We start from the raw sequence: 72089 nt of genomic DNA, 5'->3' as shown, positions 1-72089 counted from the left end.
ATCAAGATCGCCAACTCTTCGTGTGACCACAAACGGCCCTTGCCACTAGGCGAGTAATTTGGAACTGGAAGAAGGCAGCAGTACAAGGACTTTATCTCCCTTTGTGAATTTTCGTAGTTTAGTGCCCTTATCATATCGCCTGCGTTGTTCCTCCTAGGCCTTGAGCAAATTCTCCATAGAGAGCCGCCCCAGTGTGTGGAGTTTTGCTCGTAGGTCCAGGATATATTGAATTTCGTTTTTGCTTTGTGAAGGCTCGTCCTCCCAAACCTCTCTAACAACATCCAAAACCCCACGGGGCTGTCTGCCGCAGAGAAGCTCGAAGGGGGAAAACCCCGTGGAGGCTTGGGGAACCTCCCGCACAGCAAATAATAAGGGCTCCAACCACTTATCCCAATTTTTCGCGTCCTCGTGAACGAATTTACGGATCATTAATTTAAGCGTGCGATTAAACCTTTCCACCAGCCCGTCTGTTTGTGGGTGATAGACGCTGGTGCGGATCGATTTAATGCCCAATAATCCGTAAAGTTCGCGTAGTGTACGTGACATGAACGCGGTGCCTTGATCAGTGAGGATCTCCTTGGGGATCCCCACTCGGGAGATCAGACTAAACAGAGCTTCCGCAACACTCTTTGCTGAGATGTTACGGAGCGCTACTGCTTCCGGGTATCGCGTTGCATAATCCACTAGGACTAATGCAAAGCGGTGCCCGCGTGCGGATCGCTCTAATTGCCCGATGAGATCCATACCAATTCTCTCGAAGGGGATCTCCATGATTGGTAAAGGGCGCAATGGCGCTTTTGATGTGGCCGGTGGGTTCACCAGTTGACATTCACGGCATGCAGCGCACCATCTGCTAACATCCCCGTGAATGCCCGGCCAAAAGAATCGGGTCATGAGGCGATTTAGAGTGGCCGCTTGACCTAAATGTCCGGCCATGGGATTCGAGTGAGCCGCCTGGAGCATTTCCCGGCGGCTCTTTGGTACTAATAATTGGGTTGTATCTTCCTTTGTTTGAGTGTCTTGGGTCACTCTATACACCCTGTCATTAATAATTTTAAAATACGGATAGGACAGGGGTCGATCAGGCTGGAGGATTCTCCCATCAATGACCTGCACTCTTTCAAGTGCATGTCTCAGCGTGTCGTCACGCGACTGCTCTAGCGGAAAGTCTTTCCACCGGGAAATTCCCGGCCCTGCCCCTGAGTCAGCGCGTGACGTCATCACTTGGGATTCCCCCAGCTGAGCGACCCGCCCCCTATTCGGCGATTTTTTTTTCCAAGACACACCCGCGCTTAGGATTTCCAGTAATTTGTTAAAATCAGGCCAATTCGTCCCCAGGATTAGCGGGTGTTTGAGGTGTGGATTAACCGCTACCTCCACATTATGCTTTTTCCCCCTGAATTGAATTTTCATAGCCGTTAGCGGATAGTGTCTTACCTCTCCGTGCACACACCTTACCTGCACCGTGCGGCTCTTATCCAATGCCGAGTGTTGCACCAAGCATTGGTATATGGAGGTTTGGTTACAGCCTGAATCCACCAAGGCCTGATAGGTATCCCCCTTAATACTCACCGGTATTTGATACAGCCCATTGCGACCGGGGGCGACGGCTGGCGCGTCGGGCAGGCGGATCAATGCCCCCACCTCCATTACGGAGCAGTTCTCTGGGGCATGATCCTCCCCCCCGCAATGCCAACACGCCGGCCCAGACCTTCCCGTTACACCCCTGGGGCCAGCAGGACCAACCGATTGGGCCGGAGAGAGACCTGTCGGCGCCTGAAACCCGCCCATAGTTCGGGCGTCCCCCTCTCGATCCCGATAAGCGCCCCAGCGAGGCGTGAAGCGCTGAGGGTCCGGGCCTGGGGTTCGCCTCTTGGGCGCCGGGATGGGCGGTCCCCGCGATCTGGGCCTGGGAGTGGGAGGAGAGAGAGACAGAGATGGGACAGGGGGAGAGAGAGAGAGAGAGGTTATTTCGCCGACCCTGGACCTTGCTACCAGGTGATCCTCCGCCAGCTGGATGGCCGTGTCCAGATCGTCTGGCCGGTGGCACTGGACCCATTCCGATGTTCGGGAGGGAAGGCGGGCTATGAACTGCTCCAGTACCACGGCATCCACGACCTGGGCGATGGTCCGGTCATCCTGTACCAGCCATCTGCGGCAGGCGTCACGGAGCTGCTGGGCAAATACGAAGGGCCCGCTGAAGTATGGCTCTTTTTCAGGTGAGCATAGTCCAGGCCAATTGTACCGCCAATTGGCCCGCTGCCACCCACACGCTTTAGCCATCTTCTCGAATAAGTCGAGAAAGACTTCCGGGTCATCTGTGGGCCCCATTTTGTGTAGTGTTATGGGAGGGTGGGTGGCTGATGTTACGGCGGGCTGGATCTTCCGGTCCAGCAGACTCCGGACGAGCTCGCGGTCCTCGCGCTGGGCCTCCACCAGGACTTTAAAGCGCTCTTCCTGCTCAGCCCGGATATCCAGGAGTTCCTGGTGCTGTTCACGGTGGAGGACCGCGAGCGCCTGGATCACTTCCGCAAATGGACTGGTGGACGGAGTGGTCATCTTGGCAGCGAGATCTCTTCTTCTTCCCGGGTTTCGGCACCACTGTTGTACGGTTCTTTGTGAGGGAAGAAGAAGACAGGGTCGGCGTAAGGTAGTGACAATGTTTCTTTATTTTTATTTCCTTTTTGGGGATCAACAACAATCTCCTCAATGTGGTGGTTGTTGCTTCGCTCTCTCTCTCTCCCGACAGGTCTCTCTCGCTCCCTTAAGAAGGCGTCTCTCCGACCCAATCACTAGAGAAAGCAGGTGTTATTAATTATTTCTGATTGGGCTACTGACCAGCCGCCAGTGTCTCCACTCTCTCTCTCCCCCTTTCGGGTGTTCAGCCACGCTCTCCCCACCACAGTAATGTACAAAAAGAAGGAAAAAAATGCTTTTGCTGCTTGTTCAAGTTGCCTTATTTAAAATAAAATGTTCAGTCCTCTAAATTTGTTGTTAACTTACAGTTTTTCTTGATTGCTTTGATGCAGCTGTCAACTGAAACTCCACATTTTCAAAACAGTTATGACAGAGGTCTAAACAGCGGCACTCGTGGTCAAAATGACATATTTTGCTTGCAAAAGGCTCTAACTGTGCCAAAACATTTAAAACATGCAACAAAAGCTAATTTTGCCTTCAAAAAACACAAATTGCAAACAAGTATGAGCTCTTTCAATTAATCATTACACAGCGGACAACAAAATACAAAATACAGAACTCAGTGTGAATCAGTGCCATTGCTTGACATTGTAGTCTATTGGCTTAAAATTTTATTGAATCCATGACATTTTTTTCAAACTGCAGCTGAAAACTAAAAAACTGTAAAAAACAAAATATAAAGAACCCAGTTAAATACTGTAAATGATGCAGCAAACACATGTAAACCAAAATAAAGGAAAATCTATAAAGAGTATAAGACATAACCACTATTGACCTCCTCCATCCATGCTGACTAAGATTACTATAGACCTGAGAAACGTTGGGGAAAATGTGTCAATCCAATGAGAAAGGGTTTACACATTTGCAAGACATGTCTTATGCTCTGCCGGGATAGTGATGAGGAAAATGGAGTGGATCCTAGTTTCTTTAACCAGGTCAAAGCAAACAAGAAAAACTGCAATCGATTTGTGTTGGGACAACATAAATGAATTGTGTGGAACCCTGCATTCATAATGAGCATTGATTGTGCATGGCCATACAGCTAAAGTGCTTTAAAATTGTGTGAGGGGTCTCTTGCTTTATAAAACAATACTTTATTTACACAGTCATCAAAAAAAAAAGAGAACTAGAGAGGTAAGATCTGGAGCAACTTTACAATTGCATATAAACACGGTATACAAATTCGCGGTGGCGCAGTGGATAGCACGAATGCCTCACAGCAAGAAATTCATTGGTTCGAGCCCCGGCTGGATCATTTGGCATTTCTGTGTGGAGTTTTGCATGTTCTCCCTGTGTTCGTGTGGGTTTGCTTCGGGAACCTTTATTATCATGACATGACACGTTTTTATGCATGCTTTTGGCAACAACCTTTGTGTCATTGGCTCAGTTGTCATTTTCAATGCAAAGATTAGATTGAGATTTCTTTGTTATGACAACCAAACACCACAACCTGGGGCAGGGGAATGCAGATTCAATCATTTCTTCTCATGTAATGGCATAGTTCACAACAACCGATACCATTTCTGCGATGCCTCACCATCGCAGAAAGTCTAGCATGTTTAATTTTCGGAAGCATGGCGAACTGGTTTTGAAGCACTTCACCTCAGATGTTATTCATTACATATATACATATACATTTTGTATTGCAGCCTCTTGCGATTAACTAATCGCAACATTTCAAATTGCGATTGCGATTAATCACAGGCCTAAGTTGGAGGATCGGCTCATAGGTGGGGGAAAGAGATCTGTGCCTACAAAAGACATTGTTTAGTCTAAAATGTGTGTGTGTGTGTGTGTGTGTGTGTGTGTGTGTGAGAGAGAGAGAAAGAGTGAGTAATTTGGGGTAGTATGTATGGAGATGTGTTCTGTCTGATGGATGAATAAAGTCTGGATACCCATTCATTTCCTATGGTGGTCACATTTGACCGGGAACACTACAGGTGTAACACGGTTCATTAAAACACTCAAAATTCAATAAGGCAATCAGATGTAAAACACAATATTTATGAGTGATTTAAGTTGTAAATCGCTCGGATTTATCCAAAACATGACAGGAAGGTTAAAACTGTCGGTTGGGTTTCGGAAAGGAGGAGGGTGTCATTCATTCAGTCAGTCAGTCAGTCAGTCAGTCAGTCAGTCAGTCAGTCAGTCAGTCAGTCAGTCAGTCAGTCAGTCAGTCAGTCAGTCTGTCAGTCAGTCAGTCAGTTGACAGAGGCCTCTGCTGGATTTATGCGAATGGGACACGTGAGGAGATATTATTGGACGTGAGAGAAATTTGAGATCTGAATAAGCGTACACAACGGCCTCTGGTGGATTTGCAAAAACAAAAACTGCAAAAAAACGTAGCTCCTGGGACATATTTGCCGATCTTTAGAAATGTATATAGCGGTACGTTTTCATAATGAGCCTGACATGTTAGAATGGCTCACCATCTTGCAAAGTCTGTGGAAACTCTGGAGTTACAGTAGACTGTCAATTAGAAATAGTTTGTCATATAATTATGAAAATTACCAAAATATGCCAGAAATCTGAAAGTGTTATCGGAGTATGATAGATAATTAATTACTAATTATACAATAAAGTTGTATTTAAATTACTTCGTCTGAAAAGTAACTTAATTACTCAGTTAATTATTTAAATACTTGACTTACTATTTAAAATCAAATGCAACAAAAAATTAATCTGGAGTCAAGCAGAAACTTTTCGTTTCATTAAAAAAAGCATTAAAAAAAACTTCAAAACATTTCAAATGAATGACACCACATTTCATACATACCATATTGACACATTTCTTATTTCATTGTTTCTTGTGCAGCTGATGGACAAATCTGATATTCTTTAGTTGAAGAAAATCAGGTAATTATGGAAAATATGAATAACAAAAAATATGTATTGAATTTAGTTGAATGTAGCTAGTCTAGGAAGTAATTACTCACCATCTAAGCAAGTACAATTATACTGATAAACATATCCTATTTTTTAAATATAACTATTCAGCAAAATAGTCCGTTTTTTTATAATGTCAAAAAATTTTATTTTTTGACAATATATGTAACCCATGAAATGCTTAAACTGTTCTTTTGCAACCGCAGTGAACCTGAAGATCTCTCATGTTGATGCATTGAAAGATGATTTTTAGGTGATATGCTGCCCTCATTTGTTGGTTTATTGTAAGCACAACGTGATGTGTCCTCAGTGCAAAATACTGTACAGAAGAAATGTATTAAAAAGTACAAAAGTCTTGCTTAAGACAATAAAAATGTTGCTAATTATAACATTGCACTCAATATGACTTTCTGAGTATAATCCACTGCTTATGAGCTCAACATTTAAAATAGAGGATGTTTTGGTAACACTTGAATATAAGGTGATGTACAGTAGGTAGAGATGTTCCATGCACTAACTATATTACAATGAATTTTGCACAGTTACATGTAACTAACCCTAACTCTTATTTTAATCTCAACCATGTATAAAGCACACGTAGGAATGGACCGGTATAAGATTCTGAAGGTGTAACATTGAAAAAATCATGGTATTGCAATTACAGCACTAAAATATGTTCTTTTTAATGTCTGGGTAAAAGACAACTTTTCCCCCCATTGAACACAATATAATTTATTTTAAGAAACATTTGGAGTATTTTGGAATAGTAAACATGTCAGGCTAAATAATTTAAATAAATAATTAGTTTCAAAATCAGATTTCTTTACAACTTGAAAAGTGGATATCTTTCTTTTCTTTGGATATAAAGTGAGCCACTGCACAGTTTAGATCCATAGCATGCTTGGATGTTAGTGCATATACACTCACCGGCCACTTTATTAGGTACATCTGCCCAACTGCTCGTTAATGCAAATTTCTAATCAGCTAACCACATGGCAGCAACTCAATGCATTTAGGTATGTAGACATGGTTTTTGCAGTTCAAACTGAGCATCAGAATGGGGAGGAAAGGGGATTTAAGTGACTTTGAACATGGCATGGTTGTTGGTACCAGACAGGCTGGTCTGAGTATTTCAGAAACTGCTGATCTACTGGGATTTTCACGCACAATCATCTTTAGGGATAAAAGAGAATGTTCAGAAAAAGAGAAAATATCCAGTAAGTGGCAGTTCTGGGGGCGCAAATGCCTTGTTGATGGTCAGAGGAGAATGGCCAGACTGGTTAAAGCTGATAGAAAGGCAACAGTAACTCAAATAACCACTCGTTACAACCGAGGTATGCAAAAGAGCATCTCTGAATGCACAGCACGTCCAGATGAGCTATAGCAGCAGAAGACCACACCGGGTGCCACTGCAGACAGCAAAGAAGAGGAAGCTGAGACTACAATTCACACAGGCTTAAAATTGGATAATAGAAGATTGGAAAAACGTTGCCTGGTCTGATGAGTCTCGATTTCTGCTGCAACATTTAATTGGTAGGGTCAGAATTTGGTGTCAACAACATGAAGGCCACAGCCTACCTGTCTATTGTTGCTGACCATGTCCATTCCTTTGTGACCACAGTGTACCCATCTTCTGGTGGCTACTTTCAGCAGGATAATGCGCCATGTAATTAAGCGCGAATTGTCTCAGACTGGTTTCTTGAACATGACAATGAGTTCACTGTACTCAAATGGCCTCCACAGTCACCAGAGCTCAATCCAATAGAGCACCTTTGGGATGTGGTGGAAAGGGAGATTCGCATAATGAATGGCCCTTTGCTGCTGGTGACGCAGTGGGTAGCTCGATCGCCTTACAACAAGAGGGTCGCTGGTTCGAGCCTTGGCTGGGTCAGTTGGCATTTCTGTGTGGAGTTTGCATGTTGTTCTTGTGTTGGCGTGGGTTTCCTCCAGGTGCTCCAGTTTCACCCTCAAGTCCAAAGACATACGCTATAGGTAAATTGAACAAGCTACTGTAAATTGTCCATAGTCTATGTGTGTGAATGGGACTGTATGGGTGTTTCCCAGTGATGGGTTGCAGCTGGAAGGGCATCCGCTGTGTAAAACATATGCTGGATAATTCTGCTGTGGCGACCCCAGATTAATAAAAAAAATAAGCCGAAAAGAAAATGAATGAATGAACACATTCAAAAATATATATAAAATACAGCAGGAATGGTATAACAGAATCAGAGACTTTTCCAAACCACAATGAACCTTATCATTCCGTGTCTAAATAGATGTAACTAATTATTACTCAGTATTAAGTAAATATTTACACTGTAACTACGTCACCTTGAAATAAAGTGTAACCACTTTATGTAAGTGTTTTCCTTTGGTGTTTGCAGAATGACTTCAGGCTCTGGATTGGAGAAACAGGGCGGTTTACATTCTTTCCCTCTTTATCACAGCTTGAGTTGATCTTGAATGACACTGCCTGTATCTGAGGTCGATCTCAGGGCAGAGACGAAATAAGATATAAATATGAGATGCAGACAGAATTAAGTCATTTATTTCAAACACCAAGTGATATTGTATTGACATTATGATGCCTAGCGTATTTGTTTTCAGTCCTTCATTTGTCTGTGGGGACTACTATTGCCAAATGTGTGACTTAATTATTGCACCAAAGATTTTTGAAAAACTGACATTTGAAATGGCACAACCTCTTTTAAAGGCAAGAAAACATTTATGAATATAGTTTATGTAGCTATATAGATGTTTGCATAGTAGTGTTGGGCGTGGCATTGTACAATGTCGAATGTAAAACATTGCGATGAAAAATGGCTTTGTCGTCGTAGGCGGTGAATTAATTATTTATGAATAATTAATAAATTCATAATGAATTAATTATTTGTAGCATACCGTTTCAACTACCTGACCCGCAGGGTCTTTGTTTTACCCATAACCAAATCATAAATAAATAAAGATAAGTTACACCTTTTTCCGTGAGACTCTGGCATAGCCAGAGTGATCTATGTTGTTATAATGGCGTCAACAAACTTGGTTGGCAAAAAAATGCACAACCAAAAGTATCTGAGGTTTTCGCTAAAATTACTAAGTAAAGCGAAATATAGAAGCAGTGTACTAACACTGTGACAAGTTACCTGATAGATTCAAAAGATCGAAGAGTCGTTAGATAGAGACAAGGATAATTAAATATCACATTTAACAACTATAGTAAGACGCGATCCAGCGGTACATCCTTGATAAACTGTCCGACGTGCACTGCTCTCTGGGGTTTTGTTCTTAAAGCACCCGCTGACTGCTGGAGCTCAGACGTGCGCAGTTGATTTACAAGGTTTATGCATTTATCAATGAAGGAACTACACAATTGTAATCCTTTACATATGGTCTTGCAATATGAAATGGAGTCGGGTCCGGATTGAATACCCTTGCGGTCGAAACCGGACCAAAGTCCGGACTTTGAGAAGCCCTGCTTTAAAGACTTGGAGGGGTTCTCACATATGACGAGAAGTGCCACAGCATTACAAAATCCTAAACAGTGTACCATTCAGTGTCTGTCCACTTCAGATAGAAAACAATGTAAAGATATGGTGCGCTGTGGTGTCTCATCTCATTTGAAATGCAGTAGGCTGGAGCCACCATCATTGTTGTTACACATTAAAAAAAAAACATGACACATTTACAACCATGCCTACTGCAGTGCGGGGGTGTAAACACCATTTTTAGAAAACACTACTCATTTCAAGAGTTCACACTTAGATATTGCTTGATAATAATAGCAGGTTTGGCATGCTGTCCCGGGAGAGAACCCTGAGCTCTGAGATAATTGAGCTCAGGGCTCCCACCTAGTCGATTAGCAGGTTAGGGGAGTATGAGATAAGGTAGTTCTCGAGAGCTCCCCCTGGTAAAGGAGGAAAGGGGAATATGGGGTGGATGGGGGGTTTCTTCGGAAAACAAAGATATAGCTTTAGCCGGGCTACTTATAGTGAGTTTGGATTAATCTGATTAGCTAACTAATAATTGTAGATTAGAGACCAGCTGCGATCAATCATATCACGTGCGCTTCTTGAAATTAGTTTGTGAAACTTCACTTAAAATGAGCTGAAACAATACAATTCTTGAGGTTTTTTAGACATCTTGATTGTTTTGTTTAATCAACTTACATTTCTTACATTAACTTAATAATTTTGTGTTGGGACAACATGAATGAATTAGGTGGAATCCTGCATTCATTCTCTCAGAGTGGCCAGTTTTGGTCACTTCAATTTGAAACAACACTTCAATATTTTGGCAATGATGCAAGTGTACTTCAAAGGGGAATATATCTCATTTAGAATGCGCTGTCTGCCTCCTCTCATTCTCCAGTATAGGTTAGGGTTGGGATTAGGTGTAGAGTAGGGTTTCAATTAGAAGATGTAGTGGGATTAGGAATTCACAAAGTGAATTCAGCAAGGGGATGAATTTCTTGGTACAACATCTGCTTCGACAGTGGGTGTATTTACAACAACATTGAATTGAAGATATACTGCAGTGCCCAAACCTGCTCCTGGAGATCAACCTTCCCTGCACAGTTCAGCTCCAACCCTGATCAAAAACAACTTGACAAACAAATTAAACAGTATTTGATCACAGACAGGTATGTGTATATAGCCCCAGTCGGTCCTACACCACCCAATCCGCTCTGAGCTCGGATCGAACCGGTGACTTTCTGCATTGGAGTCGGGTGCACTACAAAGGAGACTAAAGACCATGGCATCTTGTGTCTGTCGCTAGAGCACCTTTTAGAGGTCAGAGGAGTGTGGTTTACATGCATAGCACTTCACTAGCTGACCTCTGCTAGACTCACCGCGCTAAACCTCACACCCATCTAGGTCACGTCACCAATTTAACCCCTGCCAGTCTTACATCACCCAACCCGCTCTAAGCTAGGGTCGAACCGGCAACCTTCCGCATGGGAGTCGGTTGCTCTAACAAGAAGGCTAAAGACCATGGCCTTTATTGAGGTTTACCTGCAGAGCACTTTACTAGCTGGCCTCTGCTACATGTCATCAATGCTTAAAATACAGGTAGACAGAATTCCAGAAACAGGATTAAGCACCCCTACCTTAAAGATTAAATGGTAAGTTTCAGATATATGTATAAATATGGATTTATGACATTTTTGATTTTCATTTCTTATAGACTTCATAATGCGGTCAGTACATGAGTGTCTACATGGAGTGTGGCAGCAGCATATCTTTTGTTGAATCATCTGGACTGGTTTCAGACTGGTGTTTGGAGATACTGGCGTGGGTGTCTGCACAAAAGTAGCCGCTGTTCGTCAACGGTACCACCTCCACTGCTGACCCATTTCTCTGTGGTTACAAAACCCTTTCTGATGTGGACGACTCTTGTTGGTCATAAGAAAACAAAAGCTCATTGTTTTAACTGATCTGCCCAATGAACGCCAGTGTGGTGTAGACACAAGACAGCTATGTCAATGTGAATAGAATCTCACATGACAAGGCACGGGTCAAAGTAGCAGCATTGTCACAGTGGAAAGTTACTGACAGAGGTCTAAACTGCCAATTTGGAGGTCTTTTGGTTAATTTTCCCATTGATTCATGAGGAGTTACCTTTAGTGTACAGTTTGTTGATTCAGCTGTATTTTTTTGGCTGTTCCTGAGCAAGCAACTACTTCACGGGTGATGGGCAACTTCCAAGAACAGCACAAGGTTAAGTTCATAGGATGCAAGAAAGGATTGTGAGAAATAGACGTGGTTTTTGCAATGCAGGCTCTGAGACAACTAAAAGTTTATAAACTGCTGAGAAAAGTCAAAGTGCATGAAAGATGCCAGAACAACTCACAGTGGAGTTTTCTGAATTATTTTAAGGAAGTTATAAATTCAACAGTTTATGAGATTACATTCAGTCTATTTGAAAGTAATGCAGAAGCTGTCACTCACACATTACAGAGCAATAGAAAACAATGATCAAATGACTTCCCAGTGGACATTAAGTTTCTCCCTTCATCTTTACTTGGTTGAGAAACTTGGATACATGTCACAATACAGAAAAGGCAGTTGCAAATTTAGTTTCATGCCAACTTCAAGCAATACCATTAAACAGGACAGTTATGGTGGCAGAGAGCTCAAACTCACTGCAAGTTAAAAAAAAAATACATGCAAATAGAAAAACACTAATGAATAGAGAAAACTAAGGTAGCGCCCTTATCAGTTTGACAACACATGCACACGCAAATCCTCACAACAAATGCTCATACAAAAAGGTGTAGGCGATTATCAACTACGTTGCAGACTTTATACCACCCACTAAGGTAATGTTCATGCTAATGTGACGGTTGTGTGCAGGGTAGGGGAAGGTGTAGGCGATCGTCAACTACGTAACGGATCAGGTACCACCCACTAAGGTAGCACCCATGTTACTGTGATGGTTGGGTTTAGGGTAGGGGGAGGTGTAGGTGTAGGCGATAGTCAACTACATAGCGAACCTTGTACCACCCACTAAGGTAGCGCTCGTGCAACTGCCCATGATACTGTGACGGTTTAGGATAGGAGGAGATGAAGGTGATCGTCAACTGCGTAACAGGCCTTGTACCGACCACTAAGGTACCGCCCCTGCTACTGTGACGGTTGGGTTTAGGGTAGGGGAGTGTGTAGGTGATTATCAACTATGTAGCATAACTGGTCAACTACGTCATCAAGCTGCGGGGTGCAGAGAGGACTGTCTTGGACCCTTGCTCTCTATGTAGGGTCAGAGAGCTCTCAAATTTCAAGGACTCCTAATTTGCCCTTTTTACAAAATATAAGTATGTAAATGTACATTTTTGGGTCAAAAGGGAAATTAGCTGTTTTGAGCTTGTGCCTTTAAATGCAAATGAACTGGTTTCTCCCTACTCAGTCGAACTTCTCCCTACCCATTCTTTGGTTATCTTGCTTCAGAAAAGGTAAAAAATGTTCGGATGTGAGGATAAAGACAGCAAAATGAACCAGGAAGTTTTACAATGGTTAATTGATACAGTTGTTGTGGAATTTATTTAGCTTTCCTGTAATGATGAATGAAACACACACAAATGCTGTTAAAACTTTCGTAAGCTCAAAAATTATTAATTATTATGAATTACATATCTCAAAAATTATAGTTCTAAATGCTATAAAAAATATAAAGCGTAACACTTACTGCTTTTGAAGTGCAGTTGGATCATAGAGAATGGAACAGATATTTGAATTCCAGGTTCTTTGCAAAACCTGTGTATATGGATCTGATAATACATGCCTGTTAATCAATATTTGTTCATTGGATCAAGATCATTGGGATTATGACATTAAGAAATTCAAAAACAGATACTTATTGCATTTATATCACTCCAATGTGACTGTACACACTATTCCTACACACATTTCTGTCCAAAAAGCTATAGATGCCCTTTAAATTCTGAGAGTACTTACAGGTTTAGAATGACAATAGAGTGATTAATGACTAATGTTCTATTCTTGGACAAACTATCCCTTGCGGTACATTTTTAAGCATATGAAAATATACATACAGCACAATTGGCAAAAAAAAAAAAAATCCATCAGCCAGACTAGTATGAGGATATGTACACGTGTTCACATGCCATCCATTTGCTTTCGGGCTCTATCATACAACCAGCGCAAGACAAGTTTGGCACGATATGTTGCTATTTTCAGACCAGCGCAACAGTAATTTTCACGTTTTTGTGCTACATTGTTTAAATAGCAAATCCATTTGCGTCACTTTATGGACTTATGGGTGTGTCAGTCTATAAAGGAGTTGTGTTAAGGCGCATTATTGTCATGTTGCTATTTTGAGAAAGTGGAATAGACTGCGCCATTGATCAAGTAAAACTGGTCTAAAGTCAAGATCGCATTAGTTATGCACCTATGCAGGTTCATACACTTAATACACACAGAATGTACATCAATACATAAATATCTTTACATACAAAAAATAAAGGATTAAAATGTTACAAAAAAATATCATTTAATAAATAGATATAAAAAACAGTACTTCCTGGAAATTAGAACTAAATTTAGAAATAGTTTTGAAACAAATTGTTGTGCTTAGCAAACGAAATTAAGCTAATGGATGTCTTCAGTGGAGTGAGTTTCCACCATTTCTTTATCCATGAAAGTAAATTAGTAAAGTAAAGAATAAAAGTAAAGAGAAAGTAAAGAGGCCAAATGGAGGACTGTTCTTTATCCTCACGCTGCAAATGGTATGTTTAACTGTTTTCTTGCTAGTGAAGTGTTTGATTTTACCACTTACAATGTCCATCATGTAAATAGCAAATGTGCCATGGCGCGTCGCAACTGACTCTTGAAGGAAATGTGAGATGAGACTCTGATTGGTTTATTGCACGTTATGCTCAAAAAAACACCCATAACTCATTAGGAGAATAAGCATAACCCTGTTAGATCATGCGCTTTAGCGCAAACTGTATTTTTCCATCCTTAAAATAGCAAAAGTGGATTCAGACACGCCCTTAATGCTTTTGCGCCATGCAGTTTAGACTTTGCACCTAGATCGTTAAAATCGAGCCCTTAATTTTCACATTGTCATACTTGTAGCTCACACATATACTTTTGAATACTTTTTTTGCCCAAATTACTTCATCCATAAGATAGAAATAATGTCTGGTCAATAAATTTATAGAAAACAAATGGTACAATAATAATAATAATAAACTACTTAAGATTGCAAAAACAATAGATGTCCACACTGATGCGTATTTAAGTGAGAAAAAGACATTGACAACTTAAATTGACAAAACTTTAAATGGATGAACCACAATAGCACACCTAGTGTCAGGTGCTTGCAAGTGCTATCAAATGCAGTATATTTTAAAAGGCTGTATGTTTGTTTCAAAATAAACTATACTTCACACATTAACATGGATTGTTTATCGTAAACAGTTTTTTGGTGCACTGGTTACCAAGTTAAATTCATGGTTATTAGGTTTAACTACAACAACAATGTTTTTTTGGTTGTTTTGTTAAAAAAAATGGATGGCATGAAAGTGTACTTTGATCAAATGAAAACATGACAAACTAACATAATAAAAGTGCAACTTTAAGTACTTAAGTATAAACAGCAGTTTAATGTTATTGTTCTTGTCCATAGTTCAACATATGAACATCATTTACACAAAGGTCATTTACAGTAACAAATACTCAATATTTGATAACGTCAGTGCAACTGTTTTTACATCACAACTTTTAAATCAGCTGTTAGTGTTACAGTTTATTTTGCAATTGCCAGAAAAAAATGGTTCTTTTAGCAGCATGAGTTGTATCTTTTGGATAAAATAATATATTACCTGTAATATCGACTGTTATTCAGAAGAGTTCCATGAGTAATTGTGATGTGTGACGATCAACTGATACCATTTTGTAGACTTAAGTCAGTCAACCGACATGACAAACTGTTAATTACCATGAAAAACCAGGTCAGTACAGTGTCTTAGAACTGAATCACTGAAAACAAGCAACTGTTTTTTTAAACTGTAAAGCATTTACATTTCCAGCAGGAGATTGCTGGCCAAAATTGTTAGAACCACTTTTATCATAAAGGTGTAAATGACGTGAACTCTTAGTTTTGACATGAACTTTTATTTACCTTTATAGAATAATCTGGTTGTCACTAATCTGGTTGCTCATGCTTGAGATCTTGCTAGAAGTGTTAGTTCTGTGTTTTACAGGATGGTGTTTACTGGTGTTGTTTATGTGACAGGGCCTGCTGAAGTGTGATCTCCAGTCTCTGCTGAAGAGCGTCCAGTCGCAGGTCCAGATGTTCCTTTAATCTTCTCTCCATCTCATCCATTCTTTTCTCCACAACCGTTTCCAGAATCTTCTCAAACCCTCCACAGCAGATATGACCCTCACTGTTATAACAAAACCATGAGAAACATTAAAAGGAAGGAAAGGCAATGCATTACAATGAAGGTTGTATGAACGAATCAAAAGATTGTGCTTATTAAATCTGGCCAAAGTGCTGGAAAAGTTTGAAAATGCATCTGGAAAGTGCTTCAAAATTGCTTAAATTTAACTTTGAAAAATGCATAAGAACCACTGAACTGTAATAAAGAACTGGATTGCACATGACGCCATAAAAAGCGAAGCCACCAAGCCGCCATATTGGTAAGCCCTACCGTGTTATTTTAATGAGAAAACATGGCCCAACAAGACACTCGCTTGGATTTGAAATCTTTATGTATCCTGTCCTGTTTACATAAATGTCCTAAATATTAAATTATTTATTTGGGATCAGGAAGCTTTTCTGGTATCAATAAAAAGCTTAGTATGGAGAAAAGAAACAAGTCGAATGAAAACAATGCATGTTTTTGGTTAACAGCCGGTGGCAGTAAAGAACTGTTTTATTTGCAACATCCATTTAAACAGCTGTTATCGGAGGTTAATATCATGGTCGGAATAGACAGCTTATGTGGTAACTTTTTGTACAGACACCGATCGTTCACTTGTAATACATGGATAGTTTTCTTTAGCAAATATACATAAAGATGTTGTACAGCAAAAAGTCCAATTAAGTTTTCATTTACAAAAGATTAAGCATGTGACTTAATCCCATCTCACTTAATAGAAATGTCATGTATGTGTACTTACAATATAGTCTTTACCTGATTTGCTTTATAGTGCATTGTTAAAATTAGGTGTTTGTTTGGCCAAGTAAGTTACATGGTTAAGTAAATTTATATGCCAGTACAATTTAAGCAACGCAATGGTAAATTAATGAATGCAATTGTATTTGGCTCTAAGACCTGTTTTAAAGAGGCATTGCTTCCATCTGTAACTGTCAGGCAGTTTTGCTATTGGAGTACATTATATATTACAGTATATTATTATTTTATTATCCTTTTTTTCAGCTGTTACTACACACTTCACAGGAAAAGAAAACATTTACACATAAATGACAAAATAAGCTTGAAGAGAACCTCAACAGATTTGCCTCATCCTTTACTAAGCTTTGTGTTAGACTTGTAACTGTACACCGGGTCATTACCCCATAGCGCAGACGTTGTAGCTCTCTGTCAGTAAGGCACAGTCGCGCAATCCAGTCATATTATATTGATCAGTGGTAAAAACCCAAAAACTAGTTGCTTGTAAAGCATTTGTTCACATTCTTTCATTTTCATGCAGCTACAAAAATATCTGACATTCTCACGCACATCAAAACAGAAAGTGTCAGACAATTAAAGTGAATGGGAATCTATTGCGTCTTCCTCAGCCATATAATATCACTCTAGAACAGACATTTAGTCAGTGTTCACTAATAATGTTCCTTAACAAAAAAGGTCTGATTCACACACTCAGTAATTCACACCACGTTTACTGGCATTTATATAACTGCTCTGTCACTAGTGGTTAGCATTGTCGCCCCACAGCAAGACAGTCGTTGGTTCGAGTCCTGGCTGGGTCAGTTGGCATTTCTGTGTGGAGTTTGCTTGTTCTCCCCGTGTTCGCGTAGGTTTCCTCCAGGTGCTCCAGTTTCCCCCACAGTCCAAACACGTGTGCTATAAGTGAATTGAATAAACTAAATTGTATGAGTGTGAATGTGAGTGTATAAGTGTTTCCCCAGACTGGGTTGCAGCTGGAGGGGTATCCGCTGTGAACGACATATGCTGGATAAGTTGGCAGTTCATTCTGCTGTGGCAACTTCTGATGAATAAAGGGACTAAGCCGAAGGAAAATGAATGAATAAATGAATGAATGAATGAATGAATGAATGAATCTGGGGGTAGGATACATAAATCATGCTATTTTTGAACTGAAGAGTTTTACCGGAGGAAATATTATCAAGGCAAACTTTTATACAGCTTCATAGTAAAGTTTTTATTGTTGTCCATTTTTAATTAGTTTTTATTTCCATACTATTTTTTAAACTTGCTGTAAGTTTGAGTTTAGTTTTAGTTCATTTCATTAATGGTTTTGTTCATTTGAGTTTAGTTTTTATTTTGTAAACACATTTCTGTCTGTTTTTAGATTCAGTTTGTAGTAGTTCTAGTTTAGCAGAACCTGACCAGTGTTGATGAAAGCAAAGTTTAGTATTTGCACAATTTACATTAACTCTTGTGCAAAACACTTAGTAATAAAAACTAAATAATTGTTTGAACACTGAATCCAAAACCATACAAATGCAACGTAAAAAAAAATAAGTAAAAATGATAATATTAAATTTCATAAAATTCATATTAAAGATCAAAAATAGGCCTAGTTTACATTTCTTTTTCTTAAAAGGGTAAAATAGGTGCCCTTTATTTAATAAACTTCCATTCGAACTACAGGGTCCGTACAGGTGCTGGAAATTCTTGAAAATGCTTGAATTTTTAAATTTTGAAGAATTTAGATAAGTGCTTAGTTTTTAGAGAGATTGCTTCAAAAATTCAAGCGTGTAACTTTCATAATAATTTATGTTACTAAATAGGTAAGAATAATTTTGCTATTTCAATTTAACAATTATTTTTACTTTGTATTACTGTCAATTACCCTCCTAAATCTATGTTATGGCAAACATTGCATCTCATATTTTCCCTAGTATAATATATTATAAAATACTATAAAAATTAGCATATAATATAATGTGAAGCATGTTTATGTATGCAAATATATTATCATAAATAGAATTCAGATTATGAATAGAGTTAAACCAAGCGGCAACCTCCCGCTCTCCCTCGTGAAGCAAATACGGAAGTAACTGAAACTGCTATTCATCGAATTTCCACTAGTCCTGGCTCCATAATAGAGCAGATTTCTATTGACCCCACTGTACTTTACAGCATTAAAAAAGGTGTTTATAGCCTGGTACAAAGAACGATTTTGGTTCATATTGCTAATATTACCCTTCATGACAACTGTAAAAAGGGTAACGCACCGGAAGCACCGCAAATCAGCGGCGCCCACGGCTCAGGACACTGTTCATATTTATGCCGCGCCACAGAGCGCCATCTGATTAGTTTCATTTTAAATACCATGCGAATATGCACGTCTGGTGTGCGATACTTTCAACTGTCATGTTGGTCGCCGTTACTTCACCTCGGATGATTCCGGCTGATTAGCCTCTGAACTCGGCATATACATCGTAATTTTGTTTTGTCTTATGTTGCTTTACAGTCAGTTGCTTATTGGAATTATTTCTTACAATTATCAGATGATATGTCATGCTGTGTGCACTTAATTGTGCTCACAAACCATTCCCATGTTATGTAAAATTACATAATTATACACCATATCTATAAATGTATTTATTTTATTTAAGATAATTTATCATTTATATTTTCTTTAGAACTTGAATGCACTCCAAAATCTGAAAGATTGATTAGCTGTAGGCTCTAGAACAGTCGTCTGAAATGTTGTCATACAGTGTTATGCCTGTATTTCATAAATAGCCTTGTATTTACTAACACAGATTATATTTGAACTGTTCCGAAGTAATTAACATTTTCCTCCAGTAGAAAAGCACAAAAAATGTTTAGTTGCTTTAACTAACTGCACTTTATTGTAATGGTATAGAACCAAGCACATGTGGTCAGAACACAAACGAGTCGCAGGTAATTAAGTATTAAGTGTTTCTCCCAAAGAAAACCTGTCTAAGCAAAATGCTAGCAGGCGTTTGTAGCTCCGCTCAAGCTCCACCTCTTTTCCCTTATTTGGTTACCCCCGGTTGGAGCGATGACTTGCGAACAAAATGGCACCGGTTGGCCACGCCCACTTGTAGCTTCAATTGCGCCCTTCAGAAACCTATGGGTGACGTCACGAATACTTCATCCATATCTTTTAGTCTAAGAGTTAAACATGCATAGTAAACATTTTACATTTGCCAAATACAGATTTTATTTTGTCTGTAAAAGCGCCATCTACAGGTCAGATTTTCCACCACACAATGACAACGTATTAATTCTGAAAACGATTATTCTTTTTGCTTAGGTTTTCTGTATGTTAGGTTTTCAGTCACTGTTGTTAGTTCAGTTACTTTTAGTTTTTCATTTATAGTGAACTTTAAAATTTTATTTCAGAAAATATGTTTTGACCAACAGTTTTAGTCTTAAACTAACCTTGCTTCATAGCCATATAGTAAACAACTCACAGACTTTTTACTGTATAAAAACAGCACTTTAGTTTTAAAAAACAACTTTTTCTGGGTTAGATATTAATATACAAGAATAATAAAAACCTCATGTGTTTATCAGCACTTTTCATCATATTAACAGCACTCACACTGTTGTCATTATGAGCCAGTTACCACAACTACACATCAAAAACCATAGTCAGTGAACTTCTGTTTACTCAAAACCACACATGACTCACACTTACCGCTCTCCATTCTTCTTCCTCTCTGGAGATGTGGCTTCCTCCAGACGGAGCTGTGTGACCTGACCGCATACGCTTTGCAGCATTGGAAGCAGGTCTGGGCTGACTGCGCCTGATTCAGAGTTTAGCAGGGCAGACATGGCAGTGGGTATCTGGTTCTGGTTGCAGGCAGATAGAAGCTGCTCGAGGCCAGAGAGTGGATTTGGGCCTGACTCCGCCCCTTCAGCACTGGAAGCCCCGCCTCCTCTTGACAGACAGCTCAAAGCCCCTCCTCCCATGAGCAGGGGAATGAAACCATTCAGCATGTCTGATTTATTCTGTACACGATAGACAAAGAGTGATTGTTCAGTTGTGATAAAGCTGCGTGCTGGCTTTTTTTTCATACAAAAGAAGCTTGTCCAAAAACTTGGCAGGGAGTAAAAGAAAAGATATAATAAAAAATAATAAATTTAACAAACTCTATACTATTAAGAGATCTTGTGACATTAAATTAATGTTTAATAGATGTTAGTCCTAAGAATATCTATAAGCTAGTGTGCTCCAAAAACAGTGACAAAAATTTGCATTAAGAAGACATAAACATTCAAAACTTCTGCCTAAATGAATCACCTCATACTTCAATTTCTCATCAAGTCTTCACTCTCTCATCAAGACCAATCTTGACCAATGTCCCACCCCCTACAAAACGCTTTTCATTTGATTTGCTTGAGTTCAACCACTCTCACTGGCAGAGCTGTGATAAAAACTAAATGTTATTGCCCTTTTTTAAGGGGAGGGGCAACTATAGGTCCCGCCCTGTCTTCATGTTTCAGTTGATTTAATGTCAAACATCAAATAAAAGAAATGCACATTTCAAAGCACTTCAAGAGACCTTCAAGCTCACTAAGACTGCATTGATTTAAATACAGTGAAACAGAAAAATTGTGATATATTACAATTTAAACTATTTTAATATACCATAACAATCTATGTGAGGGTAAAAAAATTATTTTCATGATTCACACGATACCTCAGAAATTATTTCAGGGTTTCTGCAGGTTTCACCAAGTCAAATTTAAGACTTTTTAAGACCATTATGAATTATGTGGAAAATAGTACTGTAAAATACAAGCCTACACCAAAAACATAGGGTATTGCTATTTTGGTGAAAACTTACATGTAAAAAAGGCAGTAAAACTTGCATGCTCATATCTTTTTATTTTTTTTATTTTACCAATGCTGTTTTACTGCCTTTTTGTGGAAAACATGAAACATCTTTTTAGGATTATTAAATTAACAGGAAGCTGAAAAGAATAAAAGAAACGTATTCTAAAAGAAACTTAATTTATTTCTGAAGCATCATGTAACAATGAAGACTGGACTAATGACTGCAAAAAAATCATATCTGCAGTTTAGCATATTAGCAGTTTACATAAAACTATTATTTACAATAGAAATAATATTTCACAATAATATTGTTTAGTTTGTACAAATAATTTTAGTCTCAGTGAAGACTTTTTAAAAAAAAAAAAACATTTACAACTTGTGTGAACAGAACAGTTTTTGATATCTATCAATCTATCTATCTATCTATCTATCTATCTATCTATCTATCTATCTATCTATCTATCTATCTATCTATCTATCTATCTATAGGTATCTATCTATCTATCATTGATGATGTGTGAAATTCAGATGGAGGGCAGGAAGTGATTTTTTCTACACAGGAATCGCTATCAGAACATTACAATGTTTCTGTTTTATGTTATTTGTAATTGTTTAAATTGACCAAAATAAGAAATGTCGAACAGCTTTTATAGACTTCCAAAAGTTTTTGCTCATAAAGGGGAGAAAATTTAAGAAACTGGTAGAAAATGGAAGAAATACGGCATGTAATAAACATTTATTCAATACATTCATGTGTACAAACTTTTTTTTTGCTATTATTCATTTGACAACACCAATAAAGATTATATACAGGCCTAGCTATGTGTATAAATATGTTAGTGTGTTATATAAAAATCAGATACAAACACCAACACACTTATACAAAATCCAGGAGAATATAAATAACTTACCCTGCCATGTAATCGCTGCAATGAAATCTCTGTCTTGTTTTGCAATAATCTATGTCTTTTCGGCAGAATAAACAACCATAGCCTTAACATCAAAATGTGCAGCAGCATTAAATGTTTGTTGATGGTAAGTTCATCAATAGAAAAAGACATGCAAGCGACAAAACTAGATGGTTATTATAAAACAAATAAATAAATAATAATGTAGACTATGCTTCCACGTTTTTGTATGCTTTTATTTGTTATTTCGTGATGTCTGGAAGATATATGCATGGGAAAAACTTTTAATTTAAAAATTTAAAAATTTAAAAATTTTTAATAAACATGTTTCTGGACCACATAGTAAAGTGTATAATGTGAACAACTCTTCGTTAATGAATGCTACAGAATACTGTATTATAGTAAACTGATAAACTGTAATAAATACTGTAATGTTAGTGTAAACTGTGGTGCATTGTGATTATAGCGTAGAAAACTGAAGCCTAGTGAACGATTTGTTTATAACTACAGTTTTGTCGTACCGCAGCAACAATATAATTATTACAACAGTTTAATTCAAATAATTATCTATAGTATGCTTCCAAACACTATAGTATTTACTATAGTATTTTTTCAGGTAATGTAATAGTTTATACAGTATATATGATATATAGTGGCGCGAGCAGCCAAAAACATTTGGATATGTTTGTAGAAAAGGCCTTTTGTACAATGCACTGATATCGTCAATAGGAATGCAATGATTAGCCGACTATTAACTCAACACCACATTTCTGTTGCAGGAAAAAAGCTGCTGCAACTAAACAAAGGTATGCCAATATGCATGAACATAGGATTAACTACAGCAGCAAGCTGTTTTTTTTTACTTTTTCATTTATTTTTAAGTCCAAAGAGAGAAATGGACTATTGTTTATTTTTTATTAATATTTTGTGCTGTATTTGGTTACTGAGCAGCAATAAACAACACTTTAAAATATAAGCAGTTTTCTTGTTATTTTCTAAACTAGTAGTGTTTAAAATTTAATAAATGCATAATAATTGTGATACCTGTGAAACCATGATTATTCTTCAAACTATATAATTGTACAACCAAAATCTATAACCGTTGCATCCCTAACTGTAACGCAGTTTAAAACATAACATATAAATGTGTCTGAAAGTAGAAGAAGCCTACTTAAGCAATACAATGATTTTGTCCCTCGAAATACAAAATTTGGATATGCTTGTAAAAAAAGCCACATTGTACAATGCATTGACGTTATGTAGTTTCAAAATACAACATATTAACGTTTTAATGTACAAAAAGTCAACGTGGGTGTCTTTATGAGCACAAATACAGCATATGGGCACTTATATGCTATTGTGTCATCACTTACCGTTGAAGTCATAATTATTAGCCCCCCTAATATATATTTCCCAAAGGATGTTTAATAGAACAAGGTAATTTTCACAGTATGTCTGATAATGTTTTTTCATCTGGAGAAAGTCTTATTTGTTTTATTTTGGCTAGAATGAAAGGAGTTTTTAATTTTTTAAGAACCATTTTAAGTTAAATACTATTAGCCCCTTTAAGCTATATTTTTTCAGTAATCTACAGAACAAACCATAGCTATACAATAACTTGCCTAATCACCCTAACCTGCCTAGTTAACCTAGTTAAGTCTTTAAATGTCACTTTTAGCTGTATAGAAGTATTTTGAAAAATACCTAGTAAAATATTATTTACTGTCATCATGGCAAAGATAAAATAAATCAGTTTTTAGAAATGAGTTATTAAAACTATAATGTTTAGAAATGTGTTGAAAAAATCTTCTCTCTAATAAACTGAAATTGGGGAAAAAATAAACAAGGGGGCTAATAATTCAGACTTCAACTGTATATTGCAAGTCATATCTCTCCGGCCCCTCGTCTGGGATGCTCTTCATGAACTGGCCCCCATGACAAACTATATGAATAGCCCTGCTATAGGTCATTGTGTTAAAGAGATTCTGTAGAACTTTTTTGTTAGTATAAAAGCAGCTGTACTTAGTATAAAGATGCCAAGCTTTTATTGTCAGATTTAAACCAATTTTGTCCAAATGATATAAAAGGTGTCACTTAAAAAGTGTTTTATAAACTCATCTATTTTAACAGGAGGGTAGCTTTAGATAGATATCAACCCATCCATCATCATCCTAAATTACTTCAATTTGTTACACCTAAAAGAATTGTATTCTACTTTTTCAACTAAAATTACTGCTGAAAACAGTAATATAAAAAAAAACTTATACTATTTATTATTTAATTTAAAATCATTTTATTATTATTCCTCTATAAATACTGTATAATATCAATTCTATTAAATCTGCTCAGAGCAGTAGTGATTATGCTGTAATAAGAGACTGAGACCAGACCTTTTGTTGGCACTGCACCAGCTCCAAGAGATTTTGTGCTCCCGGTGAAAGGGTTGTGCCCATCTCCTCCATCATGGCCTGCACCTCCTTAAGGTCAATGCCTGGGTCTACTTTCGGCCCACCTTGTCTGTCCTTCAGCATCTCCAGTCCCACACAAACATGAGCGACAGTCACAGAGGAGCGGCCACCGAGAGACAGCAGCTGTACAGACACACCACAGATCAGTTTGCATGCCTGCGATGAAAGTGTGAATTTAATTCTCGCATTTCTTACCTTCACCTCACAGGACACAGCAGGGCTTTCCAGAATCAGATTATTCCTGTAAAAATGCCTCTCTTCTTCAGAACTGCCACAAAACAGAGCAAACCATCAGGGTTATCACATTTAACTTAAAAGAAAAATGAATTAATGAATTAGAAAATAATTAGTTACATCTTTTTGTTTAACAAAAACTATATACAGTTGAATTTACCACAGGTAAACTCCAATTAAGCGGCTAAAACATCTCAAGAATGATCAGTGGAAACAGAATGTACCTGAGCTCAATTTAGAGCTTCACGGCAAAGGCTGTGAATACTTATGTACATGTGATTTTTCAGGTTTTTTATTTTTAATAAATTTGCAACAATTTCAAAAAATCTTTTTTCACATTGTCATTATGGGGTATTGTTTGTAGAATGTTGAGGAAACAAAACTAATTTAATCCAATTTAGAATAAAGCTGTGGTCACACTAGAGTTTGAGCTTGCGAAATTCTGTCGTACGGCGCTGCGAAAAGGGGCGGGATTGAACAAAATGATTAGACATAAAAAAACGAGCGATTGCTCCATGTTTTAAATTTCTGTCCAGAGAGGTCATGTTTTGATCCTCAATTGGTCTCACGCAGTCAAGTTATGCCATTTCTCAGGTCATAGTTCACCAAGCTTGAACTTTCCAATGCAGCGAACTGCAAAACTTGCCGCATGACCTTGCATTTCCGGTCTGACACATTCACATGCGTATGAATGGAGATCTATGGTAAAAAAGTGCACTGTGACCGCAGCTTAGGCTGTAACATTATAAAAAAAATGGAGAAAGTGAAGCGCTATGAATACTTTCCGGATGCACTGTAAATGTCTTCAATGCCTTGGTGAATAAATTTAAGTGTGGTCTCATCTTAAACAAGACAGATGGCAGAATATAGCAGAATGTTGGAAAATAATAAAGGTTATGTGCCTGTATTGTTTATGGAAATATCAAATGAATAATTTCATATTGTAATATATTACATACAATTTATATTTTATGTTTTGAAAAATGCTGCTGGATGTTGCAAAGTGACATTTTCTTATTATTTTATTTTCCGATTTATTTATTGTCATGAACACACTTGTTTGTAGAGCAAGTAGTTTAACCGTTTATTATTTCTATTCATTTCTCTCATAGCCAATTGAATCAGAAGTTTTAAAACAATCGCAAAAACGAGCGCACTTCCCCATTGCAGAATAAAGTCAATAAGGGCGCCCCAGTTTTGTGTGTATGTTTTGAGAAATATGAACAATTATGTTTTTGATAATATTTGTAAGCGATTCATTAAATTGTAAACTAGAATGGGCTGTCTGGTGGTGTTTGATTTGAATTTAGCCTTTAAAAAAACATTTTTTAAAAATGCATGTGGATTGCTGTAGCAAAGTTGATAATTGTCCTTTTCGCAAATTAATAAAGATCTGTTGCTCAGTAATAACTATCAGAAACCAGTCAACAGATATGGAAACTAGACATTTTAAAGCTTTCAAATCATCTATAGTTTTTTGATGATTGCTTAAAGTTTACACTACAATGTTATGTTATATATATATATATACACAGCATATGTAACATAGATCTTTTCAACAATATATAGTTTGTCATGAAAAGATTAGGATTTAATTCATTTAGTTTAGTGAACTTAAACATATGCATATATCCATATATATACCCATTAGTGTGTAATATTTGAACTTCTTCTCCACGGCAGGTGCCACAGTATTCTCCAGACAGTGAGTACACTTCAATAGTGCGGGCTTCACTGACCACCTGAAGACTGCTGATTGCGGACACGGAGCTGGGTGAACACTGAAGCGTGACGACACACGGCAAGTCCTCTTCTGCTCTCTCCAAACAGACAGCTTCACTCCTAGGAGAAATTATGTGCAAATACAGTCACAAAAACAGTTAATAGGGGAAGCCGTGGCCTAATGATTAGAGTTATACTTGTGATTGAAAGGTCACTTGAGCAAGGTACATAACCACCAACTTGTCTGGGTGTGTGTTTATGGCTGGGATGGGCAAACTCGATCCTGGAGGGCCGGTGTCCTGCATAGTTTTGCTTCAACCCTAATCAAACACACCTGCCTGTAGCTTTCTAGTGATCTTGAAGTCACTGATTAGATTGTTCCAGTATGTCTTTATTAGTGTTGGAGGAAAACTCTGTAGGGACACTAGCCCTCAAGGATCAAGTTCGCTCATCCTTACTTTATGGTGTGTGTGTTCACTGCACATGAATGGGTTAAAGCACAGGTGTCAATCTCAGTTTCTGGAGGGCCCCAGCTCTGCACAGTTTAGTTCCAACCCTAATTAAACACACCTGATCCAACTAATTGAGTGTTTTAGGCTCATTTGAAACCTACAGGTAAAGCTGCGGTCATACTGGGCTTTTGTCCCCAGACTTCCATTCATACGCACATGAATGTGTCAGACGCAGATGGAAACGCAAGGTCATGCGTCAAGTTTCGCAGGTTACTGCGGTGCAAAGTTCAAGCTTGGTGAACTCTTGACCTGCGAAATTGCATCACTTGACTGTGTGAGGCCAATCGAGGATCAAAACGTGCGAAATTCTGTAGTGTGGCGCTCCGAAAAGGGGTGGGATAAAACTAGATGATTCGACATTTTAAAAAAGCGAGAGAGTGGTCCACGTTTTAAAGGGCACCTATGGTGAAAAATCTACTTTTCAAGCTGTTTGGACAGAAATGTGTGTAAGTATAGTGTATAAACTGTCATATTGGGGTGAAATAAACACACCCACTCCTTTTTTTTTCAAATTTAACAACATAAAAACGGTGGACCAATTGGAGCTGTTTTCAGATCGACCGCAACTTTATGTAGGAGTGCGGTCCCCCCGCCCACCAATATTGATTGACAGCTGCACGTATTAACATGTCCGGTAGTCACGTGTATAATCATATCAAAAAGAGAGGATGAGCGCAAAGCAGCCAGGAATAAAAGGTGTGTTCAGTTCGCTAGGATCATCAATCATTATCAAACGTGATCAAGAGTGAGTTTTACAAGTTTAAAATGTTTTAGAACAGTGCAAGTGTGTAATGAATTACAGCGATTCACTTCAGATGCGCTTAATCAGCACACCCGCGTGTCAGAACAATTATAAAGGTAGACGCTTCAATCGCGGTTTGTGGACGTTAAATCAGGTTTATTTTGTACATTATTATAAGAGATATCCATACAGCAGTGGAGATTACCAGTATCATGTCACATATGCGTGCAAAACGAGAGCAAAGCTTAACGCGCTCTCTCTCTCTCTCTCTCTCTCTCTCTCTCTCTGTGTCTGCGTGTCTGAGCTATGTGTGTTTGTGTGTATGTCTGCGCTACGTTTGTGTGTGTGTGTGTGTGTATGTGTCTGCGCTATGTGTTTGTGTCCTTGCTGTGTGTGTGCGTGAACTTTGTAATGACATTGTGTGTGACTCTTTGTTGCAAATCCACAAAAAAATTGCATCAAATACTGATTGTTAAAGTTCTTACTTTAGTATTTCTCACACACGTTATGTGAGATCTGATTCCAGAGGCAGCCGAGGGCGGCAATTGCTGACAGGCACGTGGGAACGATGGGCGGGGAAGACTAGCCTTAAAGGGCCAGTACAAAAAACAGCAAAAACTTTTTTACAGCTATAATATAGACACTTCAAACAGCTATAACAAATAATCTGATGAGTGTTTTGAGCTGAAACTTTACAGACACATTCTGGGAACACAAAAGACTTATATTAAATATGAAAAAAGGGGTAACCTATGTGCCCTTTAAATTTCTGTCCAGAGAGGTCATGTCATGATCTTTGATTAGTCTCACGCAATCATGCATATTTGCAGGTCAGAGTTCACCAAGCTTGAACTTTCCAGCGCAGCGAATTGCGAAACTTTTTGCTTGAGCTTGTGTTTCTGGTCTGTGTGCGTGCATATGAATGGAAGTCTATGGGGAGAAAAGTGCAGTGTGACCGCAGATGAAGCAGAGTTGGAACTAAACTGTGAAGGGCTGCGGCCCTCTAGGAACTGAGTTTGACACCTCTGGGTTAAAGGCAGACCCCAAATTCCACGTGACGACTTTTTTTCATACTCCAATTGATTATTTATTTATTTACCTACTTATTTATTTGCTTGCTTTTCCTAGTATTAAAAGTTTTCAAATTTTAAAAAGTGGCTTTAAGAAGTAGTTCGCCAAAAGATGAAAGTTAGGCCATTATGTCCTCAACCTCCACTTGTTCCAAACTTCCTCGAGTTTCTTTCTTCTGTTGAAGAATATATCCTCCTATATATGTTAAAGGATAGTTCCCACAAAAATAAAAATGTACTCACCCTAAAGGGATTTCAATCGTTTATGATGTTCTTTTTTCTGTTGAACACAAAAGAAGATATTTTAAAGAAAGCTAATTCTGTGCTATGGAAGTTAATGGTTATAGGTTTTCAGCTTTCTTTAAAATATATGCTTCTGTGTACAACAGAAAATGAAACTTGTGAATGTTTGGAACTGCCTGAGGGTGAGTTGATAGCAAGTGCATATCATTTTTGGGTGAACTGTGACATTAATGGCTTCAAAAGAATTTCAAACCTTTTTCAAAATTAGCTATCCTCTACTCTGTCCATATTGTTCTGTGTTCAACAGAATAAAGAAATGCTTAAAGGTTTGAAACCACTTGAGGCTTATGCCTGTTTCACACCACAAGTGCAAGCTGTGCATAAGCAGCGCAGTGCGCACTGCTATGGAGAGCAGAAGCAGTGCACAGGCGTTTGCCTTTCACACTGAAGTCCTGCGTCTGCAGCGCAAAGCTCAGCGGGAGCTGCTGCACAGATCAATCAATCTCTGTCTATTCTATCTAGTTACTTATCGATATATAAATACAGTTTTTTTTAAACTTTTCATCTGCACCAAGGCCTGCAGCAACTTCCTACTATGCTGTTCCCTCACCTACAAGTCTTTATTTTACAAATTATATAGGTCCTAAAAGAACTGTATGCTTCTTAAAGAGGAGTGTCATTCATGGCTGGTGCACTCAGAAGACAATCGCCTGTGGTATCATATCATTTGGTTTTGATTTTCAGCATGATGTAGGTCTAGTTATAATAATATTTATACAATATAGGTATAATGATCAAACTAGTGTGCAACTTACTAAGCAAAACTAATACTAAAGTTGTTTCACATTTGGTTTTGTAGTTCAGGCCTAAATAAATATTTGTTGCCGTTTTTAATCATTTAAGTTTATTTGATTGACTCTACATACATACACATATATATATACATATAAAATTGCTACTTTTTACTGTCATTCAACGTGTTTTTGGTCAATGCACTGTCACTTTAATTGCTAAAAATAGACCCAGCGCTGAAACTATCATGGCACTGCAGCTTCAGCGACGCTCACGCCTCTCGCTGACGGGCTGCTTCTGCGTGTGGTATGAAAGCTCTCATCAGTTAACATAGATGCCGAAAAAAACACGCTCTGCTCACGGTGTGAAACAGGCTTTAGACAATTTTCATTTTAGGAACTAACCCTTTAATTTTAAGTATGTTTTAGGAATAACGTATTAATGGTTAGTGAATTATTAATGAATGCGTTTTGGATTTAAAGTGGACCTATTGTGCAAAAAAAATTTAATAAAATTAAGAGGTTTAAGCACAGTTGATTGAATGTGGCCACCCTCTAATAATAAAATTTAATTCATTCCAATTTTTAGAAATAACACTTTAACTGACATTTTCCCTTTGTACATCATTGGAGTGGGAAAGCCCCGCCCATTAGTAATGACCTCTCCCTCATTAGCATAGACAGCCCTGAGTGAGAAGCAGCCGTCCGCTGTTAAAGTTTTGAATCTGCTGCTATGATGACACATAGGCCGTTTCTCAATTCCAAGAACGCAGAGAACAGATGTTCTTGTGGAGACCGGTCTTGCCAGGTTACCTCGGAAGAACGAACTCGGGAGACCGCAAGAACAGAGAATGCATCCTGAACGCATGAGAAATTAGATGCTGCGTTCTTCCCTGGTTTTTCATGATGTTCATATGACCTTCACGTGTTTTCAGCAAGAAATTATTTAAACGTTACAGCATTCATATAACGAATTATTGCTTCCTCCTTTTCACAATATATGCATAAAGACCTTACAAATATACGTTGCACAATACAAATAAAACAGATTTTAATACAAATTCCAGCAAATAAACACCCTTAAAGTGTAGCCTTAATTTAGAGTCGCATATTGTTTACTTTCACCATCTCATTTAGGGAAACTCCTGAGACAAATAATTTATATCTCTGAACTTTAATAACAAATCTATATAAATTGATGCACTTCCCACCTCCTTTATTCAGTCGCAATGACTTCTGGGGCTTCTAGAGAGAGTTTGGTGCATCCTGGATACCAAGAACGCATCTGGGAACTTTCATGCATCCTCCGTTCTTGCGGTCTTTAGTTTAGGAACTGAACTTTGGCAGTTGATGATGACGTTACACGAGAACACAAGATCGCTGAAGAACGCATATTGAGAAACCCTATTTTGAAAAGAGGGCTGGGAGCACAAGTTGATTTGAATTTAAAGCAACAGTCACCAAAACCGCACATTTTGGACCAAAGTCTAAAAGGGGAAGTTTCAAAGATCTATTAAAAAAATCGTCAGGTATTTTGAGCTGAAACATCACATGCACACTCTAGGGACATCAGAGTCTTGTTTTACATATTGTAAAAATGGACATAAAAGGTCCTCTTTAAAAGTACAACTATCTAATCACTATTTTTACAGATTCACCTGTCGTGTTGAAACCCGTGTGTGTCGTTCAGCCTGTTGTCTTGTGTCGTGCTGAGAACATCGGAGAGTTGCTTCTGTGATGAACACGGCCAAGAACTGTTTGCAGACACCAGACCATCTTTACTCGATAACATCCTGATAAATGCTTCTTATTACCCCGCCAACACCATTCACACAGCATCCGATGTTTCAAACCGTATTCCCCAAAACAGCCAAGACCACTACGATTACATACTGCACACTAAAATAAATAATTTCTTTTACAGTACGTTCCTTCAATTATGTGCAGAGTGCTAGATTAAAGTATATTAACTAATCAAGTTCGAAACAAAAAACACTTCATTATCGCACGGTTTTCACAATTTTTTGTTTAATAAAAGCAATAAAAAACAAACCGCGCTCTAACATTCACGACATTACATTCTAAACAGCGACGGCAGCCGCTGCAGGACCCAACACAGGCGACCATGCATACGCCTGAGTGGAATACTTCTTCTTCTTTTGTTTTACTGGCCGGCTGGTGTCATATGCACATGCCGCCACCTACAGTGCATATAAATATATATATCTATATGTATACTATTATGCTTACCTAAATTTCTCCATCAGGACTCAGCTGTCAGCTGGCACTGCGTGTTCAGCTCCTCCTGCTTCCAGACTTAGTCCCTCAGGGTCCTTTTAATACATTTAATTTAAATTATTTATTATATTCTTTCGCTCAATCCTGTGTTATATAGATATTGTATTAATACCCTATACCCTAAACTATCCCTATTAACATTTATCCCTAATATATATTCTAAGTTTCTATCTTTATGTCCATTATTATTTAAATATTCTAATAATTCCCTCCTCTCTTGTATATATTTCCTGCAATCAAACATAACATGTTCTACGGTTTCTCTGGCTCCACAATGATCACACAAATCAACTCCCAGTATTGACATAGTTGAATTTAATTCAGTGTGACCAAGCCTCAGTCCAGTTAATATAACTTCATCCTTTCTGTTTCTACCATGTACATTTTTTTTTTTGTCTCTACTATTTTTTTTTAATTTTATATAGATGCCATCCCTTCTTGTCTCTATCCCAGATTCCTTGCCATTCTTTCTTAATATTTTCTTTAATAATAGATTTAATTTCACCTTTTCCTACGAGAACCCAGATGTCTTATTACTTTTCAATGTTTCCTTTGCCAGTTTATCAGCCATTTTATTTCCATATATTCCTTTATGCGCAGGTATCCAGCAAAACCCTACTGTCCCTCCTTTCCTTTATATACAATATAAATTTGTGAATACCTCATAAATTAAATCTTCTCTGGTTGATCTGTGAGTAATTAAAGATGATAATGCTGATGCTGAATCCAAACACATAACTACCCTCTCAGGGCTGAGTGGAATACAAAAGATTCACTGTTTTTTATTCAGTTTTCTTATGTGCGGTATACAAAAGAAAAATAAACAAATTATAGTCATCTAATTACGTCTGGCAACGATAAAATATTACATTCATGATGTCATGTAGTTTTTTTTATCATTAGAATACGATATTTATTTAACTAGACACAGGTTAGAATATTTAAATAATAAATGTCACATTAAATCACAGAGCGGGACGTCATATGGACACATAATTTTTTTATTGAACATATAGGGATGTACAACAGCTTGGTATTATCAGTAGACCTTTACATTACAAAAAAGGAAACAGGTGCAAATAAGAACAAATGTTACATAAAATAATTATAAGTAAAATAATACATACCTAAATATAATAAATAAACAAACTAGGCGTTTTCCTGTGATTTATACTTTTCTATTAAAGACAGGAGATCAATTGCACTTTGTTTTCATTATCTTTAGGGATTTATATATATGAAAGAATCACATTATAAAAAGCACAAATCATTGGTTTCATCTTTAAATATTTTGATTTATGTAAGTAAAATTTTCCAAGCATGTTGTTGATTAGGAAGGCAACTTCATTGCTGCCCGTTACAAGTCCATTAATGATGTTATTAGGAGTGGAATCTTTGGGTAAAGCTATAAGCATCTGACCATAAGCATCCACAATCATACAGTGAAAAAAACAAATGATCTGTTGTTTCAATATCATCACAAAACATACATTTAGACTCAAATCCAAATCTAATTCTTAAATATGACGTATATATCCCACTTAAAATTTTCAAAATGAACTTTTTGAAGACAAAGGAAACTTTAAATATTTAGTTCTGATGTGGTATCTTTAGATAATTTATGTGAAATTAAGTTTCTGTAAACTTCTTATTCAATAATGTTGTATATAATGTTGTTTTTGTTTGAAATCACAGCCTTCAATTAACACAGGAGGAACAGTTAGTTACAAGGGTAGATTAGGAAAACATTTCTTTAATTAGACAGACTAAGGTGATAGGAATGCATCTTAAATACAATTGTTTTCTTTCTAAGAAAATTTTCCACCTCCACCCAGAAAATCACAATCACAAAAGATTCCTTTTCCATGCAGCAAAAATCACAGGAATAATCAGTATCCAAATTAAATCTCTTTAAAACCTGAACTGGATATATACAATGTAAAATTTTAAATGTAACTTCTTTTACTTTTGTTTTGTATACTTTTGCATCCGTTCCTGACGTGTCATTCGAGCGCCATCTGGAGGAATAAACGATATCATACTTGTCAGCCGGTGTCAAACAAAATATTACCAGGTTGAAAAGAATACAGTAATTTACTGCAAATACCACAGTGATTTGTAATCTATATACTTTATACAGTTTACTAAACAAACACTGTACACTGAAAAAAAAAAAGATTTAAAGATGATTCCTTGGATTTATTAATTTTTTTTAAGTTAAGTGGTTGTAAACAATTTATTTGGGCTGAATTTAAACAAATTAATTAAGTTGAACATTACTAAATTTAATTTGTTTGTTTAAATTCAACCCAAATTAAAATTTTGCAACAACTTTGCAGAAATTATTATCATTTTTTTTTCAGTATAATGTATGTTACTATGTTGTTGAATTAGTAGGCGGCACGGTGGCTCAGTAGTTAGCACTGTGGCCTCACAGCAAGAAGGACACTGGTTCGTTTTGGCATTTCTATGTGGAGTTTAAATCGTATTTAATTATGTAAAGTGCACCAGACATGTTTCTGTTCTTATCCCTAACTATAACATCTAGTTATAAATGCGGACCAGACAAAGAACACTATAGTGGAATGTCGCTCCACCTGTAGGACTGCTCGTGCACGCCCTCGCTCGTGCTCAGCTGCTCACCTGAGATATCCAGCAGCGTCAGTTCACAGAAACATTATGACGCGACACGTTTACATCTTCATCCTCGTCCTCATAAACTTCTCGATTTGCCCAGGTAAGACAAATCAACTTATTTATACTTGATGTTTTCGTACTTATGACTTCATTTAGTAGCAACCCTTAATGGAGGAAGAGCTAGAGTCGTGTTTCATCGACAGCAAACTAGCCTAACAGAAGTATTGACTTGTATTAGGGAACGTGAATTAATAATAGCCAATTTTATACATACTAATCCTTTTATTCTGTTTTTAATGTTGTTGAAAGTGTGTCAAATAAGCAAATTGTAGTGCTATTTAGAGTTTTGTATTGATTACAAACAGCTCTTGTTTATATGTACAGTAGCCTGGAAAAAAACTACATGGAAAGTCTAAAACTGTATCTATAAATACATCAACTCTGTAAATGCTTAATATATTTTAATGTTTTGAACAGATACTTTTTTTATGCTCACAGCTGCATTTATTTGATCGTAAACTATCATATTGAGAAATAGTATTACACAGTGTTACACAATTTATTATTTAAAATATCTGAGTTTTGTTATAAAGGTAAAGTTGGTTTTATTCGTTCATTTAGAAGTCTCTATATTGTTTACCATGTTACTTTGAATATTCGATTGGAATTAGCATGCAAGTATAACTTCAAAACAACATTAACACTATCTAATTGACTGAACAATGCTGTACTTTGGTAGCCATTGGCTGCTATGATTTTTCCTATTTAGAATTTGTAAAGAATACTTTTCTGAAATTATGTTATTAAGGAGAATGTCTGAATATCTGAATATAAAACCAACTTTATCTCTATTGTTCTGTTTGTATAGATTTAAAAAAAAATGGCTGTGTTATTATCAGTGTTGTTGAAGTTTTTGCTGCTTAATTTTTCCTTAGAAAATATCGATACTTATTTGTTTCCCACATTTTAACTTAATATAAAGTTTAGGTAAGCATAGGATTTATTTTATTTTTTAAATTGAAATGCTTTGTAAGTGCTTTGTCTTTGTTCTCAATTTTGATGAAATTAATGCGTCCTTGCTGATTAAAAAAAAAAATTTAATGTATTTTTATTTAGTCACATCTTGAATCCTATTGTATAGCATATTGGATGAAATTAATCAGCAATGTTTTCAACATTCAAAATATTTCATGAGCGACTAATAAAAGCTGATAAACTGTTTGTTTTTTTTTTTTGTTTAATTTGTTTTTTCATTTTATTCCTTTTCAATAATGTTTTCTGTTTCCTCGTATGTTTGGTGAGCATAAAATACTTTTAAAACACTTTGAAAAAAACAACATTTTGTTCTTTCAAAAAGGATTGACTGGAAATGTCTACATAAACAATAGTTAATTTGAAGAAAAATTAAATGAGGATAACAGTAGTAAAAAATAATAATCAGACCAAAGCACTTGAAAATTTTGTGAAATATATATATATATATATATATATATATATATATATATATATATATATATATATATATATTCCTTCCTTATTTTCCCTATCCAAAGAGCACCAACACATTAATTACCCCTGAAGTACCTTTTCTTTGTTTTTAGATTTTAGGATTACCGGTTATTACTTTATGTAATCTGGGGTGCGTTTCCCAAACAACGTCGTAACTATCATAGAACGATGTAGTGACGAGTGTTTCCCAAAATCTTTTTCTGAAAATCTTCTCTAAAAAAGTTTCTCTGTTGCAGATAATAAAATTCTATTCTAAAACATAAAATCCTCATCTAGGGCCAATGTTTCCTTTACAAAATTAAAGAATATTACATAGAATATTACATATCCTACTCTAAAACATAACATCAACGAACTCTGTTTGTAACGATGGAACTTGCGACCTTAATTGGCTAACGATGGATTTTGGACATGCACCCCTAATAATTGTTGATGATTTGCTTTTTTTACCATATTCCTTCATATAGTCCAGACCATAGATCAGACGTCATATTTGAAGAAGTATGATGTGGTCAAACCTCAGCTGGTTCAGATGCGCTGGAGGAGATATGCAGACCCCTCACACAAACATCCAGAGGTACAGAGCACCATAATCGGTGTCTGGAAATAAATTAAATCATTTTATCTAAATATGTTAAAATCTTGTGGCTGATTTTAGGAAAGACATGCTGATATCATCACATACTCAATCAGGATTGATGGCAGTGACCGAATACTACATGTGACAAAGAACACGTAAGAACTTTGGACAGATTAGCTGGAATACTCACTTTTTTATTACACTAATAAATTTGATCTCTTATTCCCTCAGAGACTTTTTATCAAAAAACTTTGTTGTGATTTCTCATAAAACACCAAAGAAAGGGAAAGTGCAGCCAGAAAGAATGGTGAGAATTCTTTTTGTTTTATTAGATTAATAAAGTATGATAGGCGCATTGTTTACAACCTACTTTACATGCTATGTAAATTGCTCTTGAATCAGGAAATTGGTCACAGAAAATACATAATGGTGGTGTTTGTAATCTGATCTTTTAAACATGCAGTCATGTGGTCATTTTATAAAAACCAGTAACCTAGACATTAACCTTGAGACAGTTTTGGAAAATGAGCTTTACTAATGCTAGAGGATTTGTTCCAGGTGCAGTGTTACTATCAAGGGCACGTGGATGGTTATGAAGACTCCCTCGTTGCTCTTAGCACTTGTGAAGGCATCAGGTATGTAGTGTACTGTATGCTGCTTACAATTTCACTACCAAAAAATAAGCAGTCAGTTGGGTGAGGGTGGCATCATTTTTAAACTTTTATTACATTCATTTTTTTGATTACCATGTTTGCAAGGGATCTCTTAAGGAAATAATACTTCAGTTTACTTCACTGCAAAAAATGCTGGGTTCTACACAATTCCTTCATGTTTCCCCAACACTAATTGATTAGGATAACTTTAAGTAAATTGAACATAAAAAGAAGGACTGGATTGTTTCAACTCATTTTAAATGCATAGTTTGAACAAGCAGAAACAAATAGTACAAAATTTATGCAAGCACAAATACCTGCATGCAGAAATTCGCTGGCATTTATTTACAGACTCCATTTTGGTCTTGTTATTTTCCTTGCAAATTCTATATTCTTGATTGGACCATTTATACTCACAGTGGGTACGGAAAGTATTCAGACCACCTTAAATTTTTTACTCTTTGCTATATTGCAGCCATTTGATAAAATCATTTACTGTAGGTTAATATTTTTCTCATTAATGTACACACATCACCCCATATTGACAGAAAAACAGAATTGTTGACATTTTTGCAGATTTATTAAAAAAGAAAAACTGAAATATCACATGGTTCTTAGTATTCAGACGTTGCCCAGTATTTAGTAGAAGCACCCTTTTGATCTAATACAGCCATGAGTGTTTTAGGGAAGTATGAAATAAGTTGACTTTCTAAAACTTTCTCCCATCTCATAACTGCATCTCTGGAGTTCAGCCACAGTGATCTTTAGGTTCTTCTTTACCTCTCTCATAAAGGCTCTTCTTCCCTGATAGCTCAGTTTGGCCAGACGACCAGCTGTATGAAGGGTTTTGGTCATCCCAAACATCTCCATTCAAGGATTATGAAGGCCACTGTGCTCTTAGGAACTTTAAGTTCAGCACATTTTTTTTCAACCGTGGCCAGAGCTGTGCCTTGCCACAATTGTGTCTCTGAGCTCTTCAGGCAGTTCCTTTGACCTCATAATTCTAATTTGCTCTGACATGCATTGTAAGCTGTAAGCTCTTATATAGACATGTGCGTGGCTTTCCTAATCAAGTCCAATCAGTATAATCAAATGGACTCAAGTGAAGGTGTAGAACCATCTCAAGGATGATCAGAAGAAATGCACAGCACCTGAGTTAAATATACGAGTGTCACAGCAAAGGGTCTGAATAGGACCATGTGATATTTAAGTTTTTCTTTTTTAATAAATCTGCTTATGTCAACAATTTTGTCATTTTCTATCAATATGGAGTGCTGTTTGTACATTGATGAGGAAAAAATGAACTTAAATGATTTAAGCAGATGGCTGCTAACAAAGAGTAGAAAATTTAAAGGGGTATGAATACTTTCCGTACCCACTGTATACAGTACATATGTAAAAAATAAACCTGCATTCACATTGCAAATCAATAATTGTGCTTTGTATAAATTATAGTGTTTAACATCAAATCTAAACTTTATTAAAAGTTGTTTTAGTTTACTTTCACAAAGCTGTTTTATTTTCTCAGTGAGATTTAAAGAAGTTCTGCATCTAGCTTTGCAGTTCTGTTAAATATTAACTATTTTATTAAAAATGAGAATATGTAGATACATAAATTTTATTTAAATCAAAGTCTTATCAGCTAGTGAATTATTTCCCTGTTTCAGTCTAAAATGAGAAATGAGATGAGAATGGGAATGAAAGTTGGTATGTGAGCAAAACAAAAAAAAGAGAGAGAGAGAGAGAATAGGGCTGGACCGATATACGATATATTATCGAATCGCGATAATATTTGTCAATAACAATGATAAGCTCTGGACTTTTTTTTTATTCTGTAATGATTTAAGAGCCAATCACACAGCAAAAATGTTGAACAATTGGAATCTAAAAGTGTGTTGGATGTTAGAGATGTACGAATTTTCAGCCACCGAAAATTGATTGGCAGAAAATATGTTATGCCATTTAATGGACCCACTAACTTTTGTGGCTTCAGTCATTGTTGGGGTACTCTTTTAAATCCGAAAGCATTAACAATTTATATCTAAATTTATATAGTCATTGTTCAATATGGAAGATAATTATCGAGATTGCATTTTAGCCATATCGCCCAGCCCTACAATGTGATCAGAGAAAATAATAATTAAAAAAAAACATTACTGTTAATAAGTCACTCTTTTTCATGCATGGTCACAAAGGTGACATGTTTAATGAGATATCATGGGCAAAAATGTATTTTTGTCATTAGTGTAGCGATGAATAAAACACAGGGCATAGTGTTTAAAAGTCAGTTTCAAAGCTTCTCTTGTTACCAAACAGGTTTCCTTTGCAATTGTATGTGGCTCAACCAGACATTGGTTGGCAGAACAAGTGTAAATTACTATTTCCAAAAAAGATCGCCTGCTTACATTTGGTATAAATACAGTTAAATATATAACTTAAAAAACAAGGATATGTCACATCAACCTATTAAGTTCAGTGGACGTTTCTTTAGGATTAAAAAACCAGGGATGCGATTTCTGTTTTTTCCAAGCTCAATGGGGTGACCGCTGTAATTTGCGTAAATCCAAAGTTTAAAAAAAAAACTTTTATAATGTAGTCCTGCTATTATGTTCATCTATGAGGAAGCTTCGGACAATATGCAAGATTGTCAAATCGATTTGAATGCCTGCGGCTGTACACACTTTTTCTCATCTTCCTTCTTTTTTGTGGTCGGCTGATCACATGCCTGAAAATGGCTCTCTCAAACATTAAAAGTGATAGTTCAGCCAAAATTGTAAATTCTGTCATCATTCACTCCCTTATTGCATGTTCCTAACCTGAGGTTCTTCCATTTGTTGAACAAGAAGATATTTTGAAGAAAGCTTGAAACTTTGGGTTAACTATCCCTTTAAGTTGTAGTAACACTGTGTGTTGTGCTTTGTTTTAGAGGAGTCATTATCATTGGGAATAAAAGCTACGGACTGGAACCAGTCTTGCACTCTAAAGCCAATGAACACCTCCTCTTCCTGTTGGAGGACAGTCATTCCGAGCCCTTTGTATGTGGACTGGAAAATGAAACGTCTCTCAATGAGGACTACTCCCATTATGCTGACATGTCCATGTTTTTACGGGTTCGACAAGATGTCCTCATGCTTTATAAGTAATTGATATATGTTGAACAAACACAACATTTGATGTTTTACTGAATCTTTTGTATCCACAGAAAAAGCGAACCTTACCTCAGACTAAATATGTGGAGTTGGCATTAGTAGTTGACCAAAAAAGGGTGAGTTTTAGCCATCAGAATTTAAATATATATATATATATATATATATATATATATATATATATATATATATATATATATATATATATATATATATATATATATATTTTATATTAGTATATATAAATATATTTATTTATTACATATTAGTGGTGGGCCGTTAATATGTTGCGTTAACTCAAGATTCTTATCGCGCGATAAAAAAAATCTGATTGGTTGGGAGCTGGATCTATTCTACGCAAGCTATGATGACTTTCACCTTGATATTTTAGCGCGGCTGTATAGCTGACCGGTGAGGCATCTGACAAAAAATCTAAAGAATCAAATCAGCAGGATGCCTGACTTTAACTGCGGTTCGGCAGTTTCACTTTAACTCATGAACATTTCATTCATGCCTCGTGACAAACTGGGGTATTAGACGCAAATAAGGAGTAAGGACTGATGAGAGTGTTATAATTTAATAACGCACACCAAATGGAAAAGAAAAAACTTCGGCATTTCACGTTGTGTGTGTGTGTGGATCTTGTCGGAAAATATGGCGAAAAGTCCTACATGACGATAATAGATTGATTGCGGTGTTTACTTCAATAATGCCACTAATATATGCATACTCCACATGTCCTAATTCCATTTCTGTTTAGTTCAGTTATGACTTTAGTCAGATTAAGGTAATCAAAAATCACTGTTTTGAGCTTATGTAGGCCTACAGTTCAAAATTCATGTTTAACTGAATAAACAGTTAGTAAACACCAGTACATCTTATTGAACATAATTTATTTTCATCACCTATTATCATAGTAGAACAGTTTGTCAAGCATTGTTTGTGATGCATTTTGGAAACAGGAGATGAGCCCCTGGTCTAATGCGCCACCTGGCTTGAGAAACCTGTTCTCAAAGTCTTATTATTTGGGTAGCACACATTCTGAATGCCTTCGGCAGAATTCAAACAAGCCATTTTAATCTAGATTCATCTAAATTAATTCAGAGATTATTCTAGATTAAAAAACTTAATCTATGCCCACCTATAATATATATCTGCATCATGAATGAGTACGTTACTCACAGAAACTTTATTTTAAACAAATTTTTGTATAGGTTATACAATGATATTAGTCAGCATAATAATCGATTAGTCAGTACTAAATCCAAAATGAGAGCTAATTTAACAAAATACCTTTTTTTGATAGTACACCCAAATTAATATGTTAGGGGGAAATATTAAATAAATATACTAGCTGAAATTACTAATAAACTAATAATTTTGTAGTTTTTTTTAACAAAACCTCATTTGGATTTAAATGTATTATCTTTCTATTTCTCTTATCTTTCTCTTTCTATCTGTATTATCTAGATGATATTCTCTTACCAAATTTAGCTAATGCGACTAAGTTTAATAAACTTGGTCACATTAGACACATTTATTTTTGTTTTAATGCACCAACATTTCTTGACTACATTTTACTAGGAATTTGATTAAAAAAAATTAAAAGGTGATGGTATTTTTTTATGTGTATGTTTTTATGTGTTATGTTTATGTGATGTGTATATATCATCTACAATATATATATATATATATATATATATATATATATATATATATATATATATATATATATTATATATATATATATATATATATATATATATATATATATATATATATATATATATATACCATCATTGTTGTAGGTTGATTCTCATAAGTGTGTTGATCTGTTCTCAGTTCATCATTAAGAACAAAAATGTAAATGCTGTGCGTGACGAAATGGTTCAGTTGGCTAACCTGCTTGATACGGTGAGAAAACTAGCAACAATCAGATAATGCTAGAAACCTGACTCATTCTTGACTTTTGAATACATACTGTGTTAATTCTAAGACTTGTATGTCAAGTGCATTTTTTTAGACTGAATGTTTAAGAAGTGACGTAGTAACATATTTGTGGCTGCTTTCATGTTTCTTGAAGTACTTCAAACAGTTGAATATCCGAATTGCCTTGATTGGCTTGAAGATCTTTGATACGGGGAACCCTTTCAGTGTGGATGGCAATGCGGGAGATGTGTTGGGCAGGTTTGTGGACTGGAGAAAAACAACACTGTCACCTCAAATCAGGAATGACGCAGCTCAGCTCGTTGTGTAAGTACTTCTTTAACATTAGAGTTGGGTTTCAAAGTAACTAGTTGCTATAAGAAAATTACTTGTCCACTGATCCAAAGTAAAGAAGGGGATTACTGTTCATAATTTTTAGGGAAGTTAATTACAGTACTTATAATATTCTTGCCTTAAGTACTGTAAATAAATTAATTTAACAGTTCTGTATAAATCAGTTCAGAAAATAAGAGTAATTGTGTTCAAGTTGTAAAATCAGACATTTTCTCTAAAATGAGCATTTTTCCTCAGGTTACTGTTTGTAGGATCAGTAATTTAATAATTGGAAATAACATATTCGTTGCCATAAAAGTTAGTTTACTGAACCTATAGTATACTTAAAAATAAAATGACACAAAATTTGCAACAGACAGACTATCTTCTACAGATACAACAATACAGTGGTATTAGCTTAGACTGTAAAAGATATGGACGTAGTATCCATAATGTCACTCATAGGTTTCTGAAAAGCGTAAATTAAACTACAAGTAGGCATGGCCAAGCGTCACTCACATGAGAAATGGATGCCACTTGAATGGTTTGTTAGCACAATTAAGTGCACACAGCATGCCATATTATCCTATAATTGTAGGAAATAATTCCAAAAGGCAATTGACTCTAAAGCCACATAAAACAAAACAAAAATACTATGTATTAGCTGAGCTCAGCGGCTAATCAGCCGGAATCAGCAGCAATGAAGTGACGGCGACCAGCGAAACCTAGCTGTCACTCAAGTGGCCACGCCCTTTTCTACGCTGACTTAATATAATTTAATATAAATGAAACGTATGAGTTATAAAAAAATCCACCCCCTTCACAGTTGTCTTGAAGGGTAATATTAGCTATATGTACCAAAACCATCTCTTGTACCAGGTTGTAAACATGTTTTTATCAGCAGTAAAATTGGCCAATTTAGCATTGCAGTCAGTGAACATCTCAAGTTTCTGGAGCCAGCCCCCAAAGGCCAATCGATGAATAGCAGTTTCAGTTACTTCCATATTGGCTTCACGAGGGAGACCGGGAGGTTACCACTTGGGTATTACATGGCCTGTACCTTGTCTGTTTTTGTGTCTGTGTAGTACTTTGCTTAAATCTAGGCAGTGTAATGTTGTGAGATACCCTATACCTTGTTGGTTCATAACTTATAACAATTTAAAACTTTTTTTTTAATCCTCATGGGAAATATGAATGGGAGAAACACCTTTAGATTAAGCGATGCTGGAAACAATGTGCGTGGCACAAATGTACTCTATCAAAATTTTTGATAACAAAGAAACAGAAAACTAGGCAACGCTAGTGACAAAGTGACAAAACAGGTAGAGAATTACAGCTCAAGCAGATGACAAAATTGTATAATGCAAAATCTTTCATCATTGCTTTTCTTTTCAGCTTAGCATTTTCACAGCAGAATAAACCGCCAACTTATCCAGCATATGTTTTACGCAACGGATGCCAGCTACAACGCAACACTGGGAAACACCCATATGCTCTTACATTCACACACATACACTACAGCCAATTTAGTTTATTCAATTCATCTATAGTGCATGTCTTTGGACTGTGGGAGAAATCAGAGCACCCGGAGGAGTGACATGTAACACAGGGAGAACATGCCAACTCCACACAGAAATGCCAACTGACCCAGCCGGGGTTCCAACCAGTGACCTTCTTGCTGTAAGGCAATAGTGCTACCAACTGTGCCAGCATGACACCCTAAAAAAATATCAGTATCATCAAAGTTGAAAAATTGGAACAAACCAATCATGGCTTATCAACCTTATCTTGGCGTGGGAGGTCTGTTCAAGCAAGGGAAACAAGCCAAAGCATTGCGCATATGTATTGTGCAAAGCTGGTAAAAGTTTGGACAAAAAAAAAGTTTGGTGGTGAAATTTTTATCTCTTCCCGAAACCTAAAACCCAACAGGAGAAATGCCAGGTGTAGATCAAGTACTGTTGTGTGTGAGGCCAAATTTCTATCTGTTTCAAGCTATGAATATTCGGATCACATATCAAAACAGGGCTGGGCCAGTGGCAAAAAAATAAAAATTCTGTGGCATTTCTGTGTAGAGTTTGCATGTTCTCCCCGTGTTCACGTGTGTTTCCTCCGGGGATGTAACGTGTAACATGATCTGTGTCTGTCTTTTTAGAGGTCAAGGAGCGTATCCCGGAGGTGTGCTAGGCATGGCCTTCGTAGGGAGTGTGTGTTCTGCGAGTACTTCTGGAGCAATCAGTGTGGTTAGAACATACTTTATTTATCATTTTGACTATTACACTGACTTGATAATATTATAGGCTACCTAATATACTTCTAGTTATAAAACAAGAAGGCTCTTAAGTATCCAGAAGGAGCACTTTCTGGAAGAAGTAATTTAAAACTCGCATGTTTTATTAATGGAAAGGTGTGTCTGAGACTGGCTGTGTGAAGCAACAGTGCACCCTTTAATATATATTATTAATATTGTTATTATTTAGAAAGGCCATTTTAAAATGTCAGTTTTAAATCTGATAGATCAGGCCTTTGAGAAGTTGCATTGTGAGTTTTTGCCCCACACAATAAAAAAAGAATTAAACTTTATATATAATAAAGTGTATGTATGTATACATATATATATATATATATATATATATATATATATATATATATATATATATATATATATATATATATATATATATATATATATATATATATATTCAATTTAGCATTTAAATATCATCCTGCTAAGACATTATGTAAAGATACAGAGATACAGAGAGCATTTAATCTAAGATATCACTGATATTTTTAACAATATAAATAATTGTTCCAAATAGCATATTGTTGCTTCAATTAAGCCTCTGAATTTGAAATTGGGGTGTTTCTTTCTCCATATTGTTCTGTACAAGATGGCATGAGCAATATAATGAAATGTAATGAATATAATTTAATAAAATTACATTAGGGCTACAGAATATATCGTTTTAGCATTGATATCACAATGTATCACATTTGTGTACAAGAAATGATTAAAGTTCTAGCTTTAACAGAGATTAATTAATTTATTCATACAATAAAGACAAAGTACAAAGACAAAAATACAAAGTAGTCAACATTTGAAAGGGATCAAAAAAATACTTTCACAATAAAAATGTGCTCTTGAATAGTTTAAGAATGAAAGGTTTTTATCCACTTTAAATGTTGATTACTGTATACAGTGATATTTTACATTTGATTATTTCATTTCTGTACATCAATACTGTTGGACTTTTCAGAAAACCATAAAGCACTGTCTATTTCATTTGAATCTTTGGTCTATTGTATTAATGTATGCTTTTTATTATTTTTTTTAAGCCTTTAGATTCCCAATCAATGTAAAATTATAGATTCTTGGCAAATAGAGTTATTTAAATCATCTTGTGTATATGAAGTATATTCAAACTGCAAAATATAATGCAGAAATACAAAATATTGCAATGTATGTTTTTTTATTTTTCAAATATTGTGCAGCCCAATATGTCAGTTCTTTATGTATTTTATTTAAATGTGTTAAATGTATTTAGAGCTATATGATTTGTCATCAAACATACTCTGTTGTCATGTTCTCATTTGCTTTTTGCTTTTACATGCCTACAGTTTAGTGACAACAATCTGCAGTATTACTCCACGGTGGCTGCTCATGAATTGGGCCATAATCTGGGCATGAGTCACGACAGCGCTGGGTGTAGCTGTCAGTGCATCATGGCACCTTCCGCCAGGTCAGTGACTGCTGTGTTTCATAATATCAGTTCTTCATTAACTTGATTTCATTTTATTTGTAAATTCCTTCAGCATTTCCTCATTGTTTATAGTTTTGTAAAATGTATAAAGAGACTTAACATTTAAAAGTAAAAAAGCATAAAATATTACATTGCCAGTGACTTTTTTTTTAGCCAATTAGTTTACTCAGATCCTGCACTAGCACAAGCATGCCTGGGTTTAGTGATTTGAAATGGTGGCTCTGTAGATTTTGCAAGTAAACAAGCAAGCAAGTAGGTAAGCAAGTAAGCAAGTAGGTAAGCAAGCAACCAAGTAGGTAGGCAAGTAAGTAAGCAAGTAAACAAGCAACCAAGTACGTATGCAAATAATAAACAAGAAAGCAAGCTGGCAAGCAAGTAGGTAAGGAAAGAAGCAAGCAAGTAATCAAGTAAACAAGCAAGTAAACAAGAAAGCAAGCATGTAGGTAAGGAAGCAAGCAAGCATGTAAAGAAAGTAATTATGTAAGTATGTAAAGTATGTACGTATTTAAAGTATGTAAAGCATGTAATGTAAGTAAAGTAAGTAAATAAATAAATAAAACTTTAATTATATAATAAAAGCTACAATAAAGGTAACACTTTAGCTTAAGTAACAATTCACAGCATTTACTACTGGCCTATTGCTTGTCTGTTATTATAATATTAACTGTTTATTAGCACTTATAAAGTATGATCTTATTTTACATCTCTAATCTTACCCAATACCTAAACCCAAACTACTACCTTAATAACTGTTAATTTGCAGCTAATTAGTTAGTTTATAGAGCTAAAAGGTTATCAATTTAGAATAATGGTCCATTAGTTAATGTTAGTTCATGTTTGCTATGAATAATCTTGTAAAGCATTTATTAATCATAGTTTAACATTAACTAATGCATTATTAAAATCCAAAGTTGTGCCTGTTAACATTAGTCAATGGAAAGTGAGTTAACATAAACTAATGCTATTTAACTAACATTAACACGGATAGATAAATACCATAATAAATATTACTACATTAACATACATTAAACATACATTAACATGCATTAAATACATTAACATTAACTAATGGACCAATTTTTTTTAAATGTTACTGCTAAAAGTCTTATTTAATGGTTAAATTAATAGTGTGAATTGTACATTCAAAGAAAGTGTGACCTATATAAACATATAATTCAAATGATGATGAATAAAACATTATGGTAAAGTGTATAATTTTGATTATTAGTCGTTTTAATGCTATATTGAAATGCACATCTCGGATTTTATTGTGCACAGTTGATTCATGCAGGTTATTGGATTATAGATTATGTTTTTGTCATCATAATAAATGTACTCTGACTAAATTAACACCTGAATTAACTGTATATACAGTATTAGGCAATATAAAATATTTTTAAAAATGCATATTTAAAGAGAATTGTTTCAGCCAATCAACTTTCTAAATAAACTCATACCTTCTATGAGTAAGAAAGTTGATTGGCTGAAACAATTCTCTTTAAATATGCATTTTTAAATATATTTTATATTACCTAATACTGTATATACAGTTAATTCAGGTGTTAATTTAGTCAGAGGTTTATCATCATAATCTTTATTTATTTTTTATATATTTAGCTTTTTATTTAAAAATGTATCATAGTCACAAAACAAACAATCAAAACAACCTAGAGAGGGTATATTATTTATACCTCAGAGGGGTCACTGGATTGCTCTTGTACGGAGACCCGGAAGCGACATGATGGTGGGAGAAAAAAAATGGGTGGGAGAAAAAAAACAGTCATAGGAAAATATATATTTTTTAAGTTTTTGCATTCCCTTGTAAAGATGTTTTGCGTTATCTTGCAAAACTGTTTTTCCACAACCACTTCCTGTTTGCTTCATACATGTCAACCCTCCTGTTTTTGCTGAGATTTTCACGTATTTTACTATTCTATCCCTCTATCATCCCATCATTAAGCATTTTCCCATATTTCTCGTGTATTTTTAATCTTGAAAGCATGTTTCAACGAATATAAAAATGTCTGCATTCACTTTCTTTTCATTAAAGCTGTGCGTCGATCATCACTGTTCATATGCAACATCTGAATCAGCTCTGTATGATAAACTGATCCCAGATCAGCATCTGTACACGCCATTTAAAGTGACACCTCTGTTATTTACAGAGATATAAATTTGTCAAATAAATCAAGAATGTTGCCAAACATTTTCTTATGGAGCCAGTCCTTAAAAATCTGAAGGTGCGTCCCAAATCGCATAATTGCGCACTATTCTACGCCATTTTGTATTATAAATAGTGTACTGTAAGTAGTGCGTTCACACTGAAAACTCTAAAAATAATAAGTGCACTTTAATTACCCGGATGATGCACTCATTCAACCAGTAAAATGAAGTGTGTAATAATGATGGACACTTCATGCACTCAATGGCCGCTGCTTTGCTCTCGTAGTGCAGTGGTTCTCAAACTGGGGGTCGCGACCCCCGCAATAATTTCAAGGGGTCGCGACAGTGATTTAAAAATTGTGTAATTTTCAGTGATTATAATATATATTTTTCAGTATTACAAGTAAAAGCTAATATTTGAGCTAAGATATTACTGATTAGTATTTTTTTAAAAAGTGAATGGAACATCATAATTGTGGAGCGAATAACTTGCTAGTTATCAATACAGCACGCATCTGGATGCGAAAACCGGAACTGTCTACTTTGATTAAGTATTAGAGAAAGGTCACATTTAGGACACATTCAGGCAGAATGCATCTTTGCACTTGAAACGCAGCGGCGCTCAGGAACTGTTTAAAACTGTTGTTATGTCAACTTGCTGCAGTAAACAATCCCGCAAAGCTTGCCCGCCTTCACGCTCATCTTATTTGCCCACTGCTCTAGAACTGAACGCGAATGGATTAATGGTTAAAATCACCTGTCAATCACTCAGTCAATGCCTTCCGACTTCAGATGACAGGAGCGACAACCTTGAAGATCTTAAATTGGGGGTCGCTGGCTTAAAAGTTTGAGAACCACTGTCGTAGTGGATGGAGCGGAGCACATGTTGGATTACTTTATTTATTTTGGATTGTGAAAGCAGTATTCTCCTACGAAAGTGATTATAGCACCTTCCGATGGTGAATGCGGTTATACTCGTAGCAGGTATTTTTTGGTAGATTGGTCATTTATTTCACTAATTTGGCAATCGTTAAACATCAGGGAAACGGGTTGAATTTCTGCTTAGTAAAAAGCCTATTAGTGTTCCATTTGGGATGGCACTACATACATGTACTATGCTGTTGAGTCTGTAAGTGCATAAGTACGTAGTGCATAAGTGCATAGTGTATGGTGTGCCATTTGGGAAGCAGCTTGAGTCTCTCCATCTGAATAACATATATCATGTTGGAAATCCAGTTCTGGAATGAAGGGGGTAAAGGTGATTTGCAATTGTTAAGCACATCATAATCTTTCTTCTAACATTAAATAAATGAATATTTTTGGCTGTTCGTTATTCTGTTTGAAATGCGTCTTATTACAGAAGAGCATTTCAGATTGAATTAAACAATGACATTTCTACAAAATCTCTGTATAAGCTCATGCTGTATGTGAAGTGACTGATGATGTTGTGTATGGGTGTGACTGCAGTGGATCAACTAAGTTCAGTGACTGCAGTGATAATGCCTTTGAGAGGTTGATTCAGGGAGGTGGTGGAGCATGTTTGAGGAACATGCCTGCTCAGGACAGCATCATATCTGTGCCCAGCTGTGGGAATGGCATTCTGGAGAGTGGAGAGGAGTGTGATTGTGGCACACCACAGGTATGTGTTTAAACTAACATGATTATTGGAGTTTCATTGCACGAAATTAGAGTTTTAGTCTCAGTAGAACAATTTCATTCAAAAATCCATTGCATTTGTTTGGTTTCCCAAGCAGTATAATATATGACATAATCATATATAGTTGAATTGGTTGAAATACACCTAGCTGGAGAAAGTTAAGGCTAATCACACAAAGAACGATAATCATTTTAATGCTATATTAATATTATTGCCCACACCTAAATTAATGCATTGTTATTGACAGATTTTGCCCTGTTCTTTCATGTTCTTTAATATCAAGAAAGATATAAAAACATATATTTATCGCTCTATCTATGGGGCATTCTATAGAAACGTCCACTTTTGGTATGGGAAAATGTTAAAAAATCAATTTCTTTATTTTTTACACTTAAACTTAAACTCAAGACCACATTAATCAATCGTCTTCTGGCTTTAGGAAAACACATAAATGACAGCTTAAAAAGTTTTTTGTGAACGTATTTAAAGTTTACATGAAATATTTTTTGTCACTGGTGGAACATATTTTTTTGACTATATTGATGGTTTTTATTATTTTTTTTTCCTGCACATGTAGTCAGAGTTACAGGAAAAAATTAAAAGATATGAGGAACATACAGTTAGGTCCATAAATATTTGGACATCGACACTATTCTAACATTTTTGGCTCTATACACCAACACAATGGATTTGAAATTAAATTAGATGTTCTATATTTGCAGACTGTCAGCTTTAATTTGAGGGTATTTACATCCAAATCAGGTGACCAGTATAGGAATTACAACAGTTTGCATGTATGCCTCCCACTTCTTAAGGGGCCAAAAGTAATTGGACAATTGGCTTCGAAGCTGTTCCATGGCCAGGTGTGTGTTATTCCCTCGTTATCCCAATTACAATGAGCAAATAAAATGTCCAGAGTTTATTTCAAGTGTGCTATTTGCACTTGGAATCTGTTACTGTCAATTCTCAAGATGAGATCCAAAGAGCTGTCACTATCAGTCAAGCAAGCCATCATTCGGCTGAAAAAAAAAACAAAGCCATCAGAGAGATTACAAAAACATTAGGCATGGCCAAAACAACTGTTTGGAACATTCTTAAAAAAAAGACTGCACCAGTGAGCTGAGCAACACCAAAAGACTGGGTAGACCATGGAAACAACCGTGATGGATGACCAAAGAATTATTGTCCTGGTGAAGAAAACACCCTTCACAACAGTTGGCCAGATCAAGAACACTCTCCAGGAGGTAGATGTATATGTGTCAGAGTCAACAATCAAGGGAAGACTTCACCAGAGTGAATACAGAGGGTTCACCACAAGATGTAAACCATTGTTGAGTCTCAGAAACAGGAAGGCCAGATTAGAGTTCTAAAAAAGCCTTCATAATGCTGGAACAACATCCTATGGATAGATGATATCAAGATCAACTTGTACCGGAGTGATTGGAAGAGAAGAGTATGGGAAAGGAAAGGAACTGCTCATGATCATAAACAGTGAAGCATGGTAGTAGTGACATGGTGTGGGCATGTATGGCTGTCAACTGAACTGGTTCTTTTGTATTTATTGTTGATGTGACTGCTGACAAAAGCAGCAGGATGAATTCTGAAGTGTTTCAGGCAATATTTTCTGCTCATATTTAGCCAAATACTTCAGAACTCATTGGACGGTGCTTCACAGTGCAGACGGAGAATGGCCCAAAGTGTACTAAAAAGCAACCAAAGAGTTTTGAAGGGAAAGAAGTGTAATGTTATGCAATGGCCAAGTCAATCACCTGACCCAAATCAGATTAAGCTTTCATTTCATTTGCTGAAGACAAAACTGAAGGGAAAATGCCCCAAGAACAAGCAGGAACTGAAGACATTTGCTGTAGAGGCCCGGCAGTGCACCACCAGGAATGAAATCCAGCGTCTGGTGATGTCTATGTGTTCCAGACTTCAGGCTGTAAGTGACTGCAAAGGTTTTGCAGCCAAGTATTAAAAAGTGAAAGTTTGATTTATGATTATTATTCTATCCAATTACTTTTTGGACCCTTAACAAATGGGAAGCACATATGCAAACTGTTGTAATTCTTATACCGTTTTAAATAATTATGTATCTAAACACATTTTTAATGTGACATGAAAAAAAAAATGAGTAACACCAGTGACACAAATGAATCACCAGTTTTCTCACAATGATTGTACTCATAAGAAAAGTAACACCAGTTACTTTGACTCAATCATGATATATTCCCTGTACTAACCCTAAGTAGATTAATACATTTCAATCCATTGATCCATTCCAAAAGTGCATGTAATCATAATAAATATGACAAATAAATAAAAAATGACAGTTGAGTTACAATAGGCTTTTCTTTATAGATCGATCTAAATAAGAAATAGGAAGAATAAAGATGAACTATACTTCTAACGTTTCTGTAAACAGTTATTATAATTTTTAAAATGCTGTGTATCTGGTGTTTAAGTTTGTATAACCTGGTTAAATTAGCATATAGTGCAGGATTTAAAGATCAGAATCATTTCCATTTAGTGGAGAAACATTTATATAGCCAAAAGTAGATTTTAAATGTAGGTTTTAAGTAGTGTGGAGACTTGAAGATGTTGTCACAAATCAGATCAGAGAAAATGGATGAAGAGACCTGGTGTAAACAGTCTTAAAGAATGAATGCGTGGCTCCCATCCAAAAGCAATACATTCACGAATTTACTTTATGCTTACTCAAGAGTTTACTTAGGTCATTCTCACATTTTGAAACCAAGAGATGTATTGTGCTGAATCACTCACTGTTTGTGAAGTCTCTTTGATTACAGATTAGATGTGTGCATTCATTTACTCATTCAAAGTCCTTACTGTAATGAATAAATGTTTGCAGGAATTTCCAGCTTTATCAAGTTTGCTGGAATGATTAAAATATTAGCACTACCGCAATTCCACGTTAACATTCAGGCCCTGTCAGGCACATAATGTGTACACAAAAAGAGCAATCAATTTGTAGAGAAACGAAAACAGGCCACGTCACAATCATTTTTTTTAACACTCAAATGTTAGCATAAAATATTTTCAAGTGCCACAGGAGCATGTTTAACCAAAATAGTCACCATTTAGAGCATTTGCCCTACCAGTTTGCCCATTACAGCAGTTAAATGTGTTTTGATTGTGTGTGTGTGCGTGTGTGCGTGCATGCGTGTTTTGTTTTTTAAGTGACTTGACTACATTTGTTTGTAACCAAAAAAACACCAATGAAGTCTTAAAAATAAAACGTACTCATTGTGTGACAAAGTACAGAGCTTTTCATTGCTGGTGTCCTAAATAAAGTGTTGCTGATGTGTTGCAGGAATGCAATACTACATGCTGTAATGCTGCCACATGCACCTTCACTAAGGGCTCTGCCTGCGCCACAGGAAGCTGCTGTCAAAAGTGTCAGGTCAGACCCCTCATCACAAATATAGATGTTAAACTGACTACTTAAATTAGAATGTTAAAAAGCCCTGATAAATAATACACTCACCAGCCATTTATTTAGGTACACCTTACTAGTACCGGGGTGGACCCCCTTTTGCCTTCAGAATTGCTTTAATCCTTGGTGGTATAGATTCAACAAGGCAGTGGAAATATTCCTCAGAGATTTTGCCCATATTGTCATGATAGCATCACGCAGTTGCTACAGATTTGTCAGCTGCAAATCCATGATGCGAATCTTCCTTTCCACCACATCCCAAAGTTGCTTTATTGGATTTAGATCTGTTGACTGTGGAGGCCATTTGAGTACTGTGAACTCATTGTCATGTTTAAGAAACCAGTCTGAGATGATTCACGCTTTATGACATGACGCGTTATCCTGCTGGAAGTAGCCATCAGAAGATGGGTGCACTGTGGTCATAAAGGGATGGACATGGTCAGCAACAATACACATGTAGGCTGTGGCCTTCACGTTGTTGATGCCAAATTCTGACCCTATTATTCGAATGTCACAGCAGAATTCGAGTCTCATCAGACCAGGCAATGTTTTTCCAATCTTCAAATGTCCAATTTTGGTGAGCCTGTGTGAATTGTAGCCTCAGTTTCCTGTTCTTAGCTGACAGGAGTGGCACCTGGTGTGGTAGAATTGGCATCCGGTGTGTTCTTCTGCTGCTGTAGCCCATCCACCTCAAAGTTGGACGTGTTGTGCGTTCAGAGATGCTCTTCTGCGTACCTCGCTTGTAACGAGTGGTTATTTTAATTACTGTTGCCTTTCTATCAGCTTGAAACAGTCTGGCCCTTCTCCTCTGACCTCTGGCATCAACAAGTCATTTGTGCCCACAGAACTGCTGCTCACTGGATATTTTCTCTTTTTCAGACCATGCTCTGTATACTCTAGGGATGGTTGCACGTGAAAATCCCAGTAGATCAGCAGTTTCTAAAATACTCAGACCAGCTTGTCTGACACTAACAACCATACCATGTTTAAAGTCACTTAAATCATATTTCTTCCCCATTCTGATGCACATTTGAAATTCAGAAAATCATCTTGACCATGTCTACATGCCTAAATACATTGAGTTGCTGCCATGTGATTAGCTGATTAGAAATTTGCGTTAACAAGCAGTACCTAATAAAGTGGCCGGTGAGTGTATATTATTACATGATATATTTGTTTGTTCTTTACTTATATAAAATACATGAGCAACAGTATACTGTTTACAAATATCATACGTATGCAAGCTCTGTTCATATGTTTGACAATGTTTATATATAGTTGAAGGCAAAATTATTAGCCCCGCTGTGAAGTTTGTATTATTTTTCTAAATATTTCTTAAATGATGTTTAAGACATTTTGACAGCATTTCCTGTAATATGTTTTGTTTTCTTAAGAAAGTCTTAGTTTTAGTTTTGCTAGAATAAAAGAAGTTTTTACATTTTAAAAAATATTTTTTGAGGGCAATATTATTTTTTTAAGCTTTTTTTTCTTCGGTTGGCTATATAAGAAATCTCTGTTATTTAATATCTTGCCTAATTAATCTAGCTAGCATAGTCAATCTAATGAACCTAAATAAGCCTTTAAATTACACTATAAACTGAATACTAGTATTTTGCAAAATCGCTAGTAAAATATGGTTTCACTTTACAATATGAGACACACAGTTAATGTTAGTTAATGTGAACAATACATTTATTACAGTTTATTAATCTTTGGTAATGTTAGTACATAATTGTTTGTTGTCAGTTAACTCTAATTAGTAAATGATGAACTATAGTTAAAACTCTTTGTTATGACAACTTGACATAAATACATCATAACCTGTCATAACCAACTTGACATTATATTACTAGTCAACTTGTCATAAATCTGTCACAAACATGAGGCCATTATAACTGTGTCATGAATTTTATAACTGTATCATTAATTACAATTAATGCAAATTGAATTTGCTGGCAAATGTCAATAAATATTAATGACACTGTTATAAAAGAATTTGACAGTATTTGACACATTTACTGAGACATTTTAATGACAAATTCAGCATTTCACTGAAAAAGGTCATCAGAAAAATATTAATGACAGTTATAATGCTCTCATGACAGTCATGTTTTGACAGGTTTTGTTACCTTGGTAATGTCAAGTTGTCATAACAAAGACATCTTAAACAATGTCATCTTTGCATTTAATATTACATAACTGAGCTAATGACACTTAATCACAGTTGCCATAAGCAATCTCATTCATATTCAAAGGATACAAAGGTTTCATTATTACAAAGGTTTTGCTCCCTTCAAGTAAAGTGTTACCCATATTTACTGACATCTCTTAACAACTTTTATCTGAGTAGCAGAATTATATTAGAAACATGAATACAAATGAATATTGACAATAAATATTCAATCGAGACATTTTGTGGCATGCTTTTTCCACCTATTAAATAAGATATGTTAAAAAAAATTGGACAAGACTCTTGAATGTAAGTGTAACATTGGTTTACTGTGAGCAGGTCAATGTTGCCGGCACACCTTGCAGACCGTCTGTCAACCCTTGTGACCTGCCGGAGTACTGTGGTGGAGACTCTCCATTCTGTCCATCAGATTTCTACATGATGGACGGTCTCCCGTGTAACAATAATGCTGCCTACTGCTTTGAGGGCCGCTGCCAGACCTTTGATTATCAGTGCAAACAGATATTTGGCTCAGGTACTTCACATTGTACCTTTTTGCACACTTTTGTCAATTTGCGGACAAACATCATATGACGTTCTGCTCCTAAGTTCATTCATTTTCCTTCGGCTTAGTCCCTTTATTCATCAGGGGTCACCACAGCAGAATAAACCGCCAACTTATCCAGCATATGTTTTATACAACGCATGCCCTTCCAGCTGCAATTCAACACTGGGAAACATCCATACACTCTCATTCACACTCATACACTACGACCAATTTAGTTCATTCAATTCACCTATAGCACATGTCTTTGGACTGTGGGGGAACCGGAGCACCTGGAGGAAACCCACGCAAACATGGGGAGAACATGCAAACTCCAAACAGAAATGCCAACTGACCCACCTGGGACTCGAACCAGCAACCTTCTTGCTGTGAGGCGACAGTGCTAACCACTGAGCCACCGCATTGCTGCTGTTATACAAAGCTTATCCATTATTGTTGAATTCCTGTTTTTTTTTTTTTTCTATTTAGGAGCAACCAAAGCAGATGATAAGTGCTTTACCAATGTTAATACTTATGGCAATACATTTGGGAACTGTGGATATTCTGGGACATTCCCGAAACCTTGTTCAGTACAGTAAGTACCTCATAGACTGTAGAATTCAAGAAATCTTTGAAAAATGTCTATGTATCAACATGCAAAAGCATTGATTGATTTAAAAAAAAATGTATTTATTTATTTATTTTTTGGAAGTTTTTAATGGAAATATAAAGGTTTTATGAACAAATACACATTTTCTTAGGTGAAATCACCATGTCAATTTAGGGGCCCTATCATACACCTGGCGCAATATGAAGCAAGACATGTATGGCATGATTTGTTGCTATTTTAAGACCACTCTAATTTTTATGTTTTGCGCCACATTGTTTAAATAGCAAATCCATTTGCACCATTTTTGTAGACTCATGGGTGTTCTATAAGGAGGTGTGTTAAGGTGCATTGTTGGCCCGTTGGTATTTTGAGGAACTGAAATAGACTGCGCCATTGGCCAACTAAAAGCTGGTTTACAGTTCAGCGCAGAGCTATTTATTTATTTTTTTTTTTATAAAAACAATTTTAGATTTGTCCATCTAATGGGTTTTGGAGACATATGCATCCCCATTTGGGGCATAAGAATAGGAATTGTGATTGAATATAACCACATTTTGTTATTATTGTTCATTTATTCGATTGCTGGAAATTAGAACTGAAAATAGAAATAGTTTTGAAGCAAATCTTTGTGCTTAACAAAAAAATTAAATATGTGGAGTGAGTACAAACGGTTTCCCTATCCACGAAAGTAAAAGAGTAAAGTAAAGACTAAAAGTAAAGAGAAAGAGAAAGTAAAGTGGGCTGAATGGAGGAGGCTAATTCTTTATCCTCGCACTGCAGATGGTCTGTTTAAGTTTTCTCGCTAGTGAAGAATGCAGTTTTTTTTGTGCCATGGCGCAACGCAACTGACTCTAAAAGGGAATATGAGATGAAACTCTGATTGGCTTAATGCACAATAGCTCAAAACACACCCATAACTCATTAAAAGAATAAGCACAACTCTGTTACACCATGCACCCGGGCGCAGAGCGTATTTTTCCATTCTTAAAATGGCAAAAATGTATTCGGACATGCCCTTAATGCTTTTGCGCCATGTGCTTTAGACTTTGCGCCTATAGATTGTTAGAATAGTGCCCAAGGGCTCTGTAGTTTGCAGCATGTCAAATGTGTGTGTTTTTCTGTTCCATCTAAATTTTTCATTTTGCTTTGTGTTTTTAGTTCAACTAAAGTGCTGATATTTTTATCAGGGTTTGTACAGATGCTGAAAATCCTTACAAAGGTTCGAATTTTAGTCTAGTGGTTTTCATAGTTTGCAAAAGTGCTTAGATTTTGCTTGAAACTTGAAACTTACTAAGTAGGTAAAAATTATTAACTGTTTAAAACTGATTGATTGATTTATTTATTGATTGATGCATGACACGTTTAAGACCTGGTAAATTACATTTAAAATAGTAAATGACAATGTTGGGCTTGGTGCAAACGTACTATCAAAATGGAATTTCCAAGATTTCCTTGGAATATAGTATATAGTATAAAATACTTCAACAAATAGCATCTGATATAATGTGATGACATATATACGTATGTACATGTTTAATATTGTAAAGTGCTGGAAAATTCAGAAATGCACCTGGAAGTTTCTTGAAAAAAAGCTTTTCAAGATTTTTTAACTGTGGAAAAGGTATAAGAACCCTGATTTATACTTACTTTCTTTACAGAAATGCTATGTGTGGAAAACTTCAGTGCCTGTTTGACAGCAATAACCCACCCCTAGGAGCAACAGTCAGTGTACAAAAAATAGAGGGAGGCAGAATCACCTGCATGAATGCTGATTTCAACATGGGTCCAGATGTGCCAGATCCAGCCTATGTCAAAACGGGCTCTGTTTGCGCTCCTGGAAAGGTGAGAATGAAGGGTGTCTTAAATTTAAGCTATTAGCTTTGTAAGTCTAATGTCCAGGCTAAAACTGTTGATTTTATACCTGTATTGGAACATTTCAGTCCTATTTTAAGTATATATATATATATATATATATATATATATATATATATATATATATATATATATATATATATATATATATATATATATATATATATATATATATATATATATATATATATATATATATATATATATATATATATATATATATTAGCAGTTAGGTTGAAAAAAAAGACTATGGCATAGATTTGTAATTTTGTAAATGGACACTTGAACCTACATCTTATAAATTAACTTTAAAATGTGTTCTCTATAATATGTACCATTTGGAGTTGCTTTTGAATTCAAGAGTCTCATTTTACTATAATAGTTGCTTGCCTTGTACCCTTTTGTCTTTAACTTAAATGTTAAAGCCCATGTTTAGTGTAGGCCTACAAAGGGAATGACAAAATTCAAATGAATATAATTTTAGAACACTATTGGAAATAATCCTCATTCCTATTTTAAAGATGTTGGCATTTCTTTCACAAGCGTTGAAAAGGGCTACTAAGTATCCTGGAGTTAAACCTCTGACTTGAACAATTTTTGGATCCATTCAGATGATTTCTTATTCTGGCGGGGCTACTTTTAGCTTAGCATAATAAATTCAATCATATTTGATCATTAGTGTCTCTCATGGCACCCTCTGAAAACACCCCATTCTCATGCTCTGTGTAATATCACTCTGCCTGGTGCAGCCATGTTACATCAGCAGGGTTTCTTGAATACTAAGCCAGAAAGAGTGTAGTTCCTAAAAATATTGGCTTAGAAACTAGTCATTTTTCATTTTGCATCAGTGGTATTACACCATATGTATCTACACAAGACTGGGGGCCCTATCATGCACCTGGCGCAATAAGGCACAACGTGTTTGGTGCGATTTGTTGCTATTTTTAAAGACCAGTGCAATACTAATTTTCACGTTTTGCGCCACTTTATTTAAAAAGCAAATCCATGTGTGCCATTTTGGATTTATGGGTGTGCAAGGAGGTGTATTAAGGAGCATCTTTGGCGGGTTGCTATTTTGAAGAACTGCAATTGACCATCTGAAAGCAGGTCTAAAGTCTAGCGCATAGCGCAGCTGACTATTAAAGGGAATGTGAGATGAGATTCTGATTGGTTTAATGCACGCTATACTCAAAACGCATCCATAACTTATTAAAAGAATAAGCTCAACCCTGTTAGACCATGCACAGAGTGCATTTTTACATCCTTAAAATATCAAAAGTACACGTGCACACATGCATGCAAAAGTGACCCCACCAAATTGGCTGAATGGATTCAAAAATGGATCAAGTCAACTTGGAGTGGTCTTTAAAGTCTATTGTAATAAAATAATATATTTTTAATTAAATTTATTCATATGTTTTATTACAATACCAGCACATATGGCACTAAAAGTCATTTAAATCACATTTCTTCACTTCAACAGATTGTCTTGACCTAGTTGCCAGTGAGGGTCTAACCTTTAAATGAACCGTTCTCTTTTTCTCTCAGCTTTGTGCAAACTTCACATGTTTCAATTCTTCCGTTATGGATCAGAGTCGGAAATGTGATGCCCAGAGAGACTGCAACAATAATGGAGTAAGTTTTTCCTTTTGTTAGTGTGAAGCAGTGGATGTTGGTACTTCTTATTTTTTAATATTTCTTACTTGTACTTTTCATGATATGACCAGTGATCCATCCCAATTTGCATACTATCTCTGCTAAATAGAATTTGAAATTAGAATTAGTATGTCCCAAACCGTTGTATGTAGAAAAGAGTACACCAAAGGTTCCAAGATGGTCTACTATTTCTGGTAGAAATTTTATGTGTAGAACTGTTCATGCCTTAACTGCTAATAGTGGCCACAATACATTGCGCATTGGATGTGAATTGGATTAGAACTACAAACTCTGGTAAAAAAGTGTGAACAAACTACAAATATGGCAGATGTGTAAGAGCAACCATAAAGTAGACAGGCTGTGGAAAAGTAGTTTGAATGACTATAATTAATATCTGACCAACTGCAAACATATTGAAATCACATTTTTCCATTTATACTTCATCTGCAACAACAATGTAAACTTATATAAAGATGTGTTTAGGCATAAACTACTAAGTGTATAATTATCCAAAGACCTGGGGAAATGTCACTGTATGAACAACTCGTGAATGTCTAATTAACCTGCTGCTGAATCTCCAATAAGGTAGGATATTAATTATGACAGAAATGTAGACGATGTGTCGAGATGATTGACAGGGCATGCAACTAACCAATAAAACAGTCCTTTAATGAAGTAGTATGTTCCAAATTAGCATACTCTTCTGTTACACACAAAAAAGTACATACTTTTAGGAAGTAGTACTAGTACAAGTATGTAAATTGAGTCTCGCCCTTTTGTAATGCTGTGTGGCATTCTCACAGGTGTGTAATGATCGATATCATTGTCATTGTAATAATGGCTGGGGTCCACCCAACTGTAACAAAGGAGGTAGAGGAGGCAGTATTGACAGCGGCCCTGCTGAGATTGGTAAGAGCACACTCATTTCATTTTCACTAAATAAAACACACAGATACATTTAATGATGACATCATCTTTTTCCCCCTTAGATTACTCCCTGAGAAATGGACTGTTGATCTTCTTTCTTTTGGTGTTGCCCATTTTGGTGGTTTTAATAATCATATTACTGTACGTGTTCAGAAGAGACAGTCTCAAGCGCTTCCTGAAGGGCTGCCCTTCCATACGGAAAAGGTACATCAGTCATTCTGGCATTCATTTGTATGCCTGTTCAACTTCTGTTGTAATTTTGTTTCTCATTAGAAAGTAATGGAGGAAGATTTTAATTTGAATACAAATAAGGAATTTTAACATTTACTGTGGCTTGCACTTTTCTAGCACAAAGGGAAAAAGCCACATAATGGTGCTGGATGCTCCGATATATTTTTTTTTAATGATTTTTTATTTATTTTTTTTACTCTTATTATGATAGGACAGTAGATATTTCAGACAGGAAAGCATTGGTATTAGGGGGCGGATCAGCAAAGAACCTTGAGCTGGGAATCGAACTCAGGTCATCGTGAGCATGTTGGTGCTATATGCCGGCACACAGTACCACTAGGTTATTGGCACCGACATGCTCCGTATATTTAAAGTGAAATCAAAAAAACAACCTGGGCTGCATTTCTCAAAATCATCATAAACATAAATAGATTGTAAAAAATTATTATACGACTAATCTTAATGTTATGGTTTGCTTCCCAAAAGCATTGTAACTTGAATCGTTAAAGCCCCACAGATATGTCATGAAGACAATTGGTAAATTACACCTGTAACTTTATTCAAGTGCAAGTGTAATTATAATAAAACATTTTGGGCCCTATCATACACCCGGCGCAATGTGGTGCAAGGTGTGACGCAATTGTTGTTTGCTAGTTTCAGCTTGGCGCAAGAGTCGTTTTGATGTTTTGCGCCATGCTGTTTAAATAGCAAATGCATTTGCGCTCATATGTGCGACCATAGGCGTTCTGATCTAAAAACGGAGGCGTGTTGAGGCGCATTGCTGGTGCATTGCATAGACCAGAACAAAGCCGGTCTAAAGTCCAGCGCAGAGCACGTTAGTTATGCGCCTCGCTTACACATTGCTTAATACAAACAGGAAGTACAGCAATACGCAAATATCTTTACATATGAAAAAGAATTAAAATACTAGGGATATAAATAGGATATAAATATAATGGATTAAAATATTGCAAAACATTATTTTCTAGCCTACATAAATATAAAAACCATACTTCCATGCCTTCTTCATCTCGGGGGGCTTTTTCAGTTTACTCGTAACAATTTGCTTTTGTATAATGTCATTATTATTAGCAGTATTATTTATTACAAAGCGGATTTTTCCGTCCTTATATTAGCAAAAGTGGATTCTGACACGCCCTTAATGCATTTGTGCCCTGCGCTTTGCACTTTGTGCATGGAATGTCAAAATAGAGCCCATAGATTGTATTTTGTTGTACATGTAGCGAAATTAGCTCAATTTATGAATATTAATGATTAATAATAACAAGTTGTTATTATTATTTATGAGAGGATCATGGTGGCGCAGTGGGTAGCACGATCGCCTTACAGCAAGAAGGTCACTGGTTCGAGCCCAAGCTGGGTCAGTTAGCATTTCTGTGTGGAGTCCGCGTGTTCTCCCCGTGTTCGCATGGGTTTCCTCCATGTGCTCTGGTTTCCCCCGCATTCCAATGACATTCAGTACAGGTGAATTGAATAAGCTAAATTGGCCGTAGTGTATGTGTGTGTGAAAGAGTGTGTATGGGTGTTTTCCAGTGTTGGGTTGCGTCTGGAAGGGTATTCGCTGCGTGAAACATATATTGGATAAGTTGGCGGTTCATTGCACTGTAGCGACCTCTGATTAATAAAGGGACTAAGCCGAAAAGAAAATGAATGTATTATTTATAAATATTCAGAATTAACTTATCGTTAATTTAACAAAATGAATAAAACAATGACTCCGTCCGCTCATCTGAGCAGACTCTTTCATAGTTTATTCATTTAGAAAGGGAATTTTAGGCCAACATCACCTACTTTGCCAGAAAATAAGAATGTCTTGAAGACCAGGACAGGCTGGCTCTGGCCAGCATCTTGGTAAATAAGATGTCACAGGGTGACTTTAGTCTTTAGACTTTTTGGAGCCGGGACTCATAAAAGTCATTTTAGCAGTAAAACATATCTATTCTGGGCAGTACTTAAATTTAAACTACAACGTATGTGCTACATACACTGTATTCATCTTTTTTTTTTTTTTTTTTCAGTTATGATTGAAACAATTGAAAAAAACACAGACAACAAAGAAAAATAATGCACATAATTTAAATGACTGAACAAAAAATGTTTAAATAAATGCTGAAATAATTAGGAAACATGTTTGAAAAAGTGGAGAAATATGGATAAACTCAATAAATAAATAAATAATTTCAAATCTGTCAATGACTTGCATGGATGTGCATGAAAGCTATCAATGTATTGGACATACATTTTTTTGTTATTTTGCCAGTGCAAGCCTGTATGTCTGTTTTAAATTTGTTTGTATTCATCCACATAAGATGCCGAATATTGCGTTAAACGTGCAGAATACGACTCCGTATAAGGTTATATTTCAGCACTTTGTAAATGGACAGCAACTCTAAAGTACACGTCAAAAAGACCATTACTGCTGGGTTTGGCACCGCCACGGCACTAAGAGATTAAGAACGTGTTTTTAGGTGAAACAGCAGTTTAGCAGATGGAACGAGTTCTCACATGATCATTTTTACATGCATCTTTGGGAAATCCATGTGGAATTCTAATGACCATTTTTGACTTTGCACATACGGAATGCTTTTAAGAGTCAAGACGCATCTTTATCGGGAAACCTGGCCCTGATCTGATGTAATTTTGAACAAAACCAGACCAAAGCTAAGCTTAAGGATGAAATATATTTCTAGAAATTTCCACTCTGGCTAGTAAACATCTTCAAACTACTTCTGGTTTGTGATGTCATGATGAGTAGGTGTGGCTCTGTGATTTCTTCAGCACAATCCTCTAATAAATAATAACATTGTAATTCTAATTGAAAGCTTCACTGTTTAAAAAGTAAATGTTTTAATCATTAAAAAGTAGCTGTCATGTTTAAAAAGTACAGTAGCTCTCATGTTTAAAAATTAAACGTGCTTGCTTTCAAAGCAATATATTGTGAAGTTTTAAATTAACACAATATGACTTAAAAAGTTATGAAATTCAAAACAGGTGTAAACAAATCCATATTTCTATGATCAGATGTTTTCTTCTGTCATTTTTGTTTTTTGCTTTTGATATACACACCAGCAACACAGGTTTTTAGAAAAAATATATATATATATATGTTTACCATTGAATTCTATGGGAAAGATAAAACAACACAATTCTTAATTCTTTTTGGGAACAACTTAATTGTTTTATGTTCAATTCACTTTTGACTTTTGGTTTGTGTTGTGACAACATGAAGGAATTGTGTGAGGCCCAGCATTTTTACAGATTAGCACTGATATGCTATTGTGGAACAACCTGTCACACTGTGTAATAAGAGGCATGTTTAAGTGAAAAATTAGGATTTTATTAGAAAATGCATAAAAAAACAACAACATTTAATTCCTAGTTGATTGTGAGTGGCATGAAGAGAACACACAGCTTTCACATATTGTAAAGCAACTGATTAGAAACTGAAATTAGTCATTAATAAATGTTTGCAAATTGGTTTAAAATCTTTTGATATGAATATTTTGCTTAATGTTTTACAACAGGCCAACGAACGCAGCAAATGGTTCTTCGAATGCCCCGTCAAACGTGCAAGCAAATGGCAATACAACAAGAGCGTCCACTCCACAGTCGATGACAGAGATTCAATCATCAAACCACTCACAGGTTACTATACTGCCACATGATGAATAATACTTGAAATAGAAACAGGGCTTACAGATATGTGCTGTTCTGTGCAAATAATCTAGGGATGAGATATGATTACTATCGTTATGCCCTGCTTTCAGTTCCACAGCTTCACTTTGTCCTTACAGCTACTCTAATGTGCCACTATTGCTAATCAGAGTTACATTTGGCATTTTTTTAAGGTCAGTAATGGATCATTATGATAACTTTGCTAATTTGTTTTTCAGCCAACTGATCCAAAGTATCAGCAGGATACCACAGTAACTCAACCAAGGTATTTACAAGAAATATCAGGCCCAAGTTTTTTCAGTGCTGTCTGTTTTTATTGGTGGGGTTTCAGGCAACATACTTCTTATTACAGTCAAAATATTTCCAGGAATCTAATTTAAGTCTCAAATATTTGGTCTGAAACTGGACCTACAAGTTTTTCTGCATATTTGGAAAGGGAGATGCGCTCTTAAAAACATACCCAGAATATTAAAGACTTAAAAGACTAAGCAACCAATCAAAAAAACCCTAATAACGTGCTACAAAAACACAACAGCATAGCTTTAGCACTGCTTTAGAAACAGTTTTACTAATTTCTGAGCTGATCTTTTTTGTGGTTAAAAAAAAAATAACTAAGGATTTAATAAAGACATGCAATAAAATATGAGTGCTGGAAAGCCATGGTCATACATTTTTGCAGCTGAGGTTACGGCATAAATTATTTTAGGAGTGTTCCTTACAGATGCATAATGAGTATTTTAAATGAATATCATGAAAAATGATATATAAATCATTCATGCAATGCAGTTTACACAGATTTGTGATGGACAGGGTTCATGCCCTCCAAAAAAGCCCGTCTTAACCCATTTTAAAGTTGTGTTGTCACTACATTACACTGAATTCTTATCTTATCTTGGGCAAAATGTGCATTTTTACCATGCTTTACAGAAGACTTAAATGTCATTTATTGTAACAGTATATTAGATACAGTAAAATAATGTCAGGCAAATTTTAAACAAGAATGTTTTAATAATAATAATAAGTTTTTAATAATAATAATAATAATAAACATCACACGCTTTGTGATAGCTTTTTTAAGATAATAAATGCATATTTTTGGAGTGTTGGTGTTGCTGCCTTTATGAATACACTTTGAAAATATCCTTCAGTTCACTATTTGTCATACATTTCAATATGTACAGGTTCGAATAATGCTGTTTCATTATTACATGTATATAATGTTACAATAAATGATGAATGTAAATGCTATCACCCACATTTTACATCTTATTTACACAATAGTGATTGAAACATTTAAAGTAGACCATTTACTGAAAGATTATATGCTTACAGTTGAAGTTTTTTATTCCTGTAGAATTCTTTTATATTTTTAAATAGTTAAATTGTTTAAATAAATTATTTCTAATACCTGATTTATTTTATCTTTGCAATGATGACAGTAATATTTTACTAGATACAAGTATTCAGCTTAAAGTGTGATTTAAAAACCTAAGTTTATTAGGATAACTAAGCAAGTTAGGGTAATTATCAGTGGTGGAAAGAGTACTAAAAATCATACTCAAGTAAAAGTGCCATTACTTGCCTAAAAATGTAGTGCAAGTAGAGTAAAAGTATCTGTTGTAAAATTACTCAAAGTATGATTAAAAAGTTGACATTTCAAAAGTACTTAAAAAGTAGTGAGTATTACACTGTTAAAAGCTGATGTGTTTACATGTAATCTGTGTGTGTAAACGTAACATTCTGTAGTGCATCTAGTTATTGCCCAGCAGGCACAAAACATCATAAGACGTTAATATTAGGTAAGATTTAGGTTGTGATGTCAGGTGAAAAATTCAATGTCTAGCTAGCGTCTAAGGACAATGTTATTTTGATGTCCAATAATGACGTCAAATGACCAAAAGTGACCAAAATCCAACATCGAGCCGACATCTTAATCCAATGTCATATTGACGTCAAATACTGACATTTATTCATCAGTTATGGCAACCAAAATCCCATGTCTGATAGACGTTATAGTGGTAACATCCATACAACGGCAAGCTGTAACATCATTAGACGTTGATATTTGGTTGGTTTTGGGTTGAACGTAGGACATTGCCGTCGGCCTGACGCTGAGTTCTGACGTCAACCCGATTTTCATTTCCAAACAAAATACAACGTTCCCATGACGTTAGGGTACACGTCAATCTGACGTCACATTGACGTCTTGTGTCTGCTGGGTGTTTAAGGCCATATAAGTCATCATACACTAAACATCTGTCATCTTCTCATCAGTGACATGCATCTAAACAGTCTCTGGGTCATTGCGTGTAAAGATTTTGGATATCTTTATGGACACTTTTAATGCTTAATGCTTCCAAACAGTTTGCTGCAATTATAACCCCCCCCCCCCCCCCCCCCCCCCCCCCCTTCTATGTGTGATTTGATTGGACGGGAATCACAGGACTGATTTTTCTAATCCCTATAGACAAGAAAAAGTAGTGGAGTAAGGAAAAGTAGTGGAGTAAAAGTACAGATACTGCACTGAAAATCTACTCAAGGGAAAGTAAAAGTACACATTTTTAAAACTACTTAGTAAGTTACAATTCCTAAGAAAAACTACTCAATTACAATAGTTTGAGTATTTGTGATTAGTTACTTTACACCACTGGTAATTATTCAAGTCAATGTATAATAATGTTTTTTTTTTTTCTGTAGCCCATTGAAAAAGAAATACGGCTTAAGAGGACTAATAATTTTGACCTTAAAATGTCATTAAAAACTGATTTTATTCCAGCCAAAATAAAACAAATAAAAAATATTATCGTAAATGCTGTAAAAATGTTCTTGCGCCATTAAATATTACTTGATAAATATTTGAAGAAGATTAAATATTTCACAGGAGGGCAAATAATTTTGCCCTCAACTGCACATATAAAATCATATTTGTACATTTAATCTGATAAATGCTAAAATAGGATGTCCTGCCTGACTGTTGAATTAAAAAAAAAAAAAAAAACTTTACAAATATAATTTGACTTTCTTGTTTCAAAACAATGTTTGAGATTATCATTACTGATCTGACCTGCTTCTGTTTCTTGCAGACAAGGACCTGGAGTCCCCAAACCAATCCCACCTAGACAGACCCAAGTACCAGTATGAAGGTACAAAGCTGCACAATTATTGCTTTCTTTGTATTGTACATGTATTGTATTTTCACTTGACACACAATTTATTCTTTAAATGTAGATGTCTTTGAATTGTTAGGACACTTTCTAAAATTGAAAACAGACCAAGGATCAGTGCTGCTTATAGTAAAAAAAAAAAATGTTTACATGAATTGTAATTTTGTTTTCTACATGAAGTGATGAATGCTTGACATCTTAATACAGTGGTTGATAATATTTATCGTCTTTGGGGGAAGAATTAATCTCCAATAGATTAAGATGCACTGTAATCCTGTGAATTCAGGGATTTGAGCACAGTAAATGTGTAAATTCCGCCTGTTACATTCAGAAGAAAGCTTCACTGTTTTCGTTCTTCTTTTTTCTGTTGTTTGGTTTGCTATTTTAATACAAATATTTTCATATTAATTATGTAATTTTACAGAAAATCTGTTTTATATGTACCATAAATGTCTAAATGAAAATAATAAAGTATATTCTGTATTTAAACTATTAATCTTGTCTCTCTTGTCATGTAAATTAGTTTTAAAAATGCTGTTTTGATAAAAAGTTCATGAATATTTCATATCTTATAACATTACACGGCAATGTCAGCGTTATGAGGCTCGTTCACTTTTTATATATTGATTTACTAACTGATATGGCAAGCCGTTTTCACATTCATTCTATAACCCGTACTAGTATCTATTTTCAAGTTTAGTACATACTTTTAGATACTAGTGTCTTTTCCATTAAGTACTAGTACTTGTTCATTAGATACTAGTGCGTAATCTTTAAATACTAGCGCTTTATAAAAATATACTAGTGCTTACTCATTAGTCACTGGTTCTTATTATTAGATACTAGTACTCATTCATTAGCAGTGTTGTGCAAGTTACTTCCAAACTGTAATACATTACAGAGTACTTATTACTGTTATTTAAAAGTAATCCCTTACATTACAATATTACTGTCTCAGAATTGTAATATGTTACATTACTCTTATATTACTTTTTAGTTACTTTCACCAAAATAACAACAGAATTAGAACTTAACATTCTAAAATGACTAAATGTATTGTAAATGTATTATGTACTAATGTATTCCAGTAGAAAGCGATATGATGTAGCAGAATGACTGGGACCTATCCAGGCTACTAACAATATATAGTATATATTTGGCAACGTGAAGGATCAAGACAATGCAAGAAAGGATAAGAGCCAGAATCACAAATGATCTAAGTCTGTTAAAAGTATGGGTGGAGGTCAAGTGATTATCTGGCAATATCTGTGAATAGCTTGACTATATTTAAATTAGACACAACAGGCCTATATGTAAACTCCAATGCCATGACGAGATGCAGATTTTTTTCTTTTCTTATTGTTGCCGTTATTCTATTCACTTTAAATTCAGGTTCACAACACAAAACTGTCATGCACAGTGAGCATGATAAACAGCTTTCTCAATATAATGCTCGTGCACCAATTTCCTGTTTGTGGACAAAACTGTTTGCGAGCTCTCAAATATACGCTGCTCGCACGCAAATTTTCTCACGCTCTCTCAATTATGCACTGCTAATGCACAAATTTTCTTGCGTGCTCTCAGTACTCTGCTCGCTCAGTGAGATTATGCAGACTCACAATTTGTCTTGTGTTCCTTCTATTCATGCTTTTTGATATGATTTATATTGGTGCACTGTTTATGAACAATAACCAAAATACTAAAATAGACTTGCATATTACATTTTTAATCTAATAAACCATAACCTTTTTGGCTGTATGTTATATGATGAGATATTTCCAGTTTCAAACACTTAAAGACACAGAGAAAAGAAGTTGAATGTAAAGAATAATTTTTTTTTAAAACATTTATTAAACATCCAAAAGGTGCACCATACTAATAAAAAACATTTAAACAAAAGAAAAACTAACGCAAGCAGAAATGTAACGGTGATAAAAAATAAGGGAAAACTTGATGAGGTATTATAGCCCACTGAACTAATCACTCTTCAAATAAATCTCACTATCAATCCCATTTTATCATGTCAAAATAAATTGAAAAAGTCTCTGTTGTCTTCCTCATTGTTGATGAGATTGTGGATGACATTTTTCCTGTCATCTTCAGTGTTTTGAACAGTACTACAGTAAAGTACTTCAATATATCTGTTGTGGCAATACTATAGTTGCCATGGTAAAACAAGTGTAGTATAAACAAAATACCCAGTGCTGTAGTTTTGTTTTTTTTTTTTTGTTTTTAAATATATGGTATATTATACTACAATTCACCACACTTTACTGTACTACAACTACACTTTGTATTTCATTTTATCAGTTCACTATTCTTAATACTACAGTATGCTGAAGCCTTCATTAATAACAACTTGTAAATAGTACTAGCCTAAAACATAGGCAGTATATCTAACACTCAAAAACACTAGTATTTATTATAGAACTTACCATAACCTTTTATTGTTTAGTGCATTGCTAATAAATAGTGCAGCAATGTCTAAACCATATCAACATTCTTGGGATAACCAGTTGAACAGGAGGATCTCTGGAGACCAAAAGCACGAAAGGAAGAGGAAACACAAGGTACAAATTGCATCATCTGACGGAGCGAGAGCTGATCATTCGCACGTGAGCTGCCAGTGTTTTGAGTGTGTGCGACTGCTAAATTTTTGCGGTCGAGCAGTTTTGTCCACGAAGAGAGGATTACATGAATGCGCTCTCGACTTGTTAAACTGCGCTTACGACATTTCAATTCAATTCAATTCACCTTTATTTGTATAGCGCTTTTACAATGTAGATTGTGTCAAAGCAGCTTCACATAAAAGGTCATAGTAAATAGGAACAGTGTAGTTCAGTTTGTAGTGTTTAAGTTCAGTTCAGTTTAGCTCAGTTCAGTGTGGTTTAATAATTACTACTGAGAGTCCAAACACTGAAGAGCAAATCCATCGATGCGCAGCTCTACAGATCCCAAACCATGCAAGCCAGTGGCGACAGTGAAGAGGGAAAAAAAATTCACTAATTGGCGAAGTGAAGAAAAAAAACCTTGAGAGAAACCAAACTCAGTTAGGCACGACCCTTTTAATTTCTCCACTGGCCAAACGTCTTGTGCAGGGCTGCAGTCTCAGCGGCAGAGGCTGGAAGCTGGCCTCAGCGAAGACTCGTCTTGTCCCTGGAGCGTCAAAAGAATCAGTCTCATGTTCTCCACTCCTCCATGACCACCACTGTAGCTGCTCAGGATACGGCCTGGTCCAGGATGTGGAAACCTTGGGATCATCTCGTCGTTGGTCTTGGATTGAATTAGTGACTCTGCATAGTCTGAGGGCCTCGGGAAGAGTATCTCTAGGTGGA

At 35.9% G+C, this 72089-nt stretch overlaps 2 protein-coding genes across 2 annotated transcripts; one reads left to right on the top strand and one right to left on the bottom strand.

Annotated features, from left to right (window-relative positions):
- Positions 1 to 12597: 12597 nt before the first annotated feature.
- Positions 12598 to 31867, bottom strand: c12h10orf88 (chromosome 12 C10orf88 homolog). The gene is made up of 6 exons (XM_056469835.1): positions 31426 to 31867; positions 26332 to 26529; positions 24649 to 24721; positions 24376 to 24576; positions 19935 to 20248; positions 12598 to 15490 (listed from the first exon to the last, which is right to left on the bottom strand). The coding sequence occupies exons 1-6, from the start codon at positions 31557 to 31559 to the stop codon at positions 15316 to 15318; spliced, it is 1095 nt and encodes a 364-aa protein (XP_056325810.1). The 5' UTR covers positions 31560 to 31867; the 3' UTR covers positions 12598 to 15315.
- A 2824-nt stretch (positions 31868 to 34691) lies between these two features.
- On the top strand, positions 34692 to 69250 carry zgc:174164 (uncharacterized protein LOC570656 homolog). Its single transcript, XM_056470011.1, has 22 exons — positions 34692 to 34802; positions 36679 to 36788; positions 36870 to 36946; positions 37023 to 37098; positions 37350 to 37426; positions 40371 to 40554; positions 40647 to 40709; positions 42433 to 42504; positions 42674 to 42843; positions 45002 to 45089; positions 46468 to 46589; positions 50241 to 50412; positions 53762 to 53851; positions 56394 to 56589; positions 57088 to 57193; positions 58867 to 59050; positions 60629 to 60715; positions 61540 to 61645; positions 61726 to 61867; positions 65440 to 65560; positions 65809 to 65855; positions 68674 to 69250. Exons 1-22 carry the CDS (start codon positions 34745 to 34747, stop codon positions 68729 to 68731), a joined length of 2406 nt encoding a protein of 801 aa, XP_056325986.1. The 5' UTR covers positions 34692 to 34744; the 3' UTR covers positions 68732 to 69250.
- Positions 69251 to 72089: the final 2839 nt, after the last annotated feature.

The sequence above is a fragment of the Danio aesculapii genome, chromosome 12 (assembly GCF_903798145.1).
Source record: "Danio aesculapii chromosome 12, fDanAes4.1, whole genome shotgun sequence".
Classification (NCBI taxonomy): Eukaryota; Metazoa; Chordata; class Actinopteri; order Cypriniformes; family Danionidae; genus Danio; species Danio aesculapii.
This window is presented reverse-complemented; position numbering and strand designations above follow the sequence as displayed.

Excerpts from the sequence above, each read along its gene's own strand:
- c12h10orf88 (XM_056469835.1), bottom strand. The coding sequence starts at position 31,559 with ATGTTATCGAGTAAAGATGGTCTGGTGTCTGCAAACAGTTCTTGGCCG. Across the intron at positions 26,530-31,425 it reads CACGGGTTTCAACACGACAG|GAGTGAAGCTGTCTGTTTGG; the intron begins GTGAATCTGTAA and ends AATTTCTCCTAG. Across the intron at positions 24,722-26,331 it reads CAAATATTACACACTAATGG|TTCTGAAGAAGAGAGGCATT; the intron begins GTATATATATGG and ends GTTTTGTGGCAG.
- zgc:174164 (XM_056470011.1), top strand. The coding sequence starts at position 34,745 with ATGACGCGACACGTTTACATCTTCATCCTCGTCCTCATAAACTTCTCG. Across the intron at positions 37,099-37,349 it reads AAGTGCAGCCAGAAAGAATG|GTGCAGTGTTACTATCAAGG; the intron begins GTGAGAATTCTT and ends GATTTGTTCCAG. Across the intron at positions 60,716-61,539 it reads GAGACTGCAACAATAATGGA|GTGTGTAATGATCGATATCA; the intron begins GTAAGTTTTTCC and ends GCATTCTCACAG.